The following is a 55353-nucleotide window of genomic DNA, read 5'->3' as shown; positions in this document are numbered from 1 at the left end:
TTTAGATTATACGATATAATAGCTTTAGATTTGTATTTTATTCTTACGGAAAACTGTATATTCTTTAACGGCAAAATAAAAAAGAAAGAAAGACGCGGCAATTACAGTTTAGGCCAACAAGTTTTAATTTGATTCAATTATGGTATCGAAGATTGAGTATTTAGATTTTGAATCATTTAAGAGTGTTTATAACATACAATACGCAAAGAATATTTATCATTTAAGCAGTTTCGAGTGCTATAGACTCTCGTTGGCTGCTTTCTCGAAAGCTGTTACCCCATCCAATCTCTTTAAAGTAGGATACAATTGATGCTATCAAACAAATTGTTTGTATGGAGTACATCACAGTGATATATATAACTATCCTATACTCCAAACGAATGCTATCCTCGTCTGCTGATGAATATGCACCAATTATACCAGTGTTCGATCCGAAACAACGCGGTCCTAACATGAATTTAAGACCATTGTGTTTGTTAAAGTTTCCGTCTTGATTGTGCGTGTTACGAAAACATTTGCGATATTCCGGCATGAGCGTCGCGTAGAATATCGTGCCAATACTCCACAAGAAAATTTGCCAAATATCGAAACCGAGCTTAACGTGAAAGAAAGCACGAACACCTGTACATTTTCCTATCAGTCCTAATATTGGGTTTACTGCCAATAAAATTGGAGCCCAGATAGGCACGTATAGATTTTTTAGTAATGTCACATTATCGTCTGAGTGTTCAGGGGCGTATATGTATGCTATACCGCCCGCTAGTGTCGCTGCACATAACACTAAATGGACGATGTTGAGAATAAAGTGTACTTCAACCATTTCTGCTTTTATCAGGGAATAATATCTAAAATGAAGACAATTTTAACAACACATGAAATATACTGTCTCTTTAACAAAAAAAATCAAGACTATCGGCCCTGTGCATTCCTAGACCTAAAAAAAATATCTTTAAAATATTTTCTGCAGTGACCGAATTAAGAATACTTGAAGTGTTCGATGCAGTATTTATTTAACACATGTTAGTAGTTAAAATTGCCCATTCTCATTCCCACGATTGCCTTTTAATACGAAAAAACATAAAATATATTTATCATATCAAGCAGGCAAAAAGCCCTGGAAACGAAGGTCTTTACTGGTTGTGGAACATTATTCTAGTGCAAAGGTTCATACAGTAACCAATATCCCACAATAGTTTAATATACAAGAAAATAAAAATAGAAACGATCTTACCTTTTTCTGTTCAAAGTGTTGACTAACTTATTTTACTCGACGTCGCACTTCTGGATATATAACCATTCACTCTTATTTTATTTGAAAATAAAAATAGCTTATACAGTGGACCCACTAAAATTATGTTGTGGTGTCACTCTCCGTGATTAATGAGATTAAATAAATGAAACCATTGTATAAGTTAACTACGGAGAAGGACATTCTTCTTCAAATCATCATAATTACGAACTTCGTTGAGAGTGAAACATTTTAAGAGTGGGCAGCTGAGAAACTGATTTTTTTTTTAAAATTTGCAGCAGCATTGTTATCTATCTGTCTTTGGATCTGCATTGCATATTTTTTTTACCTTTTTGTAGAGCTTTGGAAACCACTAATCAGAAAATTTATGAAGATGAACATTTTCTAGACGTCTTGCATCGGTACAAATGCAGATCAAAGGTAAATCCACTCAATGCAAAACACTACAATGTTTAAAAGAATATGAAGAATGTTCCTGCATAAATATTTTGAATATATTCTACAGTGCTGTGTGGCTATGGCTACATTACTTGGTTTTATAGAACATTTCAATTCTAGGTGAGTTGACTGGACGGAGTATGTTGAACGTTTGGAATTATACTTTTTTGCTAGTAAAAATAGAAGAACTAAAGCAAACTGCAGTCTTTCTTACTGTTATTAGAAGCAAAACATACAGCTTGTTAAGAAAGCACCGAGAAAAACTTGCGTTTGGTCTCAAACAATTTTTCTGCGGTAAAAATACTGACAACAGAAAATTCAAATCCACCTAACAGCAAACCCTGAATTACCATAAACCAATAAGTACAAAGCCGCGTGGTCACAAGTACCCTCTTAAAGAATACAAGAATTAATTACATTTGTTTCGGTGAATGAAGCCATTCTCGCTTGAAGTAAAAGATTTTTCTGATTTTGACAACGTGAGCAAAGAACAATAGAATTACGAATTAAAAAGCGCGATCTGAGTGCGGAAAATTGTTTGAGATCCAGCGTCATTTTTTCCACCTTAACTATTCCGATTAGGCAGGTGATCAACAATAGAACTGTTAGTTTCGAAATAAACACTGGCTATTTAATCACTATTGTCTTCAAAAAGTTACATAATAATCAGTTTTGAGAAGTCAATAAGCTCGAGAAAACTGACGTAATTTTAGAAACTTACTAGGGCGAACACTTAACTTTAAAAAGGAAATTTAATGCCGAAATCAAGCATAACATAGGAGTATACAATACTAGGATATATGTTGTTAAAGAGAGCTTGTTACTTGGAAGAGATTTTCTTAGAAATTGCAAACTAGACGACTTGTCGAGTAAGACTATTACACAGTGTTGTTTTTTGAAACCCCGGGTAAGATAAAAAACTTCCAGACAAAAATGGATGTAAAACCGGGGGCAACACCGGGAAACCTAGGAACGTACCGTTCACTTTACAAGATGTCGTGTAGAGGGGACTAGATCGATTAGAAAATCAGGGGATATCTCGACCTGTCTTGTTTTCCGAATTGGCTTGTTCTTGTTTCCAAGCCTGTCGGAAACATAAGAATTTGTCGCAGCCCTATTATTGACAAGGAAGTCAAGACATGCAATTAAGAAAAAAGGTGGAGGATCTCCAAATAACAAAAAGAAAGCAAACTTCAATCCGAGATTTCTTCGAGTAGATTATAAAATACAATGTATTTGTTAGTTTTTATTTGTTTATATAACAATAGAGCGTATAAATAATACAATTTCACATTCATCAAATTACATATCCTTCCTTGATTTGAAAGGAATAGAACAAAAAATAAAAAATTCATGTTTTCGGCGAAATTTGCTCTGAAAGTGACTTTACACCAATGGTGTCCACTTTAGAGAGACTCCATTGTATTCTTACTCAACAACTAGCGAAATTTCTGCGTCATTAGCAAAGTCATACAACACGTCTTTTTCGTTGTTGGGGTGGTATTTTTTTTACGTTTTTCTTTTTCTTTTTCGCGGAAGCGAGAGACGCGGGTATGTCTATTTGGGTGAAAAAGGGAAAATTTATGCTTGCAAGTTTCAATTTGATTCAATTAAAGTATCAACATTAACCCTATCTACACAAGTTTATGAAGTACAATATACAATAAAATATTACTAAGTTCTTATCATTTAAGCAGTTCTTAATGGTATGGCCTCATTTCGAGTTCCTCCTCGACAGCAGTAACAACATCCAATCTCTTTGTAATATGATACAAAAGATGCTATCAAACAAATTGTTTGTATGGAGTACATCACAGTGATATATATAACTATCCTATACTCCAAACGAATGCTATCCTCGTCTGCTGATGAATCTGCACCAGTTATACCAGCGTTCGATCCGAAACAACGCGGTCGTAACCAGAAACGGTCACTATCGCTGCTTTCGTCTTGAATATGCATGTTACCAAAACATTTGCGATATTTCGGACCAAGCTGCGCGTAGAATATCGTACCAACTATCCACCAGATCAATTGCCAAATATCAAAAGCAAACTTAACGTGAAAGAAAGCACGAACACCTGTACATTTTCCTATCAGTCCTAATATTGGGTTTACTGCTAGTAAAATCGGAGCCCAGATAGGCACGTATAGATTTTTTAGTAATATCACATTATAGTCTGAGTGTTCAGGGGCGTATATGTATGCTATACCGCCCCCTAGTGTCGCTGCACATAACACCAAATGGACGATGTTGAGAATAAAGTGTGCTTCAACCATTTCTTCTTTTATAAGGGAATAATATCTAAAATAAAAACAATTTTAACAACAAATGAAATATACTACCCGTACACTTTCGACAAAAAGAATCCAGCTCATTATAAGTTCTAAATATACATATCTTTACAACTAAAAAAATCTTTAAAAATTTTAGTCCTTAAAGGAAGAAAATTAAACATTTAAAAAGTTGCTTGCAGATTTTCTTAAATAATGTTGTTGGTTAAACTGGGCCATCTTCGTTCCTAGGACTCTTTTGCCTTTTTAATATAAAAGGAGACGCAGGATATATTTTTGCTGATATTAAGCCCTGGAAACGAAGGTCTTTACTAGGCGTGAAACGTTATTCTAGTGCAAAGGTTCATACAGTAACCAATATCCCAAAATAGTTTAATATATAAAAAAAGAAAATTAGAAACGATCTTACCTTTTTCTGTTCAAAGTATTGACTAACTTATTTTACTCGACGTCGCTCCTTAATAAATACTAAATCATTCACTCTCCTCCGCTGACAGAATGTTAACCGGAACCAAAAATATTTTATACAAAGTTGAACCCACTTCTGACGTCATCAACATTACGTCAAAAGGTTGTCATTCAGTTGAGCTGAAACAAGCAATAATTTGAGATTATAAAATAAAATTATCGTATGTTGTCACTCTCCGTGGTTAAGGGGTTTTACTAAGTGAAAGCATTGTGGTAATTTAACAACGGGGGAGGTTTTTTTAAAAAAATCACTATTATTATGATTACCACTTAAATTAATAATAAAGTCAACCTAGTTCCCAGGACGTTTGTCTTTTGTAACAAAATGAAAAGATCAAGTGGAAAACGACTTTAAGCAGACCTCAAACTTCATAGGCGAAATAAAAAAAACCTGTTTTTTCTCCTGGTTCATAAAAGCTAAAAGAAAGAACATCAAAGAAATCTCATATAAACAGAGTTATTATATTTCGAAAACTTGCATCTATCAGGCGCTAAAAAAATCACTGGAGATGAAGTTACGAAATTTATTGTCCTGAATTATTTGTCCGATTGACTGGGTTTATTAGGAGAAAGTGCTTAATTGGTTAACTGAATGAAAACAACACAGCATGCACCACCAGATCATACTTCTGCTTATCTGAGGCCAGCATGTGAACAGCCCTCTGTCTTAGTAATCTTACATACATTAAAATTTATAAAGAAACAAAATAGAGATCAATCGTTATAATTTTTAAATAATATATATCACATATTTCACTTTATATTATTTACAGAAACAAAAATAAAATCTTAAAAATTAAAAAAGCGTCCTGAAAATAATGTTCGAGAAAAACTTAGTCGGAAAAGGTTTTCCAGTACAATTATTTCATTTCAACGCTAACAATTTCAACATTCAGGTTAAAAAACAAACTTTTTGCACTATCTTATAAAATATACATTAAGGTCCAATTTTAAGTTTTTCGCCGAGTAATGTGATCATACAACACTACTTGAGTGTATTTTGGAGTTTCGACGACTAGCCTGGTAGAATTATCCCCAGGTGTTGCAGCCTATAAAAAAAGGAGAGACGTGAAAACTCTGTCGAAAGTTTGACAGGTGACATTACAAAAATAATAATTAACGAAAATAATTAACGAATTAAATGTGCATTTTTAAAAATTTTTAACCTTTGTAATAATGTAATCAATTTTAAAATGGCATTCATTTGTGAAACACACACCGGGGGAGAGCGTAAACACGTTCACAAACCAAGAAAAAGAACACGACGCAATACTATTTTCTTTACGTCATCCAAATTATGAATGCGCAGCTTACATTAATACAATTTTAAATTACGTGAATTATGGGACCACAAAAAATACAAGCCTAAGCAAAAAGGGTCTTCTAGAAACACTAAAAATTTCAAAACAACTTATAAGTCATTATATACCTTGGGGTCGACATTTAAGATTTTTCTGTCGCGTTTGTTTTTGAACAACAAACCACTTGTGTTCTCTGCTATTACCTGCAGTGTAAAAAACGAAACGTGAAAATGATTGTTGAACTGTTTTCTTTCAATTTGCTTAATCAATTCAACTGTTAAATAATACAGCTTAACTTACTTGATAATTTGCAGAAGGATTTGAAGTACATGTTTGTGTTTCCCAGTTATAAAAACTAAACACAAGATAATTAAAAATAATCCAAGTAGTGAGAAACAAACAAACAAAACAAAACAAACAAACAGCTCTAACGCAGGTATATATAATATGACATATACCTTAGATCTGATGGTCTTGGTAGAAATCTTTTCTTGCCAGTAAAATACATTTCAAAATCTTCTGTCTAAACAAACAAACAAACTAACAAACAAAATGAACGGTGACCAGCACATATACACCCATGTCTGAAACATAAGCTTTTCTTAAACAAACAAAATAAAAATCTAAAAAAAACTATTCACGTCCTTCTTTAAATAAACGTAGCTACTTCTTTCAATTCCAAAAAAGAGGAAAAAATGCAAGTCACGTGGTGTTTTCAGAAGAGTTAAAGTTTAAATGAAGTCATTGATAAAAAGATAATTGTTGACAGTAATGGGTGATGGAGGTAACACATTTTAGCTAAAATCCTCTTTGCTATTGCTGTAAAATAGTCGTATAGAAGAACATCCCCTCATTCAGATTTTATTAAACGCTCGTGCTGTTTTTAGGAAAATGTTAAATGAAGTTCTTATTGTTTTGTAGAGTAAGTAGATGCCATACCTTTAAACGCTGTGCATAATCAATATAGCCTGAAATCTCCTAAAGATTAGTGCATGTGTGAAAGTTTACGGGTGAAAAAAAGATTGAGAAATGAAAGAAAGAAAGATTGAGAAAAAAAGAACTTCGTACTTGTCCTCTTGAATTTTTATCTCTGATGAATACAATAGTCTATAAAAAATATTAACAAAAATGCTATAATGGTTGAAAATAAATAAATAAATCTTTACATAATAAAAAAAAATTTAAAAATGAGATTAACAGTTTAAGAACGAAATAGGAATTTTCAAAAATATTACCAAATTTCAGGACTTTTTAAGACCTATGACAATCCTGAATGTATACAGATATTAAAATTCAGAAGTCGAGCTTTTTCACTTACAGTCATCTTCCCATTTCTGTTCGCCTCCTCACGTTGTTGGAGGGCTTTTAAGAATGGATCTGTGATGTTCTTACCAGAGCTAGCCAAAGTTCTTAAAATAGGACATTTATGGTAATAGTAAAATAAACTGGTTTAAGTAAATAAAAAGTAAAACAAACAAACAAACAAAGTCGCTACGTATAGAAAACACAAGTACTTTGTGCAAACTAAGCATGTTCTTAAAGTGGTTAATTTCATAACAGGGTCCAAATGGAAACATGTATAAAAAACGAGGGTTTAAAACAAACTTTTGTTGGCTTCGTTTAGATAATCTGCTAGCTTCAGCTGCTTGCTTTCTTGCAACAAATTCCTCTCTTTTTAAAACCTAAAATATAATTATCAGAAAGACAAAATTATGTAAAAAATATTTTTCTCTCTACTATATCATCTTGAATAACAATCATTGTCTCATATTGTATCATCTCCCTATTTCTTAAAAAATGGCTAATATAAGCCATAGACTTGTTCATACAATGCAATCGCCTACATGTACAAGAAAAATTTGAAACCTGGTATTAATTATTGCATATTGTTGAAATATTTTTCTGTATTGCAGAAGTGCATTTATTAAAGCATGCATACATTTTTGAAATGATGTTTTGCACAAAGAATGTTTCAAAAGAGTTTCGTTAGGTCTTTATTCTTCTTTAAAATTGGTTGCACCAATATCCATTCCTAAAAGAGTTTATCAAACTTACCTCGCCACTACCACGATAACCAAGTTCAACAAGCTGCCTTGCTAACTCTTCATCCTAGATATATGTTCAAACTATGGCATAACACATTGTTGTCAAAGCATGTAAGGTACACACTGATTTTCTTTAACAACATATGTAAAAACAAATGTTCCATCAAAAGTTTTAAAAAGAAATATGAAAATAAAGACATCTGCTATTGGAGGGCTACCCATACCCTCGTTAGGAATTAAATTTAAGTATTATAAGCTTGATATAGAAAACTTGTGTATTTCTAGGTGCACAATATTTATGCGGGTTTAAAATGTATTACTAGGACGGAATTAGTTAAGATGTGGTATACCGTAAATGATTGAATAACCGCAGGGGGCCTTTATTCAAAAATTGACGTTTTAGGGGTGCGTTTAATCGACAGGGGCGTTAAATTGACAGGGGCGTTTATTACAAAAAAACAAAAATTTGATAAAATGTGCAATTTGTTGTTTGTACATTTTGACTTGAATTGCCGGAAAAATAAAAACGAAGATTGTAAATTTCCCATTAAAAATAGAATTGAATCTGTTTAGTACAACTTAATTTTTCTTTTTACTGGCAATGGGAAGCGATTTTCAAGGGTGTTTCAAGGCAAGAACACTGTATACAGGCCCTTTTGTAGTCTGTATATGTCTGTATTAAGACTGATCAGTTCTAATAAGGACCTTGTACGGATTGTTTTTGTGTATTGGGGAGAGAGAAGGGTATTATGAGCGGAAGGGGGGCGTTTATTCAAAATCTTCTGTCTGAAGGGGGGGGACGTTTATTCAAAAATCCATTTTTGGGGGGGAGGAGGGAGTTTATTCCACAGGGGCATTTAATTGACCAAGGGCGTTTATGCGATCATTTAACGGTAGGGAGAAAAATTAATTATACATGCCTAATTTTTACTTCATATCTTATTATGCTGTTTTATTCTAGCTAGGTGTATTTACACATTCTAATTTCCTTTTTTAACAAACTAACTTTCTTGTAGTAGATGCTTAGCATTTTTTAGTAATGTACATATTTAAAGATGAAGAAATTAAGTATTTTCTTCTAGATGCTAAATGCTGATCTGAAATTCCTTGTCTGATGTGCAAAACAGTACAATAAAAGTTGTAGTGAGTATAGTCAGAAACAAGAACTGTTCTATATGTGTTGCAAATATTATCCATTTTTGAAATGCTTGGCTGGCCTGTCTGTGAACAGCACTGAACATTTTTAGGCGAATCGGTTAAGCAAACCAGTTTATAAGCAGTATGCCCCATTTGTTAACGTGACAAAACTATGCCCCATTCCAATGCAAATTTCTTAGGTTTGTTTTTAATTCTTTATTCTATTTTTGTGAACAATGAAAGCTGTTTCCATGCAGACTTCTGTGTTTGTACATTTTCAGTGGAAGGCTCCTTAGGCTTTGGAAACTTCGTTGCAGGAGAAAAGATGCTATAGCTTGCTGAAGAGAGGCATTTTAGGTTTTAGTAACAGTCATTTTTTGTAATGCTTTATGGATTTTTTCCACACAGGGGCTCATCTTCTAAGCAATATTTTTCCATGGCAAATTTTTTATATATATGTATATATATTTTCAATAAAAGTGACAACGCAAAGCACTGTTTTATCTTAATCTCAACCGACCCACATACTGTACATATCGCCACCATCAAAAATATGTTCTGTTCGCGTCCTGAAGACCCTGCAAAAATGAGTCGGTCGGAGGTCAGGCGTATTCTTTCCCGGGATTTTCAAATCTGAGCAAGCAAATTCGTTCCCAGGGCCAAGACAGTATAGCACCACTCGACATCGTTTGTAGACTATTTTTCGCCACCCTGTAAACTGTCAGTAGCCACAGGAGTGCCCTTAAGAAATTAATTTTTACTGAAATTAATTTACACAAGTTTTTGTCAATTTTGCATAAATTAGTTCTGGCGAAAAAAATTTTTCTTTTTGAAAAATATCTCGCAAAATTTTCTCCCTGTCTTTTTCCGACTTACCGACTCGGGTTTTTATTACCAAAAGGGAGTCGGTCGGAGGACGCAAACGCAAGATATTTTTGATGACAGCCTAAGGTCGGCTGTGGTACAAGGGCAAGTTCATAAATATCAAACACTGATTTGGACATTGCAAAAAAGCAAAATTTCCTCATAATTTGTTTATAAATCCGCTTGGTTTGCTAAAATTTTCAGGGATGCTGCGTATAAGTTAGTCAAAATACCAAAAAAAAACTGTTGTGGTAGATGATCTTGATAAAAAAGTAACATTGTCAGCAATTTATCATTTCTTTGGTTATCCCTGTGTTTTTAATTTCCTTATCATTTAGTGGTATATTTACTAAAAAAAAAATCAGGACACAAATATATCAGAGTATTTGAACAATATACTGATAAACTTTTAACAAACAAAAATTATTGAAATGTCAAAATGAAACTCAGTTTTTAATTTAGATAGATGTCCTGTATTTTGTAAAGAGCATTAAAATCATATCAAGTCTTCTTTAATAATGCCTGAAAACAATTTTAGAGGTAATAAAATGATAAAATCTTAACAATTTAAATAACCAAACTCTACTTTAATATTGCCTTTTTAAGTTTTTTTAGACTGTTGTGTTAGACTCATTGAGTATTGAGTGCATAAATGGTTACTGCCACATATGGTTGACAATGTTTACTATATATGTTTACCATACTATATATTTAATGAATGAATTGGACAGGATTTGGTTACAAAATAACTAGAAGTGGAGTATTTAGATTTGTTAAGAAATAATCACATTTTTGCTCTACATGGGATATATATTCAGTACTACTTCAGTTAACTGTATTTTCATAAAATAATTACAAGTCACAAGCTGATAAAACCTAACAATTTTGTAGCTTTAATGTTTTATATTTTTATCAATTTTGTGTCCTGGAAATAAAAAATATGCAAAATTGCGCAGAAAGTTCCTAAAAACATCATATTCAAAGCAAAATACTCATAATAACTCATAAAAATAAGGAGTTTAGAGGATTTTTATATCAATTTCAAAATTCTGGGCTTGTTAATTTTTTATCAATTTATTGTTCCTGGAACAAGCTATAATAACTATGTTAATATATGCTGTTATGAAACAGGGATTTCATATTCAGGAACTTTTGACTATAATTCTAAGTCTAAAATCAAATTGGTTTTTTAACTTATTCTTCATAAAGATGTTCTGATAAACTTAAAACAACTGATACCAATGTCCAAAAATCATTAAAATATGGTCTGATATTAATGAACTTGTCCACAAATCAAAAACGTTTTTCTCAAGGCAAACCCAATGACAAATGTGGTAATTGAAGACATAACAAGCCATCCAAGCTAATCATATTTTTGCGAAAATATACATGGAGATTGGTAGCTCAGTCAGAAGAGCACTCAACTCATGTCTAAAAGGTTGTGGGTTTAATCCCCACACAACTATTGTCTAATTGGGCAGAAATTTCCACCTTTGTGGTCCCTCCTGGTAACAATTGATAGGGTATGGCTAACAACAAAAAATATAAAATCACTAGTACTGCTAGCTACATAAAGAAACCTCGCTATACTTAGCGACTGCATCTTTTAGATAGATATTTTACATGGCTAGCCTCGCTAATATCGAGGGATATACCCTGTCTATTTCCATCACCATCGCTTAGATGAAGAGTCCTAGAGTATTTAATGCTTATTTTAAGCTATGCAGACCCAATACACTGGCTCACAGTTTCCAAAAATACTGCACAGGCATATCATAGCATTACGTAATGCACATGCACGCGCAGAAAAGGCAGTAAAGAATGTAAACAAACAACGTAGAAATACAAGTCCCTATCTTGTTTTTGCCTCGGAAATCAAAAAAATCACCCAACTAAGCTTTGATATGATAAAAAACAAATAATAATGCCTCTACCTAGATGTAATAATTTTTTTTTCAGCTATAATTCATCTATGCATAACAAAATTAAGGCGAATGCATTGCCAGAGAAACCGAAGATCACTGTTTCGTTTTCCATCTTTGTTTTAAAACAGAGAAAGCAGTGTAAATAACAGATCAAGAGAAACAAAGTAGATATCTATTTATAAATAGATATCTACGCGCACGTGGGTTTTTTTGCGATTACTTTCTCTTTCGATTTTTATCAGTGAAAAAAAATATACAGTTAATTTAACTATGTCATCGAACTTAGAGGCATCCCTTTATAAGGAAAATACATTGAAAGATTTTAAAATGTGGAGTGAAAATGCCCTAAAAACTTATTTAAATCTTCTCGCCAATTCAACTGAGGGGGATTTTGTGTGACTTGTGTAATGGTGGGTTTCACTTTAGTTGTGTTAAGATAAGGACTGAAGAAGATATTCCATTGGACTCTGATTCTTTCCTATGTATTAAATGAACACAAGTAATACTATAATTTTTTTTTAATATATAAGTATATATATATAAGAAATAAATACCTTATAAAAATATAAAATATCTTTTTTATTTACAAATCTTGAATATATATATTCATATATACATTAGATAATAGATTTTCCAAGGCTACATAACGCTCCACACACAATAACATCATCAAATAGTTTAATCATACTGATTTGGTAAGATACAAAATGACTTGAGTTTTCTAATAACCTGTTCAACGAGGATTCTTAAATAAAACGTTTTTTGCCTTTGAATTCCCTGAGCGAAAGATACTTTACTGCATTTTCTGCGCATGTGTATTACATGTTATGATATGCGCATGCAGTATTTTTTTTGAAACTGTGAGCCGGTGTATTAGGGCCCGCACTCTACTAAACAACTCCTGGCAACATCCAACGGCACACACATGGAGCCATCTCCCCAATTTCCCTCACATAGCTTGGGTTAACCCTGGGCTAGTGTAACATTCACCCGCCCATGTTGAATCACCTTTGTTTGTTATGAAGATGTTTTTAAAGTCTAAAATAGAAATCTGTCCTTGGTTATGTGGAAATTATCCCTCAATCAGTGTTTTCTTGTCTTTAACTACCAATCTCATGTCAGAAGTGCACACTTTTACTTTGGTTCCCGGTGTCTTTTCTTTATCATCACATCATCACCCTACCTAACTTTAACCCATGCTTTTTTCATCATCACCATCGTGCAAGTAGGAGAAAAGATAAAAAAGCAGCATTAAGGAAAGGATAAAAAATTGACCTACCTCCAAATAATACAAATCTAGTGGTGTAATCTGGCTGTCTAGAAAGTCTTCATAGGAAGCAAACTCGGTGACAACATTGTCTGTGGCTGCCACACTTTCGTCCTCCATATTTATTGTTTACTAGTAACTCTATGGTGCTACGGAAGCACGAAATTTCAAGTCAAGACTCCACACACGAACGTTTGTCGAAAAGGACTTGATATGAACGATAACATAAGCTTGCTCAAATGGAATCTACACATTCTCGAATTTTATCACAATCCATCGTTTATATACCCTTCGTTTGCTGATGTCCATAGTGGTCCCAATATTAATCGTTTTTATCAGGTGATCTGATTGAGCAACTAAATTGTGCCTTTAAAAAAAAATTATTTTTTAGCCCCGAATCAAAATTTGAATCAAATTTTCTCTATTAATACAACTAATTTGAATCATCTAGATGGAGAAATGTCAAAAAAAACAAAGAATAAATGTAAACACAATTACACGCAATACCGTTTGTAAGCTTGCGCCACAAGTGTTAACAAAGGGCGCTAAATTGCTATATTTTTACCGTTTTTTTACATCCATCATCAGTATGGTGTAATCCTTACCTGTGGATGACTAATGTCATCCTCAGTAAGGTATGTGATGACATGGAGCTGAATGATCTATATGATTATACGCTCTGGGCCTAAAGGTCTACAACACCCTTTATGGTCTAAGTCTGATCACCATCTTATTACAAATAAAGAATTGAGCCTCATTGTGTTAAATATATAGAATTGCGAAGGAGATATTTGGCGAAATCCAGGTTACCTCACGTGGTCGGCATCATCTTTCAGCAATCGTAGGTAGTGGTGATTATAAGGATCAATGTGTTGGTATTCTGGTTGATTGACGGGTGACTAAGTTAAAATTATTGCTAAAGATCGCTGAAATTGCTTCCCAAGCACCCTATAAAGTATACACGCACGGTTACAATTTTTTTTTATACATATTTCATCAGAATTGTCGCTGATATTAGTTAGTATACTAACCCAGGTGAGGAGGTTTTGTGAGATGACATTATACCAGCTATCACCGGTGATAATCTGTCTTTAGACATTGTTTGACGTTAAAGATGAAAAAGTGCAAAACATCAAATAGCCGATGAGTGGTCAGCAAAGAAAGTTACTTCTGATCCATCAGAAACCAGAAAGCTCAATTGGTTGACAACGCTACCTTTGTTTGATTTCAAATATGCATTAACTAAGAACGAAATTTGAGATGCGGTTAGGGTGAGGTATGGCGGCAACCTCCAAATTTTCCGACGCGACGTGCCTGTGGAAAAAGTTTAATTGCTAGCATTCAATGTTTTGTAAAAATGCGGTTTTGTTATGCAGCGACACAACGATCTTCGAAATCTGACGGCGATATCGTTGGGTGAGGTTAACAAGGATGTAGAAATTGAGCCAGTGTTGAATGATTTGGCTGGTGAGGCGTTTGAAGAGAGGACAGCAAATAGACGAGTTGGTGCAAGACTGTGTTTTGGCTAAAAGTTTAAAAAACGTTTGTGTATATCAGAATTTTTGATCCAGGTTCTAAAAGATCCGAAAACACCATCAAACAATGCTTCGCGAAAAACGAGTTGGAGAAAAAACGCCAATATAATAATTGAATCGGAAATGTGAAATAGATCAACTTCTCTTCGTTTTCTCAATCAATTGTGGTATGGCAAACTAAGTATATTTGCTCAGTAAAAACGGAACGTTTCGTTCAACAACTTTACCTCAGTGAAATTTATATTCGGAGGTCTCTGGAACTCTTAAAAAATTGCTGATGTCTCACAAATATGACATTTCATAACTCAACGCCAAACGAAATAGCTGAATAGCGTGTGCGGCTTTAAGCGTTTTTCTCAAGCGTCATTGAAGCAGAACTTCTAGAAGGAGAATAAGACTAAAGCAGGTCGAAACTGGTAATTACTCAGAAAAATAACGCAAAGTCCAAACATTTTCGGAGTTCACCTTTCAGAGCACTGAGTACTAGTGGTTTAATTAATTTAGCATTTCTAAGCATAAGACCTTGTGATAAGTCTTTCAGAAATGCCATGATTAAAAGGCGTTAAATACAAGTAAAGTGGTTGAAAAGATACTTGAGGTCGTTGAACATGGTTGCTATGGGCGCTTGTTTACCGGATTGTAAAATATGAACTGAAATTTATCATTAGCACTACTTTTCCGCTGTATTCTAAGATAAAATTGGTGTTTAAAAATAGATAAAAGACAGTTCTTAATATTTGGCCATTTTTTTCTAAGGATAACTCCTCCTGCCTTAACAGTGTGGACTGAATTATCTAAAATATATTTCGCGCATAGTGAAGACTGAACTTCCAAATCAAAGAGATTTTATTCTTCACCTTTTATGTAAATACTTATGTATTTATTGGTTTATTTTCATTGCTTCTAAGTTTTTGTATAACATAGTGCCGTAAATGTTTATTTACTTTTTCCCATCTATGTGCAGGAACATATCCTTGGCAACAAGTTAAGTCAATTTTTTAAAAAAATAGATTATAAAATGTTTTTCTAAGCTTAAGCTTCTTATTATATACTATTACATTATTTTTTGTTTGTCACATTAGTGTGACTAAATGCAGAGAAACAAAACAAATATTTTTCATTTATTGGTGATAGAAGATCTGTATAAATTTGTCTCCAGCGAAATCTACTGAGTGTACAGAAATTGTGTACAAGAAAGCATTGAAGAGACAATGTTCGTATTTTGCATATTCAAAGCTCGAACCTACGTACTTAAGCTAAGCTCTCCTGTACTTCAAAATTGTTTTATTTGATAAAGTTGCTTGAAAAGTTGAAGTACAAGTTTGTTGCTTTTGTCTCATGTGAGGTATTCAATATCGCGTCTTTTTTCCTAAATATTCCCTCAATCAGTGTTTTCTTGTCTTTAACTACCAATCTCATGTCAGAAGTGCACACTTTTACTTTGGTTTCCGGTGTCTTTTCTTTATCATCACATCATCACCCTACCTAACTTTAACCCATGCTTTTTTCATCGTCACCATCGTGCAAGTACGAGAAAAGATAAAAAAGCAGCATTAAGGAAAGGATAAAAAATTGACCTACCTCCAAATAATACAAATCTAGTGGTGTAATCTGGCTGTCTAGAAAGTCTTCATAGGAAGCAAACTCGGTGACAACATTGTCTGTGGCTGACACACTTTCGTCCTCCATATTTATTGTTTACTAGTAACTCTATGGTGCTACGGAAGCACGAAATTTCAAGTCAAGACTCCACACACGAACGTTTGTCGAAAAGGACTGGATATGAACGATAACATAAGCTTGCTTAAATGGAATCTACACATTCTCGAATTTTATCACAATCCATCGTTTATATACCCTTCGTTTGCTGATGTCCATAGTGGTCCCAATATTAATCGTTTTTATCAGGTGATCTGATTGAGCAACTAAATTGTGCCTTTAAAAAAAAATTATTTTTTAGCCCAGAATCAAAATTTGAATCAAATTTTCTCTATTAATACAAAATCATCTAGATGGAGAAATATCAAAAAAAACAAAGAATAAATGTAAACACAATTACACGCAATACCGTTTGTAAGCTTGCGCCACAAGTGTTAACAAAGGGCGCTAAATTGCTATATTTTTACCGTTTTTTTACATCCATCATCAGTATGGTGTAATCCTTACCTGTGGATAACTAATGTCATCCTCAGTAAGGTATGTGATGACATGGAGCTGAATGATCTATATGATTATACGCTCTGGGCCTAAAGGTCTACAACACCATTTATGGTCAAGTCTGATCACCATCTTATTACAAATAAAGAATTGAGCCTCATTGTGTTAAATATATAGAATTGCGAAGGAGATATTTGGCGAAATCCAGGTTACCTCACGTGGTCAGCATTATCTTTGAGCAATCGTAGGTAGTGGTGATTATAACAATCAATATGTTGGTATTCTGGTTGATTGACGAGTGTCTAAGTTAAAATTATTGTTAAAGATCGCTGAGATTGCTTCCCAAGCACCCTATAAAGTATACACGCACGGTTACAATTTTTTTATATATATTTTATCAGAATTGTCGCTGATATTAGTTACTATACTAACCCGGGTGAGGAGGTTTTGTGAGATGACATTATGCCAGCTATCAACGGTGATAATCTGTCTTTAGACATTGTTTGACGTTAAAGATGAAAAAGTGCAAAACATCAAATAGCCGATGAGTGGTCAGCAAAGAAAGTTACTTCTGATCCATCAGAAACCAGAAAGCTCAATTGGTTGACAACGCTACCTTTGTTTGATTTCAAATATGCATTAACTAAGAACGAAATTTGAGATGCGGTTAGGGTGAGGTATGGCGGCAACCTCCAAATTTTCCGACGCGACGTGCCTGTGGAAAAAGTTTAATTGCTAGCATTCAATGTTTTGTAAAAATGCGGTTTTGTTATGCAGCGACACAACGATCTTCGAAATCTGACGGCGATATCGTTGGGTGAGGTTAACAAGGATGTAGAAATTGAGCCAGTGTTGAATGATTTGGCTGGTGAGGCGTTTGAAGAGAGGACAGCAAATAGACGAGTTGGTGCAAGACTGTGTTTTAGCTAAAAGTTTAAAAAACGTTTGTGTATATCAGAATTTTTGATCCAGGTTCTAAAAGATCCGAAAACACCATCAAACAATGCTTCGCGAAAAACGAGTTGGAGAAAAAACGCCAATATAATAATTGAATCGGAAATGTGAAATAGATCAACTTCTCTTCGTTTTCTCAATCAATTGTGGTATGGCAAACTAAGTATATTTGCTCAGTAAAAACGGAACGTTTCGTTCAACAACTTTACCTCAGTGAAATTTATATTCGGAGGTCTCTGGAACTCTTAAAAAATTGCTGATGTCTCACAAATATGACATTTCATAACTCAACGCCAAACGAAATAGCTGAATAGCGTGTGCGGCTTTAAGCGTTTTTCTCAAGCGTCATTGAAGCAGAACTTCTAGAAGGAGAATAAGACTAAAGCAGGTCGAAACTGGTAATTACTCAGAAAAATAACGCAAAGTCCAAACATTTTCGGAGTTCACCTTTCAGAGCACTGAGTACTAGTGGTTTAATTAATTTAGCATTTCTAAGCATAAGACCTTGTGATAAGTCTTTCAGAAATGCCATGATTAAAAGGCGTTAAATACAAGTAAAGTGGTTGAAAAGATACTTGAGGTCGTTGAACATGGTTGCTATGGGCGCTTGTTTACCGGATTGTAAAATATGAACTGAAATTTATCATTAGCACTACTTTTCCGCTGTATTCTAAGATAAAATTGGTGTTTAAAAATAGATAAAAGACAGTTCTTAATATTTGGCCATTTTTTTCTAAGGATAACTCCTCCTGCCTTAACAGTGTGGACTGAATTATCTAAAATATATTTCGCGCATAGTGAAGACTGAACTTCCAAATCAAAGAGATTTTATTCTTCACCTTTTATGTAAATACTTATGTATTTATTGGTTTATTTTCATTGCTTCTAAGTTTTTGTATAACATAGTGCCGTAAATGTTTATTTACTTTTTCCCATCTATGTGCAGGAACATATCCTTGGCAACAAGTTAAGTCAATTTTTTAAAAAAATAGATTATAAAATGTTTTTCTAAGCTTAAGCTTCTTATTATATACTATTACATTATTTTTTGTTTGTCACATTAGTGTGACTAAATGCAGAGAAACAAAACAAATATTTTTCATTTATTGGTGATAGAAGATCTGTATAAATTTGTCTCCAGCGAAATCTACTGAGTGTACAGAAATTGTGTACAAGAAAGGCATTGAAGAGACAATGTTCGTATTTTGCATATTCAAAGCTCGAACCTACGTACTTAAGCTAAGCTCTCCTGTACTTCAAAATTGTTTTATTTGATAAAGTTGCTTGAAAAGTTGAAGTACAAGTTTGTTGCTTTTGTCTCATGTGAGGTATTCAATATCGCGTCTTTTTTCCTAAATATTCCCTCAATCAGTGTTTTCTTGTCTTTAACTACCAATCTCATGTCAGAAGTGCACACTTTTACTTTGGTTTCCGGTGTCTTTTCTTTATCATCACATCATCACCCTACCTAACTTTAACCCATGCTTTTTTCATCGTCACCATCGTGCAAGTACGAGAAAAGATAAAAAAGCAGCATTAAGGAAAGGATAAAAAATTGACCTACCTCCAAATAATACAAATCTAGTGGTGTAATCTGGCTGTCTAGAAAGTCTTCATAGGAAGCAAACTCGGTGACAACATTGTCTGTGGCTGCCACACTTTCGTCCTCCATATTTATTGTTTACTAGTAACTCTATGGTGCTACGGAAGCACGAAATTTCAAGTCAAGACTCCACACACGAACGTTTGTCGAAAAGGACTTGATATGAACGATAACATAAGCTTGCTCAAATGGAATCTACACATTCTCGAATTTTATCACAATCCATCGTTTATATACCCTTCGTTTGCTGATGTCCATAGTGGTCCCAATATTAATCGTTTTTATCAGGTGATCTGATTGAGCAACTAAATTGTGCCTTTAAAAAAAAATTATTTTTTAGCCCCGAATCAAAATTTGAATCAAATTTTCTCTATTAATACAACTAATTTGAATCATCTAGATGGAGAAATGTCAAAAAAAACAAAGAATAAATGTAAACACAATTACACGCAATACCGTTTGTAAGCTTGCGCCACAAGTGTTAACAAAGGGCGCTAAATTGCTATATTTTTACCGTTTTTTTACATCCATCATCAGTATGGTGTAATCCTTACCTGTGGATGACTAATGTCATCCTCAGTAAGGTATGTGATGACATGGAGCTGAATGATCTATATGATTATACGCTCTGGGCCTAAAGGTCTACAACACCCTTTATGGTCTAAGTCTGATCACCATCTTATTACAAATAAAGAATTGAGCCTCATTGTGTTAAATATATAGAATTGCGAAGGAGATATTTGGCGAAATCCAGGTTACCTCACGTGGTCGGCATCATCTTTCAGCAATCGTAGGTAGTGGTGATTATAAGGATCAATGTGTTGGTATTCTGGTTGATTGACGGGTGACTAAGTTAAAATTATTGCTAAAGATCGCTGAAATTGCTTCCCAAGCACCCTATAAAGTATACACGCACGGTTACAATTTTTTTTTATACATATTTCATCAGAATTGTCGCTGATATTAGTTAGTATACTAACCCAGGTGAGGAGGTTTTGTGAGATGACATTATACCAGCTATCACCGGTGATAATCTGTCTTTAGACATTGTTTGACGTTAAAGATGAAAAAGTGCAAAACATCAAATAGCCGATGAGTGGTCAGCAAAGAAAGTTACTTCTGATCCATCAGAAACCAGAAAGCTCAATTGGTTGACAACGCTACCTTTGTTTGATTTCAAATATGCATTAACTAAGAACGAAATTTGAGATGCGGTTAGGGTGAGGTATGGCGGCAACCTCCAAATTTTCCGACGCGACGTGCCTGTGGAAAAAGTTTAATTGCTAGCATTCAATGTTTTGTAAAAATGCGGTTTTGTTATGCAGCGACACAACGATCTTCGAAATCTGACGGCGATATCGTTGGGTGAGGTTAACAAGGATGTAGAAATTGAGCCAGTGTTGAATGATTTGGCTGGTGAGGCGTTTGAAGAGAGGACAGCAAATAGACGAGTTGGTGCAAGACTGTGTTTTGGCTAAAAGTTTAAAAAACGTTTGTGTATATCAGAATTTTTGATCCAGGTTCTAAAAGATCCGAAAACACCATCAAACAATGCTTCGCGAAAAACGAGTTGGAGAAAAAACGCCAATATAATAATTGAATCGGAAATGTGAAATAGATCAACTTCTCTTCGTTTTCTCAATCAATTGTGGTATGGCAAACTAAGTATATTTGCTCAGTAAAAACGGAACGTTTCGTTCAACAACTTTACCTCAGTGAAATTTATATTCGGAGGTCTCTGGAACTCTTAAAAAATTGCTGATGTCTCACAAATATGACATTTCATAACTCAACGCCAAACGAAATAGCTGAATAGCGTGTGCGGCTTTAAGCGTTTTTCTCAAGCGTCATTGAAGCAGAACTTCTAGAAGGAGAATAAGACTAAAGCAGGTCGAAACTGGTAATTACTCAGAAAAATAACGCAAAGTCCAAACATTTTCGGAGTTCACCTTTCAGAGCACTGAGTACTAGTGGTTTAATTAATTTAGCATTTCTAAGCATAAGACCTTGTGATAAGTCTTTCAGAAATGCCATGATTAAAAGGCGTTAAATACAAGTAAAGTGGTTGAAAAGATACTTGAGGTCGTTGAACATGGTTGCTATGGGCGCTTGTTTACCGGATTGTAAAATATGAACTGAAATTTATCATTAGCACTACTTTTCCGCTGTATTCTAAGATAAAATTGGTGTTTAAAAATAGATAAAAGACAGTTCTTAATATTTGGCCATTTTTTTCTAAGGATAACTCCTCCTGCCTTAACAGTGTGGACTGAATTATCTAAAATATATTTCGCGCATAGTGAAGACTGAACTTCCAAATCAAAGAGATTTTATTCTTCACCTTTTATGTAAATACTTATGTATTTATTGGTTTATTTTCATTGCTTCTAAGTTTTTGTATAACATAGTGCCGTAAATGTTTATTTACTTTTTCCCATCTATGTGCAGGAACATATCCTTGGCAACAAGTTAAGTCAATTTTTTAAAAAAATAGATTATAAAATGTTTTTCTAAGCTTAAGCTTCTTATTATATACTATTACATTATTTTTTGTTTGTCACATTAGTGTGACTAAATGCAGAGAAACAAAACAAATATTTTTCATTTATTGGTGATAGAAGATCTGTATAAATTTGTCTCCAGCGAAATCTACTGAGTGTACAGAAATTGTGTACAAGAAAGCATTGAAGAGACAATGTTCGTATTTTGCATATTCAAAGCTCGAACCTACGTACTTAAGCTAAGCTCTCCTGTACTTCAAAATTGTTTTATTTGATAAAGTTGCTTGAAAAGTTGAAGTACAAGTTTGTTGCTTTTGTCTCATGTGAGGTATTCAATATCGCGTCTTTTTTCCTAAATATTCCCTCAATCAGTGTTTTCTTGTCTTTAACTACCAATCTCATGTCAGAAGTGCACACTTTTACTTTGGTTTCCGGTGTCTTTTCTTTATCATCACATCATCACCCTACCTAACTTTAACCCATGCTTTTTTCATCGTCACCATCGTGCAAGTACGAGAAAAGATAAAAAAGCAGCATTAAGGAAAGGATAAAAAATTGACCTACCTCCAAATAATACAAATCTAGTGGTGTAATCTGGCTGTCTAGAAAGTCTTCATAGGAAGCAAACTCGGTGACAACATTGTCTGTGGCTGACACACTTTCGTCCTCCATATTTATTGTTTACTAGTAACTCTATGGTGCTACGGAAGCACGAAATTTCAAGTCAAGACTCCACACACGAACGTTTGTCGAAAAGGACTGGATATGAACGATAACATAAGCTTGCTTAAATGGAATCTACACATTCTCGAATTTTATCACAATCCATCGTTTATATACCCTTCGTTTGCTGATGTCCATAGTGGTCCCAATATTAATCGTTTTTATCAGGTGATCTGATTGAGCAACTAAATTGTGCCTTTAAAAAAAAATTATTTTTTAGCCCAGAATCAAAATTTGAATCAAATTTTCTCTATTAATACAAAATCATCTAGATGGAGAAATATCAAAAAAAACAAAGAATAAATGTAAACACAATTACACGCAATACCGTTTGTAAGCTTGCGCCACAAGTGTTAACAAAGGGCGCTAAATTGCTATATTTTTACCGTTTTTTTACATCCATCATCAGTATGGTGTAATCCTTACCTGTGGATAACTAATGTCATCCTCAGTAAGGTATGTGATGACATGGAGCTGAATGATCTATATGATTATACGCTCTGGGCCTAAAGGTCTACAACACCCTTTATGGTCAAGTCTGATCACCATCTTATTACAAATAAAGAATTGAGCCTCATTGTGTTAAATATATAGAATTGCGAAGGAGATATTTGGCGAAATCCAGGTTACCTCACGTGGTCAGCATTATCTTTGAGCAATCGTAGGTAGTGGTGATTATAACAATCAATATGTTGGTATTCTGGTTGATTGACGAGTGTCTAAGTTAAAATTATTGTTAAAGATCGCTGAGATTGCTTCCCAAGCACCCTATAAAGTATACACGCACGGTTACAATTTTTTTATATATATTTTATCAGAATTGTCGCTGATATTAGTTACTATACTAACCCGGGTGAGGAGGTTTTGTGAGATGACATTATGCCAGCTATCAACGGTGATAATCTGTCTTTAGACATTGTTTGACGTTAAAGATGAAAAAGTGCAAAACATCAAATAGCCGATGAGTGGTCAGCAAAGAAAGTTACTTCTGATCCATCAGAAACCAGAAAGCTCAATTGGTTGACAACGCTACCTTTGTTTGATTTCAAATATGCATTAACTAAGAACGAAATTTGAGATGCGGTTAGGGTGAGGTATGGCGGCAACCTCCAAATTTTCCGACGCGACGTGCCTGTGGAAAAAGTTTAATTGCTAGCATTCAATGTTTTGTAAAAATGCGGTTTTGTTATGCAGCGACACAACGATCTTCGAAATCTGACGGCGATATCGTTGGGTGAGGTTAACAAGGATGTAGAAATTGAGCCAGTGTTGAATGATTTGGCTGGTGAGGCGTTTGAAGAGAGGACAGCAAATAGACGAGTTGGTGCAAGACTGTGTTTTGGCTAAAAGTTTAAAAAACGTTTGTGTATATCAGAATTTTTGATCCAGGTTCTAAAAGATCCGAAAACACCATCAAACAATGCTTCGCGAAAAACGAGTTGGAGAAAAAACGCCAATATAATAATTGAATCGGAAATGTGAAATAGATCAACTTCTCTTCGTTTTCTCAATCAATTGTGGTATGGCAAACTAAGTATATTTGCTCAGTAAAAACGGAACGTTTCGTTCAACAACTTTACCTCAGTGAAATTTATGTTCGGAGGTCTCTGGAACTCTTAAAAAATTGCTGATGTCTCACAAATATGACATTTCATAACTCAACGCCAAACGAAATAGCTAAATAGCGTGTGCGGCTTTAAGCGTTTTTCTCAAGCGTCATTGAAGCAGAACTTCTAGAAGGAGAATAAGACTAAAGCAGGTCGAAACTGGTAATTACTCAGAAAAATAACGCAAAGTCCAAACATTTTCGGAGTTCAACTTTCAGAGCACTGAGTACTAGTGGTTTAATTAATTTAGCATTTCTAAGCATAAGACCTTGTGATAAGTCTTTCAGAAATGCCATGATTAAAAGGCGTTAAATACAAGTAAAGTGGTTGAAAAGATACTTGAGGTCGTTGAACATGGTTGCTATGGGCGCTTGTTTACCGGATTGTAAAATATGAACTGAAATTTATCATTAGCACTACTTTTCCGCTGTATTCTAAGATAAAATTGGTGTTTAAAAATAGATAAAAGACAGTTCTTAATATTTGGCCATTTTTTTCTAAGGATAACTCCTCCTGCCTTAACAGTGTACTAAAAAAACACACAAAACATTGGAAGGGTGTACAGCCGTGCCCGTCGCTTCTTATTGTTGTAGAAGGCATATACAATATGCATATAAAGAAATAGAAATTTTTAAATTTCTGTTTTACCACTCAATTTCCACATTTTATATAAATTCTTTGGGACAGGATGGTATGAAATAGACCAAAATACCTGATAAGTTGTTTTTAATTTACAAGCAGTGGCTTATAAAACTTTAGGGTGAACATTGTTGAAGACAATGGCATGACATATACTGATAGAACCGATCTTTGTTGTTTTAGATGTTATAACTGAAACTTTTATTTGACATTTTATGTTATTTTGCGAGGAAGGGCAATAGCTGCTGCTTTTTCTATATTTTGTAGAAATTCTTACTGAAGCAACATACCGAAATGACTGATCCTACTTCATTAAATTTTTGATGCGTTCCAAATCGTAGTTTTTTGAAATTTTGTGTAAGATTTAATGGGTAAGGACAACATACAAAATGTCAAAAGAACTGACTTTTGTTGAATCCGATGTACTCCCTACAACCATTCCTTTTTTTACACTTTGTGAAGCTTTTGTGAGGAAAGAGTGTATGCAATATCAGCGAAATAACTGATTATCGTTGCAAGCTGTTTTTCTTTTGCATTTTGGATTAAAATATTGTTTTAGAGGACATACGCAATAGATATATATATACCAAAATAATAAAATTTTGCAAACTTTGTTGTTAACCTCTTATCCTTTACAAGATAAACTTTTGTGGGAGACCGAGGATATGCAATGGACAAGAGAATTTAGGATTATTTAGAATTTGTATTTTGTGTTGCAAATTTGGTACAAAATTTGACATAAAATAAACTGTTAGATTGATTGTTGTTATTTTAACATGACTCATTATGACTCCAGTTTCACACCATACAAGCTGTTATTTTTTTATATATATTTTATGTAAAAATTTATGACAGAATACTATATGAGATTTGAAATTTTGTGTTAGACTTTACTGATGGTAAAACAGCATGCAAGTTGCTAAAAGGACTGATTTTTATTAATTTCGGGTTTAAAACCTTTTTTTTACATTTTGTAAAAGTTTGGTGAGGAAGGACCGTATGCAATATATCAAAAAACGTTTTATTGCATTGTAATTTATCCTTGCAATTCAGTTTTTTACATCTTAGATAAAAAATTTCTGCCAGAGGCACAATTTATTGTTTATTTTTCACATTTTGTGTCAACCTTTGGCAGGGTTTGCAATAAATTAACTGATTTTACCATATACATTGAGAGAGATTTGTCTTTGACATTGATCAGCTTTTTTTTGTATGTGACATTTTGAGTGATTTAAATTTTATGGGTGAGATGTATTTTGAAATGCTTTGGTAAACTTCTTTCCGAATAAATTTCGCATTTGTCAGATGGTCAGAGCAATTAATTTTAGTAGATTTAGATTGTAAATGTGACATATATACTGCAGTTGTTAGACACCTTCATTTTTTTGGTCATTTAAATAATAATGCAAAGGTAAGATGCGCACTGCTGTATTGTTTGTTTTTTGATGGACGTATATCTGATATATGAATTAAATAATAAATACAGTGGATTCTTCCAAGGGAAACAGCTAGTATATAATATTACGCTAAACGCGTCTGTATATGGCAGGTAAGGTGTATAGGTTTTCTGTAGATAATGCATATTATCTTGAGATCGAAAGTAATACATGTATTGCACCTATACACTTCATTCAAATAAATGACCTGCGTGTTCACATCATATTTCAACAAGTCGTGTAGTAGGTTCGTTTGCGAAGCTTACAAAGTAATTATTAACGCTAGCATAAAAAAATAATAAAAAGAGACGATGTTTTGTTGTGAAACAATTTTGTAACTTGTTTGCTCAGTAAAAAATTTCATGTGTAATATTCATCGTCACTTTTGTATCACTTTGAACCTAACAACTGTTACTTAACTGTCACCGTCTTTTCATCAGTTTAGCATGGGTGAGTTTTAGAGCAAAACTTTCGCAATCCTTCGATTGACTTTAAGATGCGAAAATTTACCCGAATAGAGAGCAAGGTTTCTGTCAAATTTTAAACTCAGTTATACCCTGTATAGCCAATGTATCGGTCTGTGTTACAACGTCATACTTAGTGCTGTTCGAATCTTGTGTGATTTTTTCGTGTTTAAAAGTCGATCATTTCTACGTTAAAAATACTCGCGAAAACCCTACTTAAATGTAATCACCTTACTAGACTGAAATCAGCTATATATGTTCTTGAAAGATTCTGAACTTTAGAAACGCGTGAGCTAACTAATTTCTCGCCATTTCCAAACCAAACATAGTACCGAAGCCGAGATCAACATTGTTTTAATAAATCTAGCATTTTTCAGTTTCAGATAGACCAACAATGGCAACGTGTGGGTATCAAAATATTGTATTCACATATTCTCTTTCTTGTCAATTACAAGTTAAGGATCATTTGTAATTCTAGTGCCAAATAAAACCTTGCATTTCAACCTTTTGAACGAAGCTTGACTCTTTAATACTTAATACTGGCCTGCAGGAAAACTAAAACAAACATGAAAAATCACACGGCTGATGAACGTAAAACTCACACAAGCAAACTATCCTTTCCCACAGAGGAGGTTGATTTTAGACGCGGTGTGTCGAATCTGCATCTATCAAAATCATTATTAGAAGATTATTAGATAAAGAATTTATTGGAGAAAAAAACACATGCCACTTCAAAATATACAAAAGAATCTTTAAAGTTTTCTTAATAATTTCCTTCTGATAAGGGATTTGACTTCTTTATTTCTCCAAATGCATATAGAAGTACTTGTGAATGAATTGCTGCACAACACTATCACCATCCCGAATGATGCATTCGACAACTTATCTTGCTTAATCTCTTCAAACGCTGTCAGTGTAAGCCGTATTGCAATATAAACTGAGTAACAAGACACCTGCGAAATCAGCAAATAACTCACTGTCCGGATTAAACGTTTACTGTAATGAACCTGGTTTCTTCCTGTATGTTGCCGATCCCTGACTGATATTGACTGCTTGTGAACAAAATACATCAGACGAGTGTAAGCTACAGTAATAGCCGCTATGCCAGCTATAGAAACACCGATAAAAAGCAAATCCAAATATGTATCTAAATATATATTATCAGGAAGCCTCACGAGCATTGGTTTAACGATCTGTGGCAGTGCCAGTAATAACACCATGATTAATACCGGCACCACTAAACGTTTTAGTGTAATGTTGTAATTATATACTGCTTTTATATACATATCTATAGCCATTACAAACGTTACACTTGCTGATAGAGTTGTCGGTATGATTAGACAACAATAGGATATCACAAACAGTATTTCCAGTTGCCAAACAGTAACGAGAAATATGTATGATGGTAAAGCAGATATACCAACTAACAAATCAGCGCTACTTAATAGTAGAAATAACTTCTGAGGTTTTGTTTTTGTCTGATGTGTTACTTGTAGACAGGATAAAAACAATAAATTGACTGTTAGAATCGACAAAGATAAAAAGGTTGATGTTGCTGCCCATGGAATCAAAGCAGAATCTGTTGGTCGTCCTCGAGATGATAAAACGAAACTGTTGTATCTCATAATAGTCATGTTTTCCATAATTATATCTTTAAGACGTTGAAAATTTAAATCGTATAGAAAGATGAATTATCTTCTGTACCGTGGATCATAGTTTGCGAACGAGCATTTACGTCTGTTTCCAAAAGCATGTCTATTTTCGACTAACTTAAAAGTGTATTACAATGAGTTTATATATTGTTTTTGTTCACTTAATTGTCTGCCTCGTCTTTCATTTTATTTCTGGAATCTTCGTTATTTATATTATAATAAATTTAATTATATTGTTTATATATGCCACTATGAACGGAATATTACTAAAAAAACTGATCAATAAAACTTTCTAAGCGTTATGTTTTATGTTTTATTTCTATAGTTATTAAAATAACTAATTTTTAATAAAAAATAAAAAATTATAAAGAACAAAATAAAACAGTAACAAGTCAATTAGCAGTATAATGGTTTGTTAAAAAAATGAAATGATATTTTTTTAACCGTGCAATATCATGCGATGAATACCAAAGCAAAACGAAATAAAGTAACGCAAACCAAAGTCATGAGAAGAAAAACAAATCAAAGTCAAGAAAAGCAATGCGAATCGAATAGTTGTTTCTAGACTTGATATCACTTAAAAATCGAACTTTGAAGAAAAAGGTATTTCCTGAAACATTGTTGGCTGACAAACCCTATCGTTTGGTCAATGTGAAAGTCGAAATCGTTTCAACCACTCGCATTGTTTACTGACACGTCCATTGAAATATATTAGCTAAAAATTTCTACCATCAGCAATCAGCATTTGCAAGTGCGTTGTTGTTAGCGTTTCATGTTTCCACAATGGATGTTCCCGCTTTTTATACGAAATAAGCAGCGCAAATCTTAAATATTGTTTATTTCGTTTTACTTTTACTAATATATTATATTTAATGTCTATAGGTCGATTTGGACGGGATTACATCATTTCTGGATGTTTTAGTGTCACACTGAACACTTTCGTTCGTTATTTCTTTCCCATATTCCCACCCAGTGCACGTAACTGTCGTTAAATCTCTGCAAGAGGTATAAAACATTTATGTTACGTGCACGTAGCAACAAAATATTTGAATGCAATAATTCAAAAAGTTAAGAAGTTTTATCAGTTAACATAAAATTTTCATGCTGGCAATAGACATTCACCAAAGAGTTTGTTTGGTCTACCACAGCTTTGTCTTATTTGAAATCCTCACTTACAATTCTGACATATTTAAAATCATACTTTAAATAAATAACATTCTACGTGTTTGTTCAGTTTTAGCAATTACTTCGAAGAAAATAGGATATGTTTTCACCCCGATTTTATTGGACTAAGATTTTCCTTCGGACATTTATTCAAACGTGACCTATCATTTAGGAGGGGCGTTTAATTGCTTATCACGGAATTCCGTGAAGTAAGGAATGAAATCTCATTCTAATTTTTCACTATTAAAAGAATTATGTTCTTTTATTGTTTGTTATAACACAAAGTTCGTCTCAAATCCCAAGTACAGATGTGACTGAAAATATATAATCCTTTTTATTTGTATTGTTAAAAGTCTAATAAAAAGAAAAGAAATATAAAATCTACAACTAAGCCAAAAAAAAAATTGTGATAAGAAAAATAATTGTAAAAAACGGAGAACAATAGTTTTATAGAATATTTGTAAATCAACAATTACAGATGGTCGTGGCAGATTGCAAATGTCAAATAAAATCCAGAACAACATTGTTGCAGATATATATTACCAATAATAATATTTGTGTATACGTATCCACAAAAATTATAAAAATAATTATGAAAAGAAGTAACGCCAATGGAATTGAAAGTTATATTGGGAAAAGTTTTTATTATGTTGTTGTTTTGTTGTTCTTGTATTTTAACTTTCGTTTCCTTTGATGCTAGACTAGTGCCATGGTCTGCATCACCAAAACTACCGCTCAAAATTAGCTCGTAGTATTTTTCTGCTTGTTTTTGGGTTAACGCTCTAATTACGTTAGTTCATTGATACGAAACCAGAAAATTTCTGTTGTGGCTATCGATCGGGACACTATATTTAGCAAGAAACGCTTGCGTTAATGTGTGAACCACATAAAAAATCGCTTTGTAGATTTGTAACAGCGGGGGCCGTTCCTTGTATTGTGTAATTTCCTCCTTATCTGCATTTTATAGTATAACGCATGTATGGGTTAATTTATCAGAAATGATTTTAAGTTGGAGTTTTTGAAGGCTTATTAGAAAGGCTTCAATCAATTGGCAACCTTACCAATTAAAAATATCTTTAATAAAACAAAACAAAACCGGAGTGATCTTCTTTAATATAAAAGAATTTAATACAAAATTCTTCAAACATGAAATCTTTGTATCATTAAAACCCGTATTTATGCGATACATTTTATCGACTAGTATCTCTGTAACAATACCCGTATTTATGCGATACATTTTATCGACTAGTATCTCTGTAACAATACCCGTATTTATGCGATACATATTATCGACTAGCTTCTCTGTAACAATACCCGTATTTCTGTTTGTTAAAAGTGGTTGCGTCACAGCTTTTTTTAATTCCCACGTAAAAATTTTATAACTTTGTGTTAACAGGTGAACAAGGGTATACTCACTGCAGCTGCAGGAAATATTTGTACGATTCGAACGAACTCTCATAGCTTTTTCCCCAGCGTCAAAGGCCATTCTATATTCTAATTCTTGTGGTTTGTCTTTGCTTTGAGATCAAGATGGTAGCTTCAAGTAACTAGTTTAATATATTGCTGCTCGAAATGAGTTGAATGGTTGTCAGTCAGTAGCTGGATCAGTTACTAGCGTCAAAAATATACCCACGTTATAATAGAGGGGCGGAGGGGGTATAGGGGGTTTATTAAGAAAGGAGGCTTGATGGAGTAGCGTCTTTTTCACTTCTTTTCTGGAAGTGATCGTGTTGCAGGGAATTTTTTTCTTTACTTTTTTTAGTCTACCTTTTTAACTGTGAAAATTATTTGACGTTGTTTGTGTTTCAACATCGAACAAACATTAACAACAATAATTTTCCTTGTGTTATTTATAAAATGAACAAGAACACTCAACAAGAAGAATTGCCAACTGCAATTTCTTTTTCAAAAAATTACATCTGAATAATTTAACATTGCAGTCACACCAAACTTGATTTCAGTCCAACATGAATTATGCATATGTGTTCTAGCAATCTCACGTCTCTGTTTTGTAGCTTTTTTCACGTCTTCTCTTCTGAAAATGAAATATCCTGCTTACTCTGTTTTTTCAACGCGTTAGCATTGCATTGTTGTAGGTAATGTTTTCATAATTTCTTGTTGTGATGGTGTAAGTATATTTTAAGGGAATGTTGTAAAATTATGACAGTGTCTGGGAGCTGACTTTTATTTTTTTACTGGTCTTTTAGCAGACAAAAACACAAAATAAGTAGCACTCTTCTAGTAGTGTGTCTATATAGTGGCAGATCGACAGAATTTAGGCAAAATTTTAAGATCTTTATCGAATAGAGTGTTAAAATGGATTTTAGAACAGGGATTACATGTCTTCAATCAGAGAGCACGCGTTAAATAACACATCATTACTTCGCGGTTTCGCCAGTGAGCATATGTGAAAGAAGCTTTGAATACAAGACACTAAAAGTTAGCAGGCTAACTTTTAGTGTCTTGCAGGCTAACTTTAGGTAAACTAGTAGGGTTTGTTGGAAATCAAATTTATATTTTAGCCAAGAGACAACCACTTTTTGAGTTGGAAAACATGAAATATTGTTTTATGCGTCACATGTACATAACGATATTTAGTTGAACTATATTTGGCAGCAAGTAATATCACCATTATGTTTGATGTTTTGGAGGAAAAATACAAAGTTTTAATGCAAAACCTTTCTTTATCAAAAAATCAAAATCAATCAAAAACCGTCAATTTAGAACAAAATAGAACACGAGGAGTTAATTTCACGAACACCAGTCTGCTCAACTTTTACGTAAAATTGTACTACATCCTAATCTGGAAAACAGATTTCTCTACGTAAACCCTGTTTGTGAATGTTGAGCATCAATATTAAAAATGTGAAAACAGATGGAGAATTTCTTTTGTTTTGCGTTTGTTCTTCTTATAAACAAAATTCCAAATTTTTTGTTGCATATATATTTCAGTGAACATGAAATCATAGTATTCATACGTTGTTTGTGATGGGTAACGGTTGTGTTCACAGTGTGGAGACGAAGAAAATCGAAATTGAGATCCCATTAAAAGCAACTGATATTATCCATTTGAAACTATCGTGGGGCAAAATCAAGCCGAAATGGAACGAAATAAGTAAAATTGCTTTTAAAAGGTAGTGAGAGATACTTTTGCATTTTTTTTGTTTACTCTGTATATATACTATTATTTTCACCTACAGGAAATTTTTCGCCCAACATGTCCTATCCAGTATTAAACAAGTTCGGTCTTTTGTTACTTGTAACAAGAAGCCCTGCGGCTTTAAGATTTCTGTCATTAGCCCAAAGGGTTTTGAAATTTAAGGTAGACCTTGAAAACGGAGAATTATGGGGTAAACAAATCACGAGTGTCACAATTCTCAACTAATTTTGTAACTAACCTTCAATGTTAAAATACAACTCAATAAATAAAAAATAAAAATTTTACATAGCTGTACAAAGTATTCTAAAATAACAGTTAAAACTTTAATTGCTATTTGACGATTCGAATATAATAACTTCTAAACGAGCTCAATTTGAATGATGAAGTAGTTCATTGTTTATTAATTCAGTAATAAATACATATTAGCATTTGAATATTTCAGTATTTAGGCCTTCAAAATTTACTCTTGTGTTGAAAATTTTTTGAAAAAGCTGATTGTACATGGTCTAAAAAAAATACGTTTAAAATAAGAAACAAGAATACAATTCTACCATTAACTGCATTAAAACCAGGTTGTTTAATTATTGTCCCTGTAACCTCTCTTTGCCTCTTTGATTTAAAAAGGGAATTTAATACAAAGATACAAATCCATCCGACGTGATGCACAGGTATATTATACATATAAATATGTATATAAATTTAATCAGGCCTTTTCATATCTTTGTTAAACAAGTAACATATTAAGCAGGCGATGCATGATTTTGAAACCTGTGGACAATACAGGATTTATTTTGTTGAAATTGATTTATTGAATTCAACTGATTGTTTATTATTCTTTTTTGATTCAAATTCTCTAATTTGAATTTCTTTCGGGGAGTTGGATTAGTTGCAAGTTTTCATTTTGAGGAAACTGATTGGTCATTGTTCTGTTTGACAAATTGAATGCTACAAGTTGAAACATAAAAGGGTACACACACAATAATTTTTTTTCTTAAAATGAGCATTAAATACTCTAGGACTCCCTATCTAAGCTATGGCCTTTCCTGGAATTAATAGACAAGATTTGTAAGGCTAGCCATATAAAATATACAGACATTCTATTTATCTATGCAGAATAATTATATATACGGTACGTACAGTATAATTAGCCGCTTATACAGCTACTTATACGATATATATCTTTTTACTTAAATTTTCACTTTTCTTCGTTATCGATCTCCACATAGTCATCTATATTTTTATAGATCAACATAAAGCTGTGCTTCAATTAAAATCAAGGAAAAGAACAAGAAACGACTTCGCAAAAAAAAATATAATTTTACTGTAGCTACTGTAGCTAACATATATATGTCGTCTATATTATTATCAACAAAACTATTCTGATTTCAAGAAAAAACATGGAAAAGACGCAGTTAGCTGTAAAGAACACAAAGAAGCTTTTAACGGCTCATTATACTAGGCGTAGCATCTAATTATCCTGCATCGGCTAACTATATATTGTTACATGTTAATTATCAGTTCACCTGCTGCTCAGTGCAAGCAACAATAAACTTTTGTCACGTTTCGACAACATTTTGCAAAAAATATAAAAAAATCCTGTGCTAATATGTATATCTTTTTATCTGATAGAAGTAGTAAGTATCTATCTATCTGTCTAAATTTCAAATTGACCTCAAGGACTGTCAAAAAGATCATTCTCTTTGATGTAAGAAATGAAAATAATTAACTTTATCACAGATAGAATAATAAGCTGAAATAGAAACAACTTTAAACCCACCTTCCACTCCTATATAAGTTAATCATCAAATTTTTATAAAATATTAGTTTTGGACAAAAAAGTATTCGTAATTACGTACTGTTAAAACCTAAAATTCAGTTGTTTTCCTTTAAACTTATTTCGGATTTAATCCGATTTTAACGTCATTACATTGCTCAGGAATACAATAGTTAGATAAGATGGCTTCAAAAGATGGCGGACGTCTAACCGACGTCTAATGTTAAAAAAGCCAACAAAAACGTCAAGGATTTAACTGTCAAGGATTACTGAATCCAGTAAAAAAGATAAATATCGCCGATGATTTCATCCATTTTAACTTAACCGCAATGATGCTTCAAGAAACGCACATAAAGACAACCAGCATGTTCGAACTAAAATCTTCTACTGGCGAAACTCTACATCTCTATAACTCGGGGAACGAAAAGAAATCTTCTGCCGGCGTTGGAATTTTAGTGAGACCAAATAACAACAAAATTACCTTTGAACCGATCTCCGACAGGATATGCGTCATACGCACATAAATAACAACACCATCAGTGTATATGCCCAAACAACTAAAATAACTAGAAAAAAAAACCCGATGAAACGCAGAGATTCTACGACGCATTAACATCTGTGGTCAACAAAGTTACAAAAAGACAGACCAAAACAAAAATGAAATCCAAAGAAGACGAGCTAAATAAAATTGTTGGAAAATATCCAAAAAACAAAATGAATGAAGACGGAGAGAAGATGATTGAATTTTGTAATGCACATAATCTACGCATCACTAACACCTTCCTTAAACACAAACCAATCCACCAAACAACATGGACTTCGCCTGCATCATTCAAAAACATTATGGATGCAAAAACAAAAACAGTAAAAAAAACCCCATACGAAATCAAATACATTATATAGTTGTAAAAAACAACAACATTACAGAAACCTTCGCCTCGCGAGCACACACAACTCATATAACCAGCTCCGATCACAAGCCCGTAATTACAAATATACAAATCCAATGGGTCACAAAAAGACACAACAACAACAACAACAACAAAAAAACCAGCTAAACATCAAAAAATTTGTCGACAAAGAACTGAAGCAACAATACAAGGATCTAATCACAGCAGAACAAACCATTGGCTATAAAAACAAGACCAAGAAAGCTGATAGAGATGATATTCAAAAACTGTCACAAATGCAACGACGAAACATTAACACAAATTTTGAGAATACACAGAAATTGAATACTGACTGAGAATCACAACGTCCTGCGACAAGAGGAAAATCAAAAAATACGAAACTCATTGAAAGGTCTTGAGAATATTCCGAACAGTGATAAACAAATGTTCGAAGCAGTTAAGAAGCCTAAGCAGATGAAACCACGAGAACCACTACTGATAAAAGGAGCAGATGGGCTGACAAGCGACGAAAAAGAACAAACCGAGATACTGATTTCTTCAGAAAAGTCTTCTTAAAAAATTCAGATCCCATGCCAGACATTCAACCGACTGCATTGACTATACCCTTCACGAGCGAAGAGATCAGGAAAGCAGTATTCAAGATGAAAGTGCAGGCTACGATGGGATTTAAATAGAACTCATAAAGAACGCGTCAACAAAAATATTAGAAGTAAACGCAGATATCTATAACAATTTGGCACAAACTGGCAACTGTCAGAAAGAAATAACATACGGACTGCTACGACCTCTTCAAAAACCAGGAAAATCTAAAGGAACAGTGTCAAACCTGTGTCCTGTAGCCTTACTGCCGATCCTGAGAAAAATACTTGCAGCATGTATCATGGCCAAGATCAAGACAAAAAATAAGTAACGAAATCCCACTTACACAAGCCCCATACAGACAAGAAAGATCGACAACGGAACACGTATTTTCCTGCAAACAAGTCAATAAAAAAACAGCGTCAACAGAAAAATACTTTTTGAAGATCTCACCTCCACCATCGCAAATAATGAACTCCATATACTCAAGCAACTACTCGATGTCGAACTTGCAGTAAAGTGCGGAGACGCCGTCAGGAAAAGCTTCAAAACAGACACCGGAGCCCCACAAGGAGATTGTGCGAGTGCTGACGAATTTAAGTACTACCTTGCAAAAGCGATGTCTTCTACCATCAACAACTTCAATCCAGACCACGCATACACACAAACAAATATCAGCTATGCCATACCTGATCAGTGGTTAGAGCATAACTACTCAACAACAACACAGACAACACACGTTGACATAGAAATGCAGTGCGCAGATGACATCAGCAGAATTAGCAGTAACTACAACACGATCCAGAAATACAAAGCTGAAATCACATCACAGTTACTTCACAATTATGTCATCAACAGAAACACAACAAACTGGAAAAATATAGATTTCTCGGCTCATTTCTAGGCAACAAAGAAAACATAAAAAGAAGGAAAAAACTTGCGACGTCAGCAGCTAACAACCTCCATCACATCTTTAGCAACAAAAATATCACAATTAAAACTAAAATGGTTCCTCGATATTTTGTATAACTGTGACATATGGACACTCACAGGATCTGATGCGGAAAAGATCGATGCTTTCCAAAGAAGACTTCTACGACTGCGATGAACCCTAACGCTGTACAACAACACAAGGGTTAAAAAATGGAGTGATGAAATACGCAAAAGACGGTCAAGATGGTTCGGCAAAATCCAGCAAATGAAATTTAATGCTCCTGCATGAAAAGCAATGCAGTATGCAGAGATGCCTTTTAAAAGGCCAAAAGGCAAACCCCCAACGACATGGTCAACTAATGTCAAACAAAACTTAGCCATCTTAAACATAGATTGGCAAAACGCTCGCGAAGTTGCGGTGCATCACCCAAAAGACTGGGAACGAATGATAAAGAAATTATTTTAATCTTTTTTTTACAGTATCGATACTGTAAATTTATTTACGAAATATCGAATGAAATGAAAATGAAATTCCTGGTTTATGTTTCCAAGGACTTAATTTCGGATGGTGCAACAAATCAAACGTCAAAACTCAAATTTTACCGGCTTTGTTGATATATACGAAAAATTTCCCTCAAGTCCCCTATTAAGATTTCGATCGTTTTGCTGACGAATGAGAATTCAAAATTACTTTGATGTTTGCCGGATACGCAGAAGCTCTCATTAAGACGGCGATCGAATTTGCATGCAAGTAGGTTGTTTAACCTTGTATAAGCAAGGATAGCTGCTTTCTCACCATCCAAACAAAGGTTAGTTTTATTTCCAAATAAATTGTAATCGTAGGCTTTATAACCGCTTAACTATAAAAGCTTGTTCCTGTTGTCTGTTGAAACAAACACACATCTGAATAATTTTCGAAACACGTTTTGTTTTGATTTTCTGTTAGTTTTATTTATTATTTATAACATCAAATTCTTGCTTGTTTATTTTTATAAAAAGAGGTGAGATTGAAAAATATTTTAAAAAACCAAGACGACAAAGCTTTGTGAATGTATTTCAAAAAAACTCTGCGATGCAAATTCGATATTTTGGTGCCGTTAAAAAAAGGACTCCTTAAGATGTCCAGTAAAGCAAATTCTCTCGTCGATCCCAAATTTTCATCAATGCGATATATTTATTTATCGTGTTGTCGTACGCAATCGATATTTTTTATAAAACCTAATTAATAAGAGAGAGAGAACTAAAAAGCACTTTGTTAATAGAGATTGTTCACTACTTCGTGTTTGCAACCTTTAATCGCTTTATTATAAAAATACTAAAATTCTAACCAGGCATTATTCTTATTTCTTTATTTTTCTAAGCAATAATCCGGATAAACTATCTGAGTTCATTCGCATGCAGCTCCCAGTTATGGGGACCGCGGATCGAATCCCGCTCACTGCCAGGCAGTATGTTAGTGATGAACAAAGTAGTTCTCTTTCAGTATGACTTAAAAGTATTATACTCGCCCGTCATGATCAGAGGTCTGATCGGGGTGAAGCATTCTCTGTTGAGAATGAAATACGGATGTGCTATGATAAATATTCACCTATGTATACACACCATCCGGATAAACTATCTGAGTTCATCACTAACATATTGCCGCACGTAGTGTAGAGGGTTCGCATGCAGCTCCCAGTTATGGGGACCGCGGATCGAATCCCGCTAACTGCCAGGCAGTATGTTAGTGATGAACAAAGTAGTTCTCTTTCAGTATAATAGACCTATTGTTTCAACCTTAAACCTCAACCTTACATCCTCGTCGCCACGGTTTGTTGCCTAATGTCAAAGCCACTAGCGCTTACTTGACAGCTAACAAGACCACCCTTGTACAGGCTGCTTTTCATAACCAGTATATTGGTTACTATGAATAAATAATGATTTGCCTCGCTGTTACACAGTCTGCGGCTGGTAAAAGCAACTTTATCGAGTCATCGTTCTTCAGGGCAAGAACGATGAATCTTAGATGTTCTAACACCAAGCTAAAATGACCTTCGTGAACCTTTTTCGGGTTTTGCCGTGTTTCCGAGATTAAGCTGTGTGAAATCAAAACAAAATTCGGAGAAATCGGAAACAAGCTACGCGCAACCATTTTAAACAGAATACTGGTATTGTTAAAAAGATGTCTTTAAAACTTTTCTTGAAAATATGTGAATTGGATTATAGTAGTAACAATGTATTTGACGAAGAAAATAATCTTTATTTTTTATTCCTTGCAGATGGTTTGGAACATATCCTGAAATATGGAGTATGTTTAGCACTACTGCAAAAAACGTGGACGATTTGCTGGAATCGCCGTCCATTATGAATCATTCGAAGAAATTTGAAGAATTATTTGAGATTGTCATTTATAATTTGCATAAACGCGAAAAACTTGTCGAATCGTTGATTGAATATGGTAAATTTCACCATTCCTTTGGCGCACAGCAAAGATTCGCTACTGTAAGTATTGATGAAACTCCCTTAACCAGTCACAAATATAAGACACCAATTATGGTTCGGTTTCACGTGACAGCATTTATCACTATAGTGCAAAAAGCTCACTAGGTTATTTTTGTCGCATGCGTACTATAAAAAAATGCGCACGCGCTAACAAAAGAGCTTGTGAGTTTTCGCGCTACAGTGAAAAATGCACTCACGTCAACACGAGTCTTAAACACAGCGTTGCCGTCACGTTAGGTAAAATATCGAAATTAATCACGCTTGATTACAAGTGCGCCAGTTGTTAACCCTATTTGACATGGCATTTATTGGCCCTTGTAAGTATGGGAGAAGGTAAAAACATCCGACTGTCGATAAATTCTGATAGAATAATGCTTTTAAAAAAACTTACATAATTGAAGTGTAAAAAAAAAGAAATAAGTTAGGATAATAATTTTCCTACTGATGTCATCAGCAGTTTAAAATCGGACAAAGTACCATTGCTATCCAAATCGCAGGAGAACGTTCCGGCCGAGTGGTTATGGTCAATATGTTGACATTTTATTTTAATTCTCTCTAAGTGATATCAAGGTGGTATAAATACCATTTGTAACAAATGTTTCCGCTTTTGCTGAAAGGATAAGTACTAGGAAGGGACATTCTGAAAATCCGACACATATCGTATATCGGATCAAAATTGTGAAAATTTAGGGAAGACGGGTTTCTGAAGTGTTTTAAAACTTAACGAAAATGTTAAAAATAAAAACAACCTGTAAAGTTTTCACATTCTCATGATCATTAAATTACAACTTAGAGCACTTTCCCCTTTTAAAGGGTTTTCTTTGATGTTTTTGAAAATTGTCGTGTTGTCATCAACAAAACAATTAAGAAACAGTTGAGCAAGTGTTTCTGAAGATTTTAAAAGTTGAATGTCTCGGCACCTCCATATCCCCGTTTATATATGCTAATATCATGAGAAACTGTTGCACTTGGTTACGATACCCATTTTATAACCACTATAATCAATCAGTTTGTTGCAAAACAAAATTTTAGGTAAAGCCACTATATTTACTTAAACAATGGCAATTCTAAGGGTTATTTTAACGCATAACACGGATGACGAACGTTAAATCGCAAAAATTTTTTAAACATATTTCATTGTCTCTTTTTTGTAGACCTTAGCTACAGGTCTGAAGTTTGCTGTGTTCTCGTATTTGCAAAATGATCATAATCAGGATGATTGCAAAACACAAGAAGCGTGGGACAGTCTATTCAGCTTTTTGTCTGGGTTGCTGAAATTAGGTATGCGAAAAGCGATTGAAGAAGAGAAAGCAGATGGAAGAGATCCGAAACAATCAACTAGTCAAAAAACAATATTTGAAGAATTTTCTGTTTGAATTTAAACGAAAGTTTTTTTAAAAAAGAAATCAAGCAATGACATCGCGGCGAATATTTTTTCAGGTATAAATAAAAACTGTAAGGTACAAGATCAGATAAAAATAATATTGTAGCTGTGACAAGCCCATTAATTCGTTAGTTTATGGACACTAATCCGTGTCTTTCGCATTGTTTGAGATGGTAATGAACATATTAGTGCATACAAATATTTTTTAACTAAAGGAGACAAGCAGGCGCATGAACAATGTCTTAAGCACACTTTAAGACGGCTTAAATCACTTATTTTACTTGTACATATGTATACATATCAAATTTGTTTGTTAATAAAATACGTTGATGCTTTCGTTGCTGTTTTTGTTGTTGTTGTTTTTGTTGTTGTTGTTGTTGTTATACACATGCTAAAATCCCAGACGGAATACAATTGACATCTCTCCAAAGTGAAAATTATTGGTGCAAGAAAATTGTCCGCTTTAAATAGATGTCTGCTTTTTGCGGAATTTTAAACGAAGAAGATTCTCATTCTAAACTAAGAGACAATGTGTTAAGGCATAATTCATAACAAAAAATACAGACTCAAGATTTACAAAGTACTTTGATTGATAACTCTTTCTTATCGTTGTTGACAACAAACAACACAATAAAAAAAGTTGTTATCTCTGTTAACACTGGGCTTTTTATAATACAGCAACAAAGAGAGGAGGGCATAAAGCGCCTGCGGGTCATAAATCTGGAACTAATTATGCTTAATACAAACAGATTCCACGCAAAAGAGTTTTGTGGTGACTTCATTGGGATCATTTTCTTAATTTTGCAATAAATTTAAATAAGCATTGTTGGTGATGCGGCTTAATTTCTTTAGTTTAATATCTATCCATCCCAAGTACCACTGTCCGTCTTATAGGCTATCCACTTTAGACGCTGTCTGCTTTAGCGATTTTCCACGTGTACTAGAAACGAGGGTAAAATTTCAGAGTTCGTCCCAAGCAATTATAAATAGCGTTTCTATTGAATACATACGTATTGCCGTCAGTGAAGGCAAACAGACTTAAGCTATTTAGTTAATTTCAAATTCTTTCTCATTAATTGTGCTGATGTCAACATGCTCAGCCTTCTAAATTTTACCTCAGGCGGCCGTTGCGTGGATTGTTTCGTAATGCGGACATGGCCTAGACTGACAGCAGTGCATTTTAACGCTGCTTGCTTCCTTGCACATCTGCAAAAGCAAAGCATAGGCAGCTGCAAAGCTTTGACAAGGTAATTATGTTTGGTGATTTCGAAAAATACCCATAAATCGGTCTTTTGCAATAATATTATATCTGGAATTGTAGCGGCTAGCTATTTTTAGTTTTAACAAAGATATAAAACGGTAGTGAAACATCATAAGTAATAAAGGACGTTAGTCAAGTTTCAACGTTGTGAATGTGATGTATTTGTCAGAAAAAATTGAAGACATAAAAGGAAAGTGGTCTTGGTCCCTATAGATAGCTAAAACCATCGAAATAAATAAGTAAAATGATTTACGTAAAAAGAAAAAAAAGAAGAAGAAAACGGAATAGACAGATAAAAAAAAGTTGTAGTTATTTTAAAAAAATTACATCACAATGTTTTAAAAAGCCTGGAATGGAGCTTATACTGCAAGTAATAACGTACCATTAGAATGTCGTTATTGACTAAAGAAAACCCCCGTTCGCAATTAGCACTCCTAACGCTACTCCTCAAACTAACATTTTTGGCTCCCAGAAAGACGTACAGCCAGCCACCCTCTTCCCCAAGGTTTTTTGCCTTTTTAATATGAGAGAAGACGGCGAAGAATACCGTGGTATCGTTAGGTGATTTTTGGCCGAAATATGGCCAGATCATGCAAAAACGTTATACGTTAATTTATGCGACCAACAATAGTATGAGAGTAAGTACGTTTAGTTTAGTACAAGAGTTAGTACGAGAGTAAGTACGTTTAGTTTAGTACGAGAGTAAGTACGTTTAGTACTAAACGCACTTACTCTCATACATTTTCTTAAATTATACAAGAAAAGTTATTTTGGTGGCGTTCTGAACCCAATGGGAGTGAAGAGAAGGGAAAAATAATTTCTGGATATATGTAGACAGCTTTAGATTATAAAAGCCTGCCTTAGATATTTAGGATGGAACTGAAGTGTTTCTCTGTCATCAAGATAAAGTGGAGTTATGGGTCATAAATTAATTAGATGTGAAGTTTGTAATATAGAACAAAAGTTTTTTTTAAATGGTATGATTGTTGAATTCTTGCTTCAAGGATATTCTGTAATTTTAAGATTTGTTGAGCTAAAATATTAGAATGTTTCAGATAGTTCAAAAGTTTTCAAACATTCTGTCTTGTAAAAGAGCTACTGAAGGACACTTTAGTACAATTACTTTTTGTAGGAAATAATTTGCAAAAAACTATTTTTTTGCAAAGTTAGCAAGTTTAAACATCTTGTTTAAAATACCTCCTTGATTTGGATAACCCTAACCCTAACCCTAACTCTAACAAGTATGAGTACGTGTAATAAAAGGATATAATCTAAAAGTGCCCAGCAAAGTGTCCTATAAAATATACTTCTCTTTCGAAACCATACTTTTTGCTAAAATTAAATTGAAATAAAGATTTGAAATTATGACATGATTTTAGGATGATTTGATAAAATTGAGTCACAACATCATAGTTTATCATAGTTCTTAAGTTCCTGATTTAAACCTTTTTTTAGAAACACCGATAAACGATTTTTAACAATATATCAATTTTGACAAAGATACATGTGCAAAAAAACATTAAGTGTTAAGTTAAGGTGTAAAAAAAAAGGTGTGCTATGTTTGCTTGGTGCAAACCAGTTTCATATTTGCATATAAATTCAATTTTGAAAAAGTTTAGCTAGCCAACGTTTGGTTAGAACTAAGCAAATGTTTTTTAAAAATTTGACTAGCTTGATAATAAAGTTTGTGGTTTACAAATATAATCGACCACATCTCTGTTCGCTATTTTAATCTTGACCGAAAAAAGGTGCTGGCTAAGGAGAAAAAACGTAATAATTATGCGAAAATGTGAAAGTCAATAATATTTCAATATCCGGTCAAGGATCAGGGTACCTTTCGCCATCATCTATCATATCAAGAAAACAAAAAACCTGGGGACGAGAATGACAGCCAGCATTATTTTATAGGCTGGTAGTTGTTGTCGGGAGGAGGTGCATATCTCCGATTGCCAACTATACAGGGAAAGTGGAGAAGGCTGTGCGAAGGAGACATGCATTCGTTGTGTATTGATGTGAATAAGATGACGAGAACTGTTTATTTAGTAGTAAACCTAAGACGATAGCTTGTGGAAACATCCGCGAGGACTCGCCCATCACCCGTAGCCATGGAACAGTCAATCGGTCTCTTGCACATCCTTATTTATCTGTTTCGAACACACAAAATACGGCTAGGATTAAATAGATTCGCATTTTTAGATTCGACTAGTGTATAACTCAGTAAATCAAGCAAACTTTTTTGACCAAAAGTATCACTGCCTTCACAATATTTCTTTCCTTAAAGCAATGTACGGTTACTTGAAAAATAATATAGTAAGATTATATAGATGCTAAGCAAAGATTGATTAATCTATTTTTTCTGGAAATGTCTTCACCAGAAAATGTGTGTTATCGCGACAACAGCATGCACAGAGGAATTTTCATTTAAAAAAGACAAAATGGTAGACCCCCGTGAGCTAACCAGGTGGAATGCTACAATCGTGGAGACTAATTGACATCATTTTTCAAATATCGTCAATTTAATGCAGTATACAGGCTAAAAAATCGCTAGTCTTGCGCACGTGCAGACAGTGGCATTGTGGCACCTCCACAACGAAATAATCCACGTTTAGGCCCACCAAGATTCCGAAATTCGGGGAAAGTGGTCGCTCCGAGGTGAGCTGTAATTAGCACATTTTAAGAGTATGGAATTAACCAAATAGCTGAATTTTTCTAAGTCCGCTGCTGTGAACATTGACAAATGAACCTCAATTTGCCCGAATCTAATATTAGAAATATGTAATCAGTTGCAGAAGCGAAAAACGACGGCGAACTTTGTTTAACGAATAGAGGGGACTTAGCAGCCTTAATATTCTTAGATTCTTAGCAGTGTTAGTGTCTCCCCTCTAAAAAAAATGCTGCAAATCCAAGAGTTTTTGCTGGTTTTTCTTGTTATTGCGAGGCCGTTATAGGCCTGTGATTATAGGTTTTTTACAAAAAAATAACAGCTTTTTGCTTTCATTAATGCATAAGTAGACTATGTTTGTATAAAGTGACGTTGTAGCTACAAGGGATGAGCGAATAAGATTTTTCGACAGACACAGCAAAACCGATCAAATAAAAAACAACAAAATAGATGCACGTTGGTGAGTAGTCAATTTTTGCTATCCTATACCTTGCAACAACAGAAGAAAATGTCTCCATGCCACCTTTGTTTTTTTAGAGCTTCGTGGCGAACTGGAAATGTCTCCATTGCACCCTTTGTGAAAAAGACAACACATTATATGGCTCAGAAAAGATGGTTAGTTTTTTTTTTAAGATGTAAAATTTACACAATCATATTTTATGACATTGGGTCGCGTTACAACCTTCATGTATGTCATTCTTGATCTCACCATACGATATGGTCTATCTTGGTATATATATGGTATATCATTACAATAGCCGTATAATAGCCGTGTCGCTCAAAAACGGCTCCTGCGCAGGAAATCTTCCACCTACAAATAAAAAATGCGATATATTTTTATCAACTTTGCTGCGATAGATGAACTCATTTTGATTTTCCATGGGCTGTCTACTAATCTGTATTACAATGGCGGTTGCCATTAGCAAGAAGCGAATTCCAGTAAGTTTTTCCACGGGTTTACGACTAGTTTTTTGAAGTAGCACATGCTCTATATCTTCATATACATCGCATTTTTTCTGTCTCTGCGCCAGTCCAGAGTTATACTATGGACGCATTAAATAGCCATATATTTTATCAACTTTGTTGCAACGTGTGAATTGTTAGATTTTCCTATTGGGTAACGGCTTTTTTATCTGTCTGCAAGAAAAAGGTTGTTTCAGAACACGCGAATTTTTCATATTTCGACAAAATAACAAACACGATATGTTTTTACCGACTTAGCTGTGATCGCCTTCGTGTTCAATCCATAAAGCCCGATTTTTAATAATTTTAACCAGCAAGTTTTAACCAGCGTCGTTATGCTGGCTACAGGTGTTAAAATTGGAGGTCTCTTTTGAACCTGCTTATTAACGCTTCTAAAAGCGTTTTAACTTCGGTTAAAATGCCTAAAGATGATCTGGTATCTTTTTTTGTCTCGTTTAGGTGTACATTTATTTCCACAAATTTTTAGCACAATATAATTATTTCCTGTGGAAGTTAAGTAGCTCGTCAAGCTGTGAGAGGTTTATCCTGCGTCATATTCTTTGTTTAAAACAGACATGGCAAAAAATTGTGGGCGCATTTTTGTAAAAAAAAGTAGATTTCTCTATTTATAATACGATCGTGATCAGACTTAGACCATAAAGGTTGGTGTAGACCTTTAGGCCTAGAGCGTATATTCATATAGAACATTCAGCTCCATGTCATTACAAACCTTACTGAGGATGACATTAGTCATCCACAGGTAAGGATTACACCATACTTATGATGACTGAGAAAAGATGTTAAAATATAGCAGTTTAGCTCCCTTTGTAAACACTTGTGGCGCAAGCCTACACACGGTACCGTGTTGTTCATGTTTACATATTCTTTGTTGTTGACATTTTTTATCCAAATAATTAAAATTAGCTGCAACCAAGGTATATAGAAGATTCAAATTTCAGTTCGAGTTAGCAGCAAAAGATGCTACTTTAAATATGATGAAACAAGGTACATTCTTGTTGTTAAACTTAGTTGCTCCATCAGATCACCTAATAATAACGAATAATATTGGAATTGCAATGGATAGCAGAAAACGATGGGGTATATAAACGATGGGATTTTTTTTAGTCATTTTTTAAAGAGTACCAGCAACCTCCAGATATAAGCTCACTTAGATAAATTTGTTGAATAAAACGTTCCATTTTTACTGAGCAATACGCTTTGTATATATTTTCTACCTGCGTGTGATTAAGAGATTAATTTCTTAAAGCAATTATTCCTGGGCTTTTTTTCCCGAACGGTAAAAGGGGAAGGGAGGGAGGGAGGGGGTAAAGTGTCTGCGGGCTATAAATTGCGGACTACCCATGCTTAACGTGTTTAATTCTAACTGTTCAGTCAGAATATCATAGTGTTCTGGGCCCTGGGGAAGAGGTTAGAGGAGAACCTTAAAATTCATTCGTAGGGATGCGTCAATGGGGTTATGCAGTTTATCTGTATCCTCAATTTGAAAGATCTTGAACCGAAAATACCTTGACTGAATGAACTTTTTAAAACTTGTCGTATTATAAGATGACCATCCTCCCTAGTCCTTCCTACTTCTATTACCCATTTCTTTACACGATTGGCTTGTCAAGTTTCTATTTGCAATGAGACGGTGATTAGACGTAGGTCGTAAAGGGTGTTGTAGTCCTTTAGGCCCAGAGCGCATAATCATAAGATCATTTAGCTCCGTGTAAACACTTACCTTACTGAGGATGACAGTAGTCATCCACAGGTAAGGATTACACCATACTGATGATAAACATGTTAACATTGTTCAAATATAATGGTTAAGCTTTGTGAACACTTTTTGTGCATACTTTTCGTTTTTTGATACAACAACATATTATGATTGCTTTTATCTTTCACCAGGTCCAAGTTTGATCACGTCATGGGTAAAAACTATTGTATAATTAGTCCGTCGTTCATAAACTAAAATCTTGTAAGATTTGATTAATACTAGTCGTTAGCGCGTGGAAAATCCACGGGTTCGCCTATCCTTTTTATACCGCATTGCGTGCTTCTCGCTACTTGCGCAGCTAAACTACCATTTTGCGTGACAGACAGACGTATACGGGTATTATAGCATAGACTAGCCGTTAACCCGTTGAAAAATCAACGGGGTGCCCGTCCTTTATATATCGCATTTCGTGTTTCTGTAACAAGACGCAGTTTTCGCGGACAGACAGACAAAATACGGCTATTATTAAAGAGACTAGTGATTAGCCTGTGAAAAAATTCACGGGTTCACCCGTCCTTTATATCTACCCGTCGCAACAAAGTGGATAAAACTATATCGCATTTGATATACGTGTCCCCGTAACATGGTTTTCTAACTCAGCGGGGGGTCCGCGCAGAAACAGACAGACGGTGGCTATTATTATAAAGAAGTCGTTAACCCGTGGAAATATCCACGGGGTCGCCCGTTGCGTTCGCTCGTCCTTTAAATTTCTGATTTGCGCCGGTAAAGACGGAGTCTTTAAAATGGCTTGGGGAAGATAGATTAAGACAGACAAGACCTTGGACTGTCGAGATCCATAAAAATAGTATTTAACCTAGGCCGTGAAATTGTTATTTTTGGAGAATCCACTATGAATGCTTCGTATTATATCAACGAAAGCTGATAATAATGCTTCATTTTATGTTTAGTGAATAGAAAATCAGGTTAAAAAGAATCTCATATTCATCGCTTTATATCTGCGCTAAATCATAGAAAAATTTCAAATTTTTTGGTAAAGTCTAACTTTTTTTATTTCTTCTTCTATTGCCCAAATTATCCTCTTGACACACACTTTCAATGTTCCTTACTCACCCGCACATCTGCCAGAGCTGATCTTTTGCAGCCTTTCAGTTGCGAAGCATTCGTTTGGAGATGCTGTTTCTCCATTTCAAGAAATGGCTAAAAATTGCCATCTTCCAAAATAGATATAAACAAGATTTCAAAATTTCAAATATTAAAATAAAAAATGGAGAAAGTGAAAATCAGCATACACTAGAAGAAATTACGAACCAATTAATTCTAGTCCACGATTACTTCAAAAAAATTCGCAATTTCTCGGAAAAAAGTTATAATCCTGCTACGTTTGTTAACGCTTGCGGCAGCCATATTTGTTTGTATTTTCGCCGTATCAATTTGTTCGTTTTGGGGAAAACATCAAGAGACGTTCCTGCTTATATATTACTCCCATTCCATCTGTAAAAAATAAACTTCCCTAAGACATTTTTTAAAAAATATAATTTTTTGAGGTATCTTTCAATTTTTATTTTGTCACAGTGATAGATAACATTTTCTGGCGAAACAACTCTTCAAGTTATTCACGGCTGTTTACATCGACAAAATCAGGACGTGCTTGAAAAAGACAAATTTTGACAATAACAACAACAATAGCAACGACTGAACGCGGAGCAAAAAGTTCTTGGAGGCAGATTCAGGTGAGATTATTAAACCAGCGAACGAAGAAAAAATAGTGAACCAAAAGAAATAATGAACCAAGAAAAAAAAATAAAGCTGGTATGATGGTCCATGTTCATCCTTTATGTATCTTATTCGTTCAACTCATTTGCTTCGTTTTGTGTACCCATGATAATAATTTACCTGATTTAAGATTTCAGACCGCAATAAATTTTTTTCGTTTGCATGTTTCTTTTTGTTACACAGAAGTTGTGTTAACGTCTAAATTTTAGTTTTAATTTTTAAAAATACTTTTCAGACGTAAATGTTCCGTTTTGGCAAAATCTTTAGCCTCAACGCATTTAAAAACTAGGCTCTTATAAGAAAACGCAAACGCAATAGAATGAGCTTGAAAATATCCTGGTTACATGAAAAATTGGACAATAATAATAATCTCTATAATAATAGTCGTATTCCGTCTGTCTGTCTCTGCGCAGTCCCCCGCTGAGTTAGAAAATGATGTTACGGAAACACGAATATCAAATGCAATATATATTGCGACGGTTTAATATAAAGGACGGGCGAAACCGTGGATTTTTCCACGGGCAACGACTAGTAATAATAATAATAAGCTGTCCCATAAAAAGGTTTACGGACATAAGTTTTAAGATTGCACAAATTTTTATTTTTTGCAACATCTGCGAGCACAATATTTATAAATCTTTTTTTTCATAAACATATGTAGAAATTCATTTGCTCGTGTGTTTGTGTTATTTCGCATCCAATATTTGAAGGTTTTTTTTTATAAAATACGAATGAAAAATTTTTTTACTCTACAATAATAGCGTCACACGAGAAGCCAAACATATAATGTCTTTGCAGTTCTAGTAGAGTTCAAAATTATATTCTGTTATGGGCAACTGTTCTGTTAGCAGAGTTGAACCTACGAAACCCGAAATTGAAATACCTTTAAAAATATCTCACATTGAACGTTTAAAGTCATCGTGGAGCAAAATCAAGCCGAAATGGAGCGAAATAAGTAAAATTGCCTTTAGAAGGTATAAATTTGTTTTTAGTTCGTTGTTTTTTTTTTCTTTTTATCGTTTTTCTTTTTCATTTTCTGCCCTCTCGACAATTTTTTCTTCCCCAAGACTCTTCTACAACTTAGCATTATACTGTTATCAAAATAAGAGGTTCTCTCAAGTGTTCCTTTGGTTCGTTTTTACACGAAATGTTCTTTCTGCTATCAGAAATTGCTTAGCTGATAGCTTTAATCTTGCATTAATATTATTGCCTGGAAGGATTTTGCCAGAATATTTGCTTCTAAACTAAAAAGGCACATGTCAACAATCCCTATAACTGAACTCTGTCAGATAATTTTGAGTATATCATTTCTCTTTGGTTGTCAGCACAAGGTTATCAAGGGAAGCTTTTTTATGCTTTTTTTGCGCACATGGCTTAAGTAACAGCTGTAAATCTTTACAGAATTACCTTCACACTACATTGAAAAGGCAACAGTGACATCTTTAAAGTCTACCCTGGGCAAAAATCACAATTACCTCCTGGAGAACATATTGTCAAGCCATTTAATTCTTATTTGTTTTGTTATCAATGAGAGTACCCCATTAATAAGTGTTCAAGTGCACAACTTCCCTCATTGGACAGTGTTTAAACGTACAACTTTCCTCATTAAACAGTGTTTAAACGTGTTGGTCAAACGGTTTGACATTAACAAACATGGTTCAAATAATATATACGACCTGAAGTACTAGTTCAAAAACACACGAGAAATTGTGTATAATAAATAAAGTGTTTTTATGAGCATAACGCTTTTAAGCATATTCAGGCTCTTGTAGGGTTTTTTAAAGTATATGCCAAGCATATTGCCCGGCCTTGGTGAATCCTTTTGATGTGTGTTATTTTTTCTGTTATTGGTATTTGAATTAAACACAGACTTTTTTAAATCTTTACGCACAATAAAACTGAATTAACATCAATGTATGAACTTGCTTTGTATAATTATGGTTTTAGTTTTGGCGCTGTTTTTTTTAAGGTGGAAAGAGGACCAGTTCATTGCATCCCATAAGACGACGTTTAAGTTTTTAATTTGTTTCAGCAATAAACAAAAAGTAGGCGTATCTAAGCCTGGTTGTGTCTTTCGCATAAGCCTGATTTTAAATTTTAAATTGCTTATATAAAAAACATGTAGACTTAACAGATGTTTGAAATGCTTGCATAAACAGCAACGTCAGAAAAACACCTATATGCATAAAAGACACTATACAGAGATGAAACAAGACTGAACACAAAGATGAATTTGTTACTTTTTTACGTGAACTCACTTGATGATTATTTTACGTACCGTTTAAAAAAATGAGATTTTGCATGCAATTTTTACTTGTAACTGTTAGTGTATATTTTGTTTGTAATTTTTGTGTAGAAACGATATTTTAACCTCCTCGTTGTTAATACAGACAAAAGTATTATTAGTCAACGATGTTCAGAATAAAAATGATCGTTGTTCGTTTTTATTTAATTGCAAATATTCTGTAATTTTATTTATTTTGTAAACAGATGGTTTGGCACTTATCCCGAAATATGGGAAATGTTCAAAATTAAGACAAGCAACTTGGATGAATTGCTCGAATCGCCAACAATTTGTCGCCATGCAAAGAAATTTGAAGAATTATTTGAAATTGTTATTTATAATTTGGATAAACGAGAAAAGCTTGTCGAGTCGTTGATTGAATATGGTAGATTTCATCACTCGATTGGCGCACAGCAGAAATTTGCAACAGTAAGTAATATAGCGAATTTTACTTTACAGTTAACACGGGAATTTAAAGAGAAGGGCTTATATATTATTGACGTAAAAAGACCCATCATTTCCTCCGGCGAGTTGGACTAGCCGAATGACAGAAAATGAACTTACCCCTCGATTTGAGTAACTTTAAACTAGCCAAAATTGTTCATCTTTAAGCATTTAACAGGTTTTGTTATTTAAAGAGTCTCCGAAAACCCGTCCCCATCCACCACTTGGATCAGCATATAAATCTACTGAAATCTTCTACTCCCAAGATTTTACACATAAGATTTTATTCCACAAAATGTGTTCACTAATTGTTGTTGCTGTAGGTCATCCTTTAACTTTATGTGAAGCATTTATGCAATTAGAGGCATTCTGCGCACAACTCAGGCTTTATTTCTGCTCACAACAAATTTTTTTCCACAACATAAAATTGCGGGCTGACGTCTAGGGTAAAAATAGTAACGACAGGGTGTAGCCTGTGTTTTTATTTCAACCAAAAATTTACAATTAACTTAAAATTTCACGAAAATTTATTCCACAAACTAAAATTGCTAAGTCATCGCTTAATCTGGACGTGGTGACGACAGGCTGCTCACTGTGTTTTTATATATCTAAACCAAATACACGGATGTGGTTTACCTGTACTGAGCACACAACCCGATGTCATTCACAATTAATTTCTAAACTCCACGGGATATTATTCCGCAAAATAAAAAATACTTGTGACTGTTTTCGCTATGATAGGGTTACTGCTGGTTGTTGACTGTGTTTTAGCGACATAACATCCAAAATGCTTTATGGAGCTGTTAGCGATCCACTGGATTAACCCAGACCGGTCTACCAGTCCTTAATCGCGCAACCTGGCGGTCAACGCCGAGTCATTCAACTCGTTTTTTATATTAATCTATTACTTCCTATTAAATTACACATGGACATCCGCAATCTTTAAATGAACGTTTATTCTTCTGTTCCTTCTATATGTACAGCATACATACCTGATTTTTTGTCTTTGTTTTTAATTCAGGTTTGTTATGAGAAATGCGTAATCAATATTATTAATGTTGTTTTACAGGCTTTAGCTACAGGTCTGAAGTTTGCTGTGTTCTCGTATTTGGAAAATGATCATAATCTGGAAGATTGTAAAACACAAGAAGCGTGGGACAGTCTATTCAGCTTTTTGTCTGGATTAGTAAAATTAGGAATGAGAAAAGCGATTGAAGAAGAAAAAACTAACGAAATGGACATAGGGATAGAAAAACTAAAGAAAGAAAATCAGAAATCAATATTCCACCAATTTGCTGCTAATAAAGTTTAAAACTGAAGTCATCCTCAAGTGTCACCATAAATTCTTTTTTCGGGTGAAAACTCGAAAGAAAGAACTGATAACTACACTATAAATGCCTCAAAGGATAAGTATATATATCATAGGTAACTCACAGTTCTCGTTATATGCTTTATATCGTTGGTGATGTTATGAAAGACGCGGCATTTGATACCTCATGAAAACGTTAGACATTTATTTTTATGGGAACAAAGCAACTGTAATCTTCTGCATATATATTTTTCTTTTTGCTTCCAGAAAAAAAAGTAAACCTGGCGGATTTTTTCCAGTCGAACCAAAATAAAAGCCATAGTTAAAACTTTTCATCTGTTGTGAAATATCTGACTGTTTCAGCAAATGATAAATCGTCCGTCTTTTATAGAGCAGAACAAAGAACAAATTTTTAAAAACCCTTGATCTTATCAGGACGATCTACAGTGTTAAAGAAGGATTGTATTCATTGTCCATATTGCACTGACGGCCGTTCGAACATATCTTTTATAGTTTTTAGAAAAAATATTACCTGAACGTAGTTCCCATAGAAAGATGGTTAAATCTCAAGAATTTTCTTTTAAATGTTTTCTGACACCAAATTTATCTTAGAATACAAGTAGTGATTATGATAATTTCTTATTGCATTGTGTAATCCGACACAATCAGTTGTGAGAAACATGGCAACACCCTTATCAACAATTTTTAACGACCTTAAGTATGTTCCCAACGTTTTTACTTGCATTTAACGCGTTTCAAATTCTGTATAGTATCCCGGCGGCTCTTATCATTAGATTCTATGATCAGAATCCACGGTGTGTATTGAAATATGAAGTCATTAGAGTTTATTCGTCATCGTATCCACAACAATTTTTACTGCAAAATGTTTCTACGCACTTTGATTTCTAGGCCTAAGCCATCAAGTTTCTTATTGATTTTTTGAAAACACTTTCCTGTGTTCTAAATTCACTACTGATTTTTCAGCATCTGCAAAAGTCTCGTGAATATGTAGTCAGCCGCAAGTAAATATTGAGCGTTCGTCCTAGGGATAGTTTAAATATTGAAAAATTCCACTTGCTGTGATCTTCTAATTAAAAAATTTCTTACAAATCATTAAAGCCAGAATATTTAAAAGCTTTTTATTTCAATAAAGCGTACTTGGATTTGCAAATTTGAACAAAACTCTCAAGTATTTTTTTTTTTTTAAGGTATCTAGATTCTACTTTGGACGATTTTTATAACCACAATAAGGTGAAGCTGTTTATAGCCAACACTATGGCGATATCTGAAGAGTTTCTGCTACAGAGACGTCAGTTATAGGGTGATGAAAATTGCAATCTTGAAATGACACTCACTATGCAGACGTGTTTCCTAAAACGTGTTCTCTACATGGAGATTTTGTTATTGAGAGTTTGATCATCATTTCATCCGTTCCTGAGAAGAGCGTCTGTTTCTAAATAATTTCTAGCAAAAAGATGTCTGCTATATGAGGGGTTGACTATAAATACATACAACCGCGAAAATTTTCTCAAAAAACGAAGTAAAAAATCAAGGTGTAGTTTCCTGCCACCTTTTCTTCTTACTCAAACAGTTTACAAATTCATTACAACACAATTCACAGTTAGTTGAAATCCATTTTGTGTAAAAATCTGTTCACAAAACTTGGACTCCTCAACAGCTGTAGTGCCATCACCAGCTGTAGTATTAACAACGATGCAATGATTTTGGGCACGTAGTAAAAACTACCAGGATTCAACATTCTTTTTCTTCTTCTGCTTTCTCAAGTTTCCTTTTTTCTTTAATCGTCGAAGACTTTTTGGCCATTGTTGAGATGTAAAGAAATCAATAGAAAACATCTACCAACCAATATCGGAACCAATTATACGATCCTTCATATTCTATTGTTTTATCTACGTTTGTTATAAAAAATTTATTTCTTTATTTCTTAAAGAACTCGGCCGGGTTTTTTTGTTATGAAGGCAATGTAACAATAAGAATATTTGATACCAAATTGCCACCAAATAATTTAACAGTCCATGAGATCATAACACGGCTAGTACAATCCTAGTTTGAATGACATCTTATATGACTAACTTTTTGTGTATTTTAAGGGCTGCGTGTTTTTATTTTGACATTTTGGCATTAAGTAACCGGACTTACAAAAAACGTTTCTGTCTAAGGGAGAAATATTATGAAATATACTAAGTCTCACGCAACTTTACTAGTAATCCGCTATTTCGCAATTATTTTGCGCATGTTGTTTTGCAGTTAAT

General features: G+C 34.0%; 3 protein-coding genes and 6 non-coding genes across 9 annotated transcripts in view; 6 read left to right on the top strand and 3 right to left on the bottom strand.

Moving 5' to 3' along the window:
- Positions 1 to 2922: 2922 nt before the first annotated feature.
- LOC130648111 (cilia- and flagella-associated protein 299-like) lies at positions 2923 to 13328 on the bottom strand. Its single transcript, XM_057454135.1, has 11 exons — positions 13002 to 13328; positions 7807 to 7860; positions 7357 to 7433; positions 7070 to 7160; positions 6820 to 6858; positions 6691 to 6729; positions 6210 to 6274; positions 6052 to 6106; positions 5880 to 5954; positions 4392 to 5499; positions 2923 to 3992 (listed from the first exon to the last, which is right to left on the bottom strand). Exons 1-10 carry the CDS (start codon positions 13107 to 13109, stop codon positions 5401 to 5403), a joined length of 702 nt encoding a protein of 233 aa, XP_057310118.1. The 5' UTR covers positions 13110 to 13328; the 3' UTR covers positions 2923 to 3992; positions 4392 to 5400.
- Positions 13329 to 13570: 242 nt separating this feature from the next.
- Positions 13571 to 13712, top strand: LOC130648329 (U8 small nucleolar RNA). Its single transcript, XR_008982936.1, has one exon. It is a non-coding gene; the product is annotated as a U8 small nucleolar RNA (small nucleolar RNA).
- A 2954-nt stretch (positions 13713 to 16666) lies between these two features.
- Positions 16667 to 16807, top strand: LOC130648333 (U8 small nucleolar RNA). Its single transcript, XR_008982940.1, has one exon. It is a non-coding gene; the product is annotated as a U8 small nucleolar RNA (small nucleolar RNA).
- A 2961-nt stretch (positions 16808 to 19768) lies between these two features.
- On the top strand, positions 19769 to 19910 carry LOC130648328 (U8 small nucleolar RNA). The gene has a single exon (XR_008982935.1). It is a non-coding gene; the product is annotated as a U8 small nucleolar RNA (small nucleolar RNA).
- A 2954-nt stretch (positions 19911 to 22864) lies between these two features.
- Positions 22865 to 23005, top strand: LOC130648331 (U8 small nucleolar RNA). Its single transcript, XR_008982938.1, has one exon. It is a non-coding gene; the product is annotated as a U8 small nucleolar RNA (small nucleolar RNA).
- Positions 23006 to 31957: 8952 nt separating this feature from the next.
- On the top strand, positions 31958 to 41132 carry LOC130648113 (uncharacterized). Its single transcript, XM_057454137.1, has 3 exons — positions 31958 to 32558; positions 39040 to 39262; positions 40417 to 41132. The coding sequence occupies exons 1-3, from the start codon at positions 32413 to 32415 to the stop codon at positions 40636 to 40638; spliced, it is 591 nt and encodes a 196-aa protein (XP_057310120.1). The 5' UTR covers positions 31958 to 32412; the 3' UTR covers positions 40639 to 41132.
- Positions 41133 to 46174: 5042 nt separating this feature from the next.
- Positions 46175 to 46316, bottom strand: LOC130648336 (U8 small nucleolar RNA). The gene has a single exon (XR_008982943.1). It is a non-coding gene; the product is annotated as a U8 small nucleolar RNA (small nucleolar RNA).
- An 870-nt stretch (positions 46317 to 47186) lies between these two features.
- On the bottom strand, positions 47187 to 47327 carry LOC130648335 (U8 small nucleolar RNA). The gene has a single exon (XR_008982942.1). It is a non-coding gene; the product is annotated as a U8 small nucleolar RNA (small nucleolar RNA).
- Positions 47328 to 55215: 7888 nt separating this feature from the next.
- The window catches only part of LOC130648112 (uncharacterized), a 2859-nt gene continuing 2721 nt past the window's right edge, over positions 55216 to 55353 (top strand). Inside the window, exon 1 of the mRNA XM_057454136.1 lies at positions 55216 to 55353. This exon is cut by the window's right edge and continues 576 nt beyond it. The gene's annotated coding sequence lies outside the window, so the exon portion shown is untranslated.

Source organism: Hydractinia symbiolongicarpus, chromosome 6 (genome assembly GCF_029227915.1).
Source record: "Hydractinia symbiolongicarpus strain clone_291-10 chromosome 6, HSymV2.1, whole genome shotgun sequence".
NCBI lineage: Eukaryota > Metazoa > Cnidaria > Hydrozoa > Anthoathecata > Hydractiniidae > Hydractinia > Hydractinia symbiolongicarpus.
Note: the sequence above shows the minus strand (reverse complement) of the source record. Positions and strands in the feature narration are given on the sequence as shown.

Excerpts from the sequence above, each read along its gene's own strand:
- LOC130648111 (XM_057454135.1), bottom strand. The coding sequence starts at position 13,109 with ATGGAGGACGAAAGTGTGGCAGCCACAGACAATGTTGTCACCGAGTTT. Across the intron at positions 7,861-13,001 it reads TAGATTTGTATTATTTGGAG|GATGAAGAGTTAGCAAGGCA; the intron begins GTAGGTCAATTT and ends ACATATATCTAG. Across the intron at positions 6,107-6,209 it reads CCAAGACCATCAGATCTAAG|TTTTTATAACTGGGAAACAC; the intron begins GTATATGTCATA and ends TCTTGTGTTTAG.
- LOC130648113 (XM_057454137.1), top strand. The coding sequence starts at position 32,413 with ATGGGTAACGGTTGTGTTCACAGTGTGGAGACGAAGAAAATCGAAATT. Across the intron at positions 32,559-39,039 it reads AGTAAAATTGCTTTTAAAAG|ATGGTTTGGAACATATCCTG; the intron begins GTAGTGAGAGAT and ends TATTCCTTGCAG. Across the intron at positions 39,263-40,416 it reads CACAGCAAAGATTCGCTACT|ACCTTAGCTACAGGTCTGAA; the intron begins GTAAGTATTGAT and ends TCTTTTTTGTAG.